At 41.0% G+C, this 72,089-nt stretch overlaps 2 protein-coding genes across 2 annotated transcripts in view; one reads left to right on the top strand and one right to left on the bottom strand.

The window, feature by feature from the left end:
• Positions 1-33,329: 33,329 nt before the first annotated feature.
• On the top strand, positions 33,330-64,530 carry gsg1l2b (gsg1-like 2b; the record flags this gene model as incomplete). Its single annotated transcript, XM_079261117.1, has 5 exons — positions 33,330-33,630; positions 34,967-35,014; positions 38,782-38,934; positions 62,212-62,323; positions 64,230-64,530. 5 exons carry the CDS (start codon positions 33,330-33,332, stop codon positions 64,528-64,530), a joined length of 915 nt encoding a protein of 304 aa, XP_079117243.1.
• Positions 64,531-68,001: 3,471 nt separating this feature from the next.
• Positions 68,002-72,089, bottom strand: part of hs3st3l (heparan sulfate (glucosamine) 3-O-sulfotransferase 3-like) — a gene marked incomplete at both ends in the record, with an annotated part of 22,341 nt that continues 18,253 nt past the window's right edge. Inside the window, 2 exons of the mRNA XM_079260632.1 lie at positions 68,002-68,390; positions 70,307-70,536. Of these exons, the coding sequence (XP_079116758.1) occupies positions 68,002-68,390; positions 70,307-70,536 (619 nt within the window). The remainder of the gene's footprint in view (positions 68,391-70,306; positions 70,537-72,089) is intronic.

The following is a 72,089-nucleotide window of genomic DNA, read 5'->3' as shown; positions in this document are numbered from 1 at the left end:
CACCATCTGAGCCAACTCACCACCAGGTGGTGATCAGTCCCCAGAAGGAGCACCCTTCCAACACTCCCTCCAAAAACTCCAGAAAGGGTGGGTACTCTGTACTCTGTTTGGTGCATAAGCACAAACAGTCAGGACAGTCCCAACTGGGACAATAGTACTGAGGGCCTGTACTGAACTACCCTTTGGTCCACCGGGGTAAACCCTAATGTACAGGCACCAAGCTGGGGGCTAATGAGAATGCCCACACCTGCTCGGCGCATCTCATCATGAGCAACTCAAGAGTGGAAGAAGGTCCAGTCCCTCCCAAGGGTACTGCTTCCAGAGCCCAAGCAATGCATCGAGGTGAGTCCAACTATATCTAGCCAGAACCGCTCAACCTCGCGCACAAGCTCAGGCTCCTTCCCTACCAGAGAGGTGACATTCCCTGTCCCTAGAGCCGGTTTCTGCAGCAGAGGATTGGACTGCCAGGGTCCCCGTCTCTTGCTGCCGTCCAGCTTACATTGCATACTTTTATATTTATTTATTTATTTATTTATTTTTTATTATTATCATTACAACACCTTGGGCTTTTTTGGAGTAGGGGGGCTGTAACCAGAAGAAAGCTTTGATCTTTTAGAGCAGAACAGGAAGTGAATTTTGGTCCGTGTCATCTCGTGTTTTCTTTTCCCTGCGTGGACACATTAGTACACACACAGCAGGCCGTGTGCACACAAAGACATTTGTCCTAATTCCCAAAATGAATTCTTCCCAATCCAAAGTGGCAGCATTAAAATGTATCAGGACAGCTTCTTTTCCAGCCTTCAGCTCAAACTACTGGGGGTTTGCCACCACCCCTCCCTTCCTAGTCTGCTGCCATAAGATAGATACTGTCTCTTTGCCTCAAATTAACCTCTTTTGGCTTTGCCTTTGGCTAACTGTGGTGTTTCACAAACAGGACAAGTCCTGGATGAAAGCGACTGCTTTTTTCTGCTCTGAGGGGAAAATGTTTCTTTTCTGCTATTTTCTGACAATATCTCAGCAGGAGTTGTTTCCTCATCAGGACAGAAAGCATGCAGGTGGAGACTTAAGCTGGGAGCTGGTTTTTATCTCCATAATAGGACTGCTGGAATAACCATATATGTGGGTATAATATATGTGATTTTCCAGATAAAAAGTAATAAAACAGAAGTTCTTTATTACAGCGTTGCGAAAGGCTGTGAAATTAATCACGTGCCTTTACAGTGCACTGAGGTGTGCAGCCTGGAGACAAATGAAATGACCTCCTGTGCATTGACTACACATAAGAGTGATCCATAGGAGATAGCAGGCGAAAACTGCTTCACACTAAACGCAACCGTCCCTGAGGATGATGAAAGATGTGTGCAAACTAGCCAGCGCTTATCACCTAATGAATCCATAGTGTGTTAACACACAGCCTGGCTCTTCAATCCTCTTAATAATTCATGGCATGAAGGTCCTGTGAAACAGTTTTAAAGGAATATCAGCTTTTTCCGCTCCTGTGGCTCATCTCGCTCTTATATATTCAGCCCTGTGCTGGCTGGTCAGTGACATCATTTTGCTGCTTGCACCATGCTGTTCATGCCTTGTGTCAGCCATGATGCTTATCTTAGAAAATGTGATCATAAAAAAGATTATGCACCGTGCTTGCACATATTCTGCCATCATGCTTTTCCCTTCTGTCACAGCATTAAGAATCTGCAGAGATCTACACGTTTTACAAATCTTTTCCCACCATTTGGCCTCTTTGTTACATTAATTGCATAGGAAATGAGGACGATTGTCTCATCGCTGCTTTAACGGTAGGTTCATAAAGAGCTGGTTGGTTAAGTCAGGGTTAAGAGGTAAATGGTGGAAGATGTCGCCCCGCAGTTGGCTTTGAGTATTTAAATGAAAAATAAAATACTGCTGAGTGGTAAACCAGTCAAATATTCAATGTTTGGAAATGTTTGTGACTTCTTTCAAACCACTTTGATGCATCTTCTATAATATTCCTTCTACATCTCCTATTCCCCCAAAGCATGCAATGTTTAGAAAATGTGAATAAAAGCAGAATTAAATCATTTTTAAAGCTTTTAAATCTATATTTTATTCCCAGTAGAACATAAACAACATATCAGATGTTTAAAGTGAGACATTTTACCATTGAATGTGCAATAAGAGCTCATTTTAGCAGCAACACATCAGATGTTTTGTACTGGTGAAAGGTTTGGACTGCAGCAGACCAGTTCTCCTGTTCCACCATGCAGCTGTGATGGATGCAGGATGTGGTTCAGCATGATCCTGCTGAATTCAGCAAGGTCTTCCCTGAAAGAGACGTTGTCTGGATGGGAGCAGATGTGGAAGCTGCCCACGCCATCGGCACCAATGCAACCCCATAAATGTCTTCTTCAAGAGTGACCTGGAAGTGTGTGTGGCTAATTTATTTACTCGTATAAATCATGTCATTTTTAGAGCCCTGAATTTTTGTTTTTATTCTGTATTAACAGTGTTAATGGCCTAAATCCCCCCATCAGAGTCTGTTGCTGCGAGTCATGCTGCTTCTATTAGTCACCTACAAGAAGGAGAAGCTATTTGCGATGAAAGTGGCTGTTAGTTCCTCTTCCTGGACGCTCTGTATAATCAGTGTAAGAGCCCGGCTACTCCACAGATAAGTTTGGAGGACAGAAATCTCTCCGGAATGACAATGAGGCAGCGACAAGGAGCCACAGCTGGACGTGACAGAGAGAGATGAATGAGGACAGAGGAGGAGAGATCAAACCCCTTCAGCACACCTGTTCACTGCTTTCACTGATCCTTCTCCAGAAGCTCGACACAAAGCCAGACAGATGAAGCAAGCGGCCTGCAAGCCTGCAGGTAATGAGGGAGGACTGACTCTTGATGTATACTGATAAGGCAGTAGACTTGTTAACTCGTCCCTACGCTGTCTGATCCGAAACAAAACTTGGATTTAACTATGTAGCACCTGTTTCATGTAAAAACAACAGAAGGGAGAGAGCTGAAACCAGTAAAATTAGATTAAAAACACTCAGACAGGATGTTAAACCTCAGAGGACAGTGGTGAGCCATCATCTGTCAGGATGACTATCCTGCATTGACTAGTGGAAGTGAAAGGAGAAAGCCATCTATCACTGCGGTTTTATTCCATACTCAAACAGAAAAAGGATCAAAGTTTCATATAAAGCATGAAGATTGCACTTTAAGGTGAAGGAAGGGGGGTCATGTGGTCTGATGAGTCCAGATTTACCCTGTTCCAGAGTGAGGAGTGCATCGGGGTAAGAAGTGCTGCATCCATCATGCCCAGTGCCTGTGGGGGCAGAGATAATGATCTGCGGTTGCTTCAGTGGGCCGCGCTGAGGCATACAAATGTTTTATGCCCAAAAATCAAGATCAGCTGACTGAGTGATTAGCTGTTTACATTAGTTGCGTTTCCATTACAATTTTTTTGGCAAAAGAAAAGTTATATTTCTAAGTTTTGACAAACAGCAATTGCAATTTGTTGGTGTTTCCATTGAACAGTGTTTAGCGCCTAAGCCGCAGTTCTTGTAAAATCTCGTCACCCAAACAAGATTTTACGAATTAGCACGAATTGCGACTTATGTAAGTTAGCTGCGTAGCGTTATTTTGGAGTTTTCTACTTGCTACGGAAAATTTGCAATGGCTTTTCCAAGCTTTTGTCCCTGATTTTCTTTTCTAAAACTCTAAAATTTGCTGTTGTTTGTTTACCAGAAATGAACTGATCATGACCCCCTCACGTCACATCCGAGGACACGTAAATGCAAAAAAAAAATGTTTCCATTACATTTTTGCGATATGTTTCTATATCGAAACATCTGAAAAACCAACTCATGAGAGTGTAAAAACCTTTTAGCGATACTTGAGACTTATGAGACTTAAATGTAGGTGTTTCCGTTAATGTTTTTTTTATTACGATTTTTAGTTTTGGCGCAATTCTAGGTGTAATGGAAACACACTTGTCTCCTTCTTATAGCCCAATTAGTCTATATTTACAGAAGAGACCACCAGGATTCATTAGAGACAGTGAAGGAGTGTTTAAGGGAGTGTAGCAGGAGGAATATTTAACTCATTCATTCTCCTAACCACTTAGTCCGATGAAGGGTCGCAGGAAAATGGAGCCTATCCTAGCAGTCTGTGGGCAAATGACAGGGAACACCTTGGACAGCTCGCTAGTCCATCACAGGGCCACACAAAGACAAACAACCACTCACTCCAGTTGGCAATGTAGAGTTACCAATTGAACTAACATGCATGCCTTTGGACGGTGGGAGGAAGCCGGAGTACCTGGAGAGAACCCACGCATACACGAGTAGAACATGCAAACTCCACACAGAAAGGCCACTGACCAATGCTAGCCAGGATCAAACCAGCAACCATCTTGCTTGCGAGGCTGCCGTGCTAACCACCAGAACCACTGTGTCGCCCGAATGTGCTTATATGTAGCCAGTAGCGTCACTTTGACTGCATGAGGCATCACACAGCCATTCAAGCTCACCAGCCTTTAGAACAGGGGAGCCCAAAGTCGGTCCACAGGGGCCACTGTCCTGCAGATTCCCATGTATCCCCGTTCCAACACACCTGGCTTCCATTACATAATTGCATTACTGTACATAATAGTTCATAGTGTGTCATGAGAGTGTGTTTTAATTATGGTGAGGAAAAACATAAAATGATCTTTTTTCCATCCATCTGGTGACTAACGTTTATGGTAGGAACTCAGATCAACCCCGATCTTCCTGTCGGCCTCCTGCTCCATCTTTCCCTCATTCCTGAACAAGACCCACAGATGCTCCGCTCTGATCTCATTCCCAAACCTGAGAGGACACTCCACACTTCATGTGAGATTTATGCAGATCTGTAAAGTGTTTAACAAAGACAGAAAACTCTGACTTTAAATAATTGTTTTCTGAAAAGTTGGGAGATTTTTTTCCCTTTTTAACTTCTTTATTGATAAAAACACAAATTACAATTAAATGTATCAATAAAACAAACAGAAAAAGACTCACATTCACATTTAGATTCAAATATTTGTAGCGGTTGTCTAAAGTTGTCTCATACTGGATCGACAAATAAATGAATCTTTGTGTACCCTTCCAAGCAGACAAAAATATACACAAGCAGAAACATCAAAACCTTGTAATGCTTTATTGGACAATCTTAGTTACAACATTAACCCTCTTACAAGAATAGTGGAAATGACCAAACCTATATGTCGCCAGAAGGGAGATTATTTTAAACTGAAAACTCATTTTTACCCCAAAAAAACAAACAGATAAAGAAACAACAGATCAAAAACAGCTACACAACAACATTTATTACAGGTTTAGTGATCACAACCAGCCTCCTCTGCAGCTCCTTACACCCCCCCACTTTGCTAAACCACACAACAGTTCACTCAAAATCACCCACTTTCCTATGAATTCTGTCTGATTGGACTGAACGGTTAACACTGGAGCTAAGGGGCTAATACAAAGAGACAGGTGGCACAAGATGGCAGACAGCCATGTTGACCTACTTCCTGCTCACAAGAGCACTTGTTGCTGGTTTCAGCTCGTTTGAGTGATGAAAAAAACAGTCAGGAAAGAAGGGATGCAGGAAATACAGAGTTGATATCTGATAGCTTAGAAAGCTGATTGACTGCAACAAAAAGGTGCATTTACAGGTGTGTTTATGCACACTCAAAAATAGAGGCACCAGCTTGTACCTAAAAAGGTACAAATGCTTGTCGCTGGGGGTGTACTCTTTTGAGAGACATTTCTGTACCCTTCAGTTCTGGTCTATTTTTGTACCTTATCAAGTTCAACCTCACCTTATCAAGTTGTGTTTTTGATGTTTTTCCCAGCATTAGGCCTGGTCCATGCAACTTAGCAATATTATCTTATCTTTAATCTAGAAATAATCTTCAAAAACTCAACATACTGACGTTGTGGGCTACAGCAAGTGTTGTGCGTCTAAACCGGTCGTACCAATACATTTCTTTTGAGGCGACTTTTTAAAAATTAAAAATAAAAAATAAAATCATCAAATATCAGTTGTAATATGTGGTGAAGTCGTAGGGGGGGGGTATACTGATTGCTGAAGAAAAGCTGGTAAAAGTCCCAGTATGCACCATACGCTGTAAAAAATAGTCCCGGTGGGCAAAAGGATAGAATTTAAAAATGCCGGTACTGCGTACCGCTGCGTACTGGCCCACTTAAAGCACTGCTGCTCATAATAGTTTTTGTCACGACAAACATTTTTCAATGCTGCAGGTACCCTTATGGTTAAAATGGTACAAATTTGTACTTTATGTCACTTTGAACCCTTTTTCGTACTCTGAAGGTGTGCTTCTGGTCTCTTAAAGACCAGTATTGTACTTTTGAGAGAACATTTCTTTAAAATGTACCTATAGGTACAGAAATGTCCCTATCTTGTACCTCTATTTTTGAGAGTGTATAGACATGCAACTGCTTCCTTATCCACAGATAACTCAGGTTTTTTGCACCTTGTTGCTCCTTTTTTCCAGCCTGATATCCATTTCCGCTTTCACATTAACTTCCCTCCGTTGGCCAGTCATTAAAACCGCCTTTCTAATTAGACTATTTTACCCGTGGAATCTTCTTTTCAGTAATGGCCCGAGTGCTGCAGAGCTCAGCGTATGTAGGTCAGCGGTGCAGTGAACCCTGGGGTTCGGCGTGTTGTATGGTCTCGGGGAGCGGGAGCATCTTTTTGATCACACTGCGATCCCTGTCTTCATACCTCTCTGCTGCTCTTTCCATGTCTTACAGCAGCTCGCTCTGATGTGCTCTGCTGCTACGGACCTCACAGGGCAGCTGCCTTCAAAGCCGCCCATACATGCAAGAGAATATGTTAAAGGGAACATGTGTATCACCGGGCCGCTCCTGGACGTCCTTCAGGCTCCCTCTGATGTTCCCACATTATCTAAAAGCTTTAATGAGCTACGTTGTGTGTTTGTAAGCCATTATGACTGTGTACGGTGAAAGCACAAAGCCCCTCAGCGCCCAATGATCCAGGTGTGAAGTGAAGTAAATTGAAAGGTCGCAGGCAATCATCCAGGCTGGGAATTCAACGGTGGGCCAGGATGAAGCCAAAGCCAGCCTTACTAATATAACTCAGCTTGGCAGGGTTGATCTGTGGCCGTATACCTCCCTGCTGCTCTCATGCAGAGAAAAACAGCGGCAGGCTTCGCTCTGGGCGGTTCCAGCTGCCGGCTGCAGGTGTCCATCAACACTTTGTTTGACCCTGTTTTACAGCCGAACAACAGGCAACCTCTTTGTCTCTCTCATAGTGCTTAAGGTCATCAATTCCCATTTCTCCACAGAAAATTAGTCAAGATGTTTTTCCCTCTTGCAGCCAAAGAGGTCCGAACTAAACTTCAGTGCCTGGGATGAGCAGCTGCCTGAACACTGAACAGCTACTTTCTCCTGATGCGTCAAGAAAGCTCACCAGCAATCCTGATAAATCCTGCCACTCTGGATTCCCAAAGAAAGTTTGCCATCCATTTAAAATGACAAGAAACGTGTTCTTTAAATATTTGGAGAAATGTTTCATTCAGCAAAACATCCCTTCCTTCTACATTAAATCTGTCGTGGCTAGCTAACGTCTGCTTCTGGCTAACTCTCTCCAACTCTCAACGAAATGACAGCTACAGTTGTGCTCATATTTATTCATAACCTTTCATTAAAGAAGGGCAAAAACAGCTGCCTGTAAAATAAGCTGAACTTGACTAAAGTAATAATAAATAAAAAATTTTATGATAATTATTACATTATTTTCTAATTCTGGTTCAATAGAAATATTTTTTTTTAAAAAGCAAACAAATAAGATAATTTATTACATATTACATCACTTATAAACTAATATTTAGTTGAAGAATCCTTTAATGTTTCTGCTCCAGTCAGGTGTTTTCTGTTCCTCTCAGTCAGACTTCTGCACCTGTTGACAGGTATTTTGTCCCACTGTTCAACAGAAAAGTGCTCTAATTTGTCCAGGACCAATTTGTTAGTTTGTTTTTTTTCTTTCTTCAACTCAATTAAATGTAAAAACAGTGTCGTATATCACTAAATTATATTTTTGCAAATTTTTAGTTATTGTTCCTTTTTTAAGTCTCCAGTTATTTGAGTGACTGTTGTAAATTCAGACTTTTCTTTAATGAAAGGGGATGAATACATATGAGCACAACTGTATTTGTGATTGCTGATCAATTAACCACAGCGATGAACCTAACATGTCTTTTAATGTATGTTTTAATGCTTGTTGTTTTCAACTTGTTTTAATGCAATTTTATCATGTGTGATGTAAGGCGACCTTGAGTGTCTAGAAAGGTGCCCAACAAATAAAATGTATTATTATTTTTTTTTAATTTTTTTTTTTATTATTATTATTATTATTATTAGCATGTCTTGCGGGTGGGAGGAAGCTGGAGAAAAAACATGGAAACTCCACCGTTTGGCCTCCCCCAGTCGAGGCTCAAACCAGCAACCTTCATGCTGTGAGGCCACAGTGCTAAACACCACAGTTTTAGTTATGATACGTAACTAAAGATACAGCAGCAATTTTTGTGTTTTTTAAAGTTACAATTTTATTTTTAAACAGGAACTTTCTGACTGAAACATTTATATTCAGAATATCTTCATGGATTAGACGTGGAAGCAAAGAACATATCCGAAAGATTTGGGATATCATAAAAGACGGATGGTGGAAATGTTCGAGACTTAAAATCAAATCATCCAACAAGGTGCAGGACAGAGCCATCAAGACGTTCTGGATGCATTTCAAGACAGTGTGCATGTAGACTCAATGAAGCTCAGACCGTCTGGCTGCCGAGTCTCTGCAAACACACACACACTGCACACACACTCAGCACATGAATAAATTCAATGCATGGCCGGTTTAGCTTGCCTAGCTACGGTTGCTAAGTTGAGATTGGACAAACCTTGTTCAGGGGAGGTCAATTCCCAGTTTAATACCTTAAGAGACAGAAAGTAAACAACTTAAGAATTGCCACAAGAGCTTCATCCTTAAGGATCAAGGTGTCCACTGTGGCCGAACAGCGCTGCCATCCCATCACCGTCACTGAGCTTTCACCTCTTTGTCTGCACAGCCTGATTGCTTTCTTGCTCTTGTCTAGACCAGATAATCTTGCCTCTGTTATCACCCGCCACTCCCACCAAGCTGATAGAAAGTCTGGTCGTTTCAGTCTTTACATTTTTCATTTCTCCATCAGGCGGGTCGTATTCTTTGTTACTGTGAGGCACGAAGCTTTGCCGAGGTTTAGGAACGGTCAGAAAAAAAAAGAGGAATCAGAAAGCCAACAGCATTTAATGTAGGTCTCACTAAGTTTGATCAGTTGCAGGGTTTTACCTGTCAGGATGTTAAAAAATAAACTGGTTCTTTGTATATTTTAAAAGAAGTAAAAGCTGTGTACAATCTAAGGGCATCACGATCGAACAGAATACGGTGATTAAAACCGCATGATAAACTCATCATCATCAAGTGTGTGTCAATGCAATGCCAAGGAGGAAAGACATCAGCAACAATCTGTCTGCCAATCAACCGGGGTCCATTATCCCACATAGAGAAAGATAAGTAACAATGCGAGACATCTCTATGGACCGTGTAGGGACCATGGGACCGTATGTAAAGGTCAGATGACTAACTGTGCTTGTTTCAGGGGTCTTACGTACCATCTATGACATGATTCCTGATGTATTTTTTTCTGCAATGATCTTGAATGTAACTCAACACTAACCTACTATGTCATACAGTTATTGTCTTGTTTACACCCTTCTACTTCTGAGCTCTCTAATGCACCCCTTAGTGGGATCCACTGGTGACAAATGGACTTTACAAGCCAGTATGTGAAGTATTACATTAACAACCGTGCAGAGGGTGGAAAACTGTCCTGGAAGTGGATGTCCCAGCAGGTTCAGACCTCCCAAAAAAAAACAAGAGCTGTGTGTCCGACTCTCCAGGCCTCAGTTTGTATGTTAAATGTAAAAGCTCATGACAGTTTTATTAGAAAAAGCCTGAACTATGGGTCGTATGGAAGGGTTGCAGGAGAAAATCCTCTCTCTAAATAACAGCATGGCAGCAGAGCTTTATTTGCTAATCTGCATCTGAACAAACCACCGTACGTCTGGAACAATGTTTTTTAGACAGCCCAGACCACAGTGGCGATGTTTGATCAGAAAACCAAACTCAACTGTCCAGCACGGTGGTGGAGGGATGATGATCTGGGCTTGCTCTGCAGATACAGGATCTGGAAACCCTGCAGTCACTAAGTGGATCATGAAGTCCACTGGATACCATATTCTAGAGTTAAACATGAGAACATCAGCAAAAACTTGGGTCATATAATTTGGCCTAACAAACCAAATCTTTTTGAGCAGTCTCTCAAATTTGGTCGGTAATTATTGTGGATTTTTTATGTGATAACTCTTCATCAGATTCACAAAAACGTTTGCATCTTTCCTCTCAGATTGGTGAATACTAACCTCTCTGTGAGCTGAAAGGATGGACTAGTTTGCCCTAATTTGCAGCTGAATTACCCAAAATTCCCATAAAATGTTAAGACTTCCATGTGCAGAGACGGAACGAGACAAGACACTAACAAGCAGTTATCATCAAATGATAACTTGGTCAAAAATAATCAGACTCTGAGGTTCAAATCATAAGACCAGTCTGGTCCCATGAAGACGTCAGGACAACCATCCTGCTGGTGGATAAAGAAGAAAAGACGTACCAAATAATAAATACATAGATTCCTTTACATAATGAACCTCAGACAGTTTTAGCAGCAAATCATTTCCAGCTGTGTCCAGACACATCCAGATTCGGTGCATCGATGATGCGACTCGTTCATCTGATGAGATAAAACCTCCTGATGAGCATGAAGGTTGGTCACCTGTAGTATTTCCCATAATTATTCATGCGTCTGAGCCTAAACACAAACTTCCTGAGAAGTCTTTGGACCACTGTGAGGACATGTATGAATAACCTAATAACCTGAGTTTATAAGATGTTTCGCTTTTTACAAAAATCAAATCATACAAGTAAGAGATTAGATTAAGTTTACTATAAGTGATTTGGCTGATTTGTTGTGAAAAAGAAAAAAATCCTGTTTTCCAAGAGCTGTGTGTTACGTTGCATTTCAGAGGTTTGGAAGAATTCAGACACCTGTCAGATACCACATTCTGTTCACATTAAAATGTTCACATGCAGTGAGATGAGATGTATGCTGTGGCTGAAGCATGTAAAGTCCTGTAAACGTATCGACTAGAACAGGTAGGGGATGAGAATTCACAGCTCGCCATCATCAGCCATCCTGCAGCTGTCCTCCAGATCCATCCAGCACAGGAAATCATCTATCAGAGAGCTTTACGTATTACTTAAGTGTTGTCAGCCACATCTGTGTGACACACCCCGTGTTTTAATCCTCCTGACTCAATCTGCTCTCCGTTGTCACTGAGGCCCTCTTATCGTGCTGCGAAGGTTCCCAGGACGTTTCTGTAACATGACAGATATCTGACATGCAGCAGAGCCTCATTAACCCAAGAGATTACAGCCATTTCTGGCTCTCAGGATTATGTAGCGAACCAGCATCGGACGGCGCCTTCTTACTCTTGCAGAGTAAGATCTAAGATGGACAGATGTGGGTTTTGAGGTCAGATAAGGGTCTTTGACGAGTCCCAGGTGTGTTTTTCTCTTGTAGGGACTCAAAAATGTCCACTGTTCAGATCTCCTAGCTCGGAATGATAACAGATGTTTTCATTTTTTTCCATTACTGATGTTTGAAACACCATAGTTTCATGGTTAAATAACAGCATTTTCTGCCCTAGACACCCTGCACACACCCGACACCTTTACACACCTTTGAACATACAGTGCACATATATCCTGCAGATTTGTCGACTGCACATCCACAATAAGACTCACCTGTTCCATCATGTCCCAAAGCTGCTCTGTTAAATCTGAGCGAGTGGCGATTACATGTGGAGTCCCTCAGGGGTCGGTACTTGGACCTCTTCTGTCCATCTCACGTGTTCAGTGAGGTGAACTCGTTGTCATGCTGAAGAAAGTGTAACACCTATTAAGAAACATTTCTGTTTTGCTGCACTCAGTAATCTGCTTCTGTATTTACATTCATACCATTTTCAGTTGTGCAGTTAACCATTGTTACCTTTAGGGAGTAGAGAAAGCATTTTGTGGCTATGAACTGCAAGAGATAAAGAAAGAAAAAAGTGTGTGCTGTTAGAAAATGGTAGTTGTCGCATCAAAAAGTTTTTTACACTCTTTGTCGGTGACAATAAAGAAGTTTTTCTACACCCAGAGTCGTCGGTCTGACTGGTGTAACAACAGCAGCTGGAGATGATTTGAACTTTGCGACATGGTGGATCATCCTGCCGGTTAGCAACAGTACTCAGGTAGGCTGTGGTGGTGAAACTAAAACTATGTGAACTATGTGGAACTAAAACTGCAGTGAAACTAAAACTATGTGAATAGAAATTACGCAACGTTTAATGATCTGAAAATGTAGCTTTAGTACAAACAGGTTTTTTCATTCCCAATGAAAGTATCTGAAACGTTGACTTGGATTTGCAAACGATGGCGTGACTTGCAGGTATGACCTCTACCTGCCTCCTTAGCCACTGTGCCACCAGCCTCCACCAGCAGGTTTATCACTCAGGATCTGGAGAACATGTTTTCACATAATGGTGATATATATGATTTATGAAGTTCTCCTTTAATTAAGCCACACATCCTCATCAGATAGAGTTCTCCCTGTCCTCTTACATCTTTACTTTGGATATAAAAACAGAGCTCAGTTGCCTACTGTACCCAGTGAGGGTTGGACTGTCTCCTTCCCTCCATGCTGACACTGAATAACTTGGTCTGAATGTCTTTCATTGTCTCCCTCTAATCACTCTCAGATTTCCAGACGCTGTCTGGACATTGATGAACAAGGACAGAGAGGAAGTGTGTGCGTCTGCTTGCAGTACTGCGCATGTCACCTGGAAATAAACAAGGCAGCTGCAGATGGCACATGGAGAGAAAATGTGCCGGGTTGGAAGTCACCCTGAATTACAAAGCTGGATGAGACGTGACATCTCAGTGCAGTGAATTGGCAACGTAGTAAAGTAGCGCAAAAGTAAATTCCTGTTCTGAGGACAGAGACACAAGGCAGGGCTGAGTAAACAGGAGCTCAGAGGTGGATGTAAGAGAGGGAGTGGGTAGTCTGGACTCCATGGTGATGGGAGGTGATGGATGCTGAAGGAGACACTGCAGTGATGAAGAGCAAGGTCTGGTGGTTTCAGAAAAGTGATCAGATGTATGACACGGTGTGACGAGACAAAGTCTCTGCTTTCAGACCAGCACCTTTTAACAGGACTGAATCTGCTTTGAACAGATGTATTTGAAGACGGAGCGATTTCAACAAGAGTTCAAATAATCTACAGGTTTTCAGAGACTGACAGTGTTTCTTACCTTGGCACAAAGCAACAGCACCAATGAGGAGGGTCTCACTTCAGATAATATGTTCTGTCAGACAGACACACAGTCATGCTTCGCTAGTCAACTGCAATTAAATGCCGCAAAAACTTAATTTTTCCCAAATATTGTGAAAAATAAATGAAAAAATATAAATTTTTTAGTTGCCATTTGTCAACCTGGGCGATATTTTTGGTTTATGGTTGTAAAAAAAATTTTATTTCATTCAGTTCAAATGAAATCTTTTCATTAAAATAATTGTAGATTTGATGATTTACATCATGTTCTACTGTTACTTTATTAGAAACTTTTTGTTTAGCAGTAAAAGTACACAGAATAGCATTAATGTGACTTAAATTCACCACCGTTCAGGCCACTGCTGGTGGTGTAATGGTGGAAGGCATATTTAATTGGTAAACTTTGGGCCCATTAGTACCAACAGCCTCTGAAGTGCACCAAGTCACAGTCTCCACAACTTCTGCACGTTGTTAAATATTTACTTTGGCTTTGCCATCTTCTGTGTGTTTACGGAAGTGTTTCTCAAATGTGGACACACATTTATGTGTCCCCGATGTGATATGGAGGGGTCGTGACCAGTTCATTTCCGGTAAAGATGGGACGGTGTGGAACAAAAGACAGCAAATTTCATTCAATCATTAGTCCAACAAAGGGTTGTGGGAAGCTAGAGCCTATCCCACGAGTCTTTGGGGGAGAGGCGGGGTACAAACATGTTGCCAGTCCATCGCAGACAGCGAATTTCAGAGTGTTAGAAAATAAAACGTGTGAGAAAATCTTCGAAAAGTCGTAGTAAATTCTCTGCAGCAAGTAGAAAACCCCAGAACAATGCTTAAAAAAATATTAAGAGATATTTTTTATTTATATCATAATACAAAAGTTTTTGTTTTTTTTACAATTAGCCTGTGACCCCCTGAAACTTTCCTGCAACCACTGTGGGTGTCCCGGCCCTCAGTTTGGGAACCACTGGATTAACAGTTACATGGGAAGATTGTTAGGTTAATTGGTCACTCTAAATTGCCCCTAGGAGTGAGTGTGAGTGGTTGTTTGTCTCTGTGTGGCCCTGCGATGGACTGGCAAGCTGTCCAGGGTGTACCCTGCCTGTCGCCCAAAGCCGGCTGGGATAGGCTCCAGCTTCCCCGCGACCCTGAATGGAATAAGCGGTTCAGAAAATGAATGAATGAATGAATGAATGGGAAGATTGTTGAAAAAAGTCGGGGAAACACTTGTTTAAGAGTTGTAGCCTGTAGTTTTACTAGCTGAACCAAACCGGGAGAGAAAATAATAATAACTAGAAACAGCTATTATTGAAATTATAGCAACTGTGAATGCCCATTTATTGAACTATGCTGAAAGAAAGCACAACTGATGGGGGTTTTTTTCTAATTGCCCCACACCAGGATTGAACCCATGAACTTCTGAATTGATGCACACTGAATTACTCACTAGACTACTAGTTCTCTTAGTTATGCCTCGGAAAAAGCCTTGAAATTTTTTCTAATTAGGATGGGAATGTTTTTTTTGTTTTACTTCCAGCAGGGTGTAAGTGGGATTGCAAAAACATGTGCAAGGTTGAACTAAACTCCAGTGAAGATGAAGTGTTGAAATGTTGCAGGGAGCATTGTTGGAACAAATCCTTCATATTTAACTGTGACATTTGCAAATAAATTCCTTTGTTCCTTGAAGTCCACAGCTGAGACCAATAGTTCATAGTTGAGCAGCCTGCAGAACTGCATGCCATCACACAAGCAACAGCCAAAAAATGACAACAGAGCTCTATGTTAAATACTGCATTTGAACCCGTGCCTTGTATGAGTACCTGTGTCCCGGTGCACAAAATGGACCAATTGCTGAGCTGACTTACGTTTTGTCCAATCACTGGAGAGGATTTTTACATTTAGCAAAAAATGTGAATAACTTGAAAAGTTTACATGTTAGAAAGACCAAAAGTTATAGCAAATATCTCCCGAATGAGCTGGACAGTTTGATATTTAAATGGTTAAAATGAGGCAAAAGGTGTAGGAGGAGTAGCGTGCCAAACATTTTTCAGGAAAGACAATGGGGACGGGATCTTGATGAACCGGACTCTGCAAACTGGTACAGAGCTCTGAAACCCTGTTGAAGCAGTTTTCAGCTCATTATGCAAAAACTGACCAATCGCAGAGCGGAATTTTTGCAACGTCTAATGCACAGTGGGTTTGAAAGACTTTCATCCAATCACAAGGCTGAATTTATTTTTACAAAATGCTAAATATCTAAAAAACTACAAAGATTTGAAATGACAAAAGTCATAGCACACATCTCCCGAAGGAGCTGCAGGGTTTGAGATGTGAATGATTGAAGTTACCTGAACAGCGCAGGAGTAGTAGCGCAGCAAAGTTTGGCAGAATAATAATAAAAATGGCCGAACAGGATCTCAATAATGTGAATGCCCCATGGGACATTTTATTTGGGGGCGCCTTTCTGGATACTCAAGGCCATCTTACAGCAGTAGCTCAATGACACACAAATAAAAGATACATAAAAAAATGATAATCAGAGACAGTGGGAAATGTTACAGAGATTATGCCAGTTTTAACAGATATGTTTTAAGTTTTGATTTGAACAATTGTACAGAGTCAGAGTTACAAAGATCGGGGGGGGGGGGGGGGGGGGGGGGGAGTGAGTTCCAGAGATGTGGGGCAGAGCAGCTGAATGCTCGGCTCCCCATGTTAGCCAGACAGGATCAGGGGGACGATGAGAAATTGAAGGTATGAATGTAAGAAATTACACTGAACCACTCAAAGTAGTATCTCTTTGTTCGAAGTTACTCTTAACTCATTATTTTACCACCATATAGTGTCACAACCAGGAAAGAATCAATGTTTCTATCGTTAAATCAAACATTTTCTTGTAGTTCAGCGTTTCTGTAACATACTGAGGTATAATCTGCTTTTACGGCCATCTTAGTGACAGTAAACAACTGAAAACAATTCCCTTCAACATCTTTGCTGAACTGCTGCCACTTGAAGTTGCAGCGTGAAAGCAGAGGCCTCAATACTTCAGAGTCTTTGTGGTTCATTGTGCTGACAGCTGAGTTCTGCTGCTGGAGAAGAGTCAACTGACACCCGGCTGCTGTTGCTGCGCTGAGAGGCGGCGACACAACTGTCACTTCAACAATAACACCTACAATATGAAAACACTCAAATCTTGAAGTTGAAAAAGCACAGAGGGATGCAAAAAGTTTAAAACTGATGATCTGGGCAAGAAAGAAAGTTGGAAAATTTAAACTTTTACTTGTTTTCTGAAAGGCTGTTCATACTTTTCTGGATGGTTCATCTTCCAGTAATGTTGAAACTGACTCAGATTGAGCCGGACTGACCTTTCTCTGCAGACTTTCCTCGACTGTCTTCATCTCGGTTCAGATTCTCAGCTTCCTCTCACTATGTTTAATGATCTGAACTCATCACATCGGTTTTACTGGCACCGTAATGTACCCATTTAGAATACTCATTATTACCTCCTTGGATGAAATGTACATTTGTACATTTAAAAGTCTGCGTTTTAGCACTCATCAGGGTTTTACTGAGCGTAAGAAGGCAAAAGGTCAGAAGCAGGGAAAAACAAATAAGCAAATCATCCTCTGTGTTACAACCATACACTGTATGTGAAAGATGGACAGAGCTTCCCTGATGTCACCCAAAGGTTTCTGAAGAGCCGAAATGAAGCTCATTGGGTGATTCCTACAGTCGCGTTTTGGCAGCGTCACGCATGTTGTCTCCTCTGGAAAATAAAAAAATGGGCAAAGATGTAGAGCTGAGAGTCTGACCTGCCTGTAGCTAAGCGCTAACCGAGCTAACAGGAGCTAACATAGATAAGCGGTTTAAGCTAAGTCATTAACCAGCTAACAACCACGATTGTTCTACATTCCTCCTTCTTCAAGCAGGATATCTGGTCTGAGCCCCACTCAGGTGTTACGATGTGTGGTTTGTACTTTTAGTTTTGGTTTCTTGTTTTTTATCTTTAGTTCTGGTCTTTCTGTTTAGTTCCTGTGTTTCTTGTATAGCCTTTGTTCTTGTTCATTAGATTCACCTGGTCTTGTTTAGTTCACTCACTTTACCTGTGTCTCATTTTGTTCCTGTGTATTTATACCCCTTGGTTTCTGTTCCCAGTGCTCGTCCATTGCTCGTGTTTGTGTTTTTGTTTGCTTCTTGTGTTCGTGTGTCAAGTTTATGGCATAAACGACTAGATTCCGCATTCCTGCCTCCAGTCCTGCATTTGAGTCCACACTTCCACCACCTACTCATGACATCAGGAGCTTTGAGCAGAAATAATTAACCAAAGAAAACAAAGAAATGTTGGGTTGTTCAAAGACCACAATCAAAAACTTAGTGTACCAAATCAAAAATGTGACAGTCTAGAAATATCCTTGGGATGTCCTTCGTTCGCATTGAGCTGAACAGTTTTACTGTCGTGAATGAATGTGGGGACTTTCTAACTATGACTCACAACTCAGTCAAGTCTGAAAATAGGCACACTCAAAGTACGTTCAGATCTTGTGAGACTTCCTCTTTTCCTTTTATCCTCGATGCCATAAACAAATACTGATTGTTCCATATTGAAATCTCAGAAAAATGTTCCTTATAACTCCAAAACCAACTGGTGAGTCATCACACACTCCCGTTTCTCTGTAAAACCAACCAGTGATAGTTTTCTGAAAGGTCCTGAATATCCAGCTGGAAGTACCAAAAGCCCATTTGAACTTAAAGATGCTCGTCTGTCAAAATTAAAAGATTTAAGAACTTTTATTATCAATTCACTTCATGTCCGAACATACAGAGGGACAGAAATACTGATGAGACGTTCATGTAAAAAGCAAGGAAAAGATGCACATAAAGTGAGATGATATTGATAAAAAATATTTTACAGAGAAGGTCTGAAGAAGAGAAAATATCCATCAAGCAGCAGTTTGTCTGGACCAGAATGTCTGGTTGATGTCAGAGGAGAATGGACAGACTGGTTGGAGATGATAGAAAGACAACAGGAAGTCCAGTAAGAACTGGTTCCAACCAAGATATGAAGAACATCATCTCTGAACACGTCCAGCCTGGAAGCAGATGGTCTCCTGCAGCAGAAGACCACAGCGGGTTCCCTCCTGTCAGTAAGAACAGGAAACTGAGGCTACAATTCACACAGACTCACCAGAACTGGACAATAGAAGATGGAGAAACGTTGCTGGTCTGATGAGTCTCCAGTTCAGCTCCACATTCACATGGTAGGATCAGAATCTGCTGGAAACATCATGACAACATGGACCCATCCTGCCGTCAGGATCAAGGCTTCAGGCTGCTGCTGGTGTGATGGTGGGGGGAGGTTTTCTTGTCCCACTTTGGTCCCCTTAGTACCAGTATGACATGGTTTAACCAGCACAGCCTACCTGAGTCCTGCTGCTGACCATGTCCATCCCTTTCTGAGCACAGTGGAGCATCTTCTGATGGAAACTTCCATGTCACAAAGCTCACATCATCTCCAGCTGCTTTCTTCATCATGATGATGAGTTCACTGTCCTCCAACGGCCTCCACAGTCACCAGATCTCAGTCCAACAGAGCAGCTTTGGGATGTGGTGGAACGGGAGATTCTCATCATGATGTGCAGCAACTGTGTGATGCTTCATGTCAACATGGAGGAAATCTCTGAGGAACGTTTCCAACAGCTTGTTGGATCTCTGACACCAAGACTGAGGGCAGTTTCGAGGAAATATCGGTCCAACTTGATACTGGCAAGGTGAAAGACATTGGGCCTCAAAACTACAGCTGCATGGATCCACATTGGTTCTGCATCTTCAACAATGTTCTTTATTTTTTATTTAATGTCCTTTGAGACTGATTAGATCTTGTTTAATTTCTACCTAAGTTAATCGCACAACGTGCTGCTTTCAGGAGCAGTTTTAATTGAATTAGCCAAACAGCAACCAGTTAAATGAAACACAACCCCCAGCCCACACTGGGTCTGACTGAACTGTAGCTAAAAGCCCTCAGACCTTCGGTAAGTGCAGAACGATCATATCTGCTGCAGGAAGGAGCCTGAATGGACTCATGAGGAATAAAGCTGTGAAGAGTGGAGTGTGTATAAAGAGAACGATAAGGTGTGACACGACATACACTGTACTTCTGTTGTCTGTTTATTACCAAACAAACAGCAACGTGATGATGAAATAATACAGTCATGTGAAATGATGAAGAGCTGAAATATTATCTTATCCATATAATGATAAAATCTTTCTCAGCTTTTCATCTATTCGAGGCTTTCTGACCTGAGCTGTTTCCAAGCTGCTGAAGTCTGATGCTGTGTGTAAAGATTTTCTAATGCCTGCATTTTATATGAAGAAACAGCAGTGGTCTCTTAGAATCATAGTAGTGATATTTTCCTTTATTTTTATAATGAAAATGTGATTAATATTGTTATCATGGATCATTGTGGATTTGTTCAAGAAAAAACTCAATGAATGACAGACACTCGGATCAGTTAGGGGGTACAAGGAGCTTCAAGGAGCTCATACCAGCCAGCAGACCGAGTGACCCCAGACAGTGGGCTTAGAAAGACACCCTTATATACTTTCCTTCCATCTTATAGGACCCCCAGAGTGAGGTTCATGACAACAATCCCCTGCAGGAGGGCTACAATGTTCTGTTGTAGTTGTTCTCATTCCAGAGACGCTTTGAAGAAGGAGATTACTTCTACAACCAGTATTCTGCTTAAGTCATTCTAACTATTTGTCTTACACAGAGGCTCACAATATCATAACTGCAAGATTTTTCCACCAGGGTTTAAGATGTAGAGTCTCTGAATAAACATTTAGTGGTTGGATTGTAGACCTCCTGGACGGGGTATAAACATCTGGAAAAATGCTGTTGACCACCTAAAGCACAGGTGTGCTTTAGACTTTAGACTCTAGTCCTCGAGGGCCGGTTTCCTGCAGGTTTTTGTTGTCTCCATGCCACAATACACCTGACTCAAATTATTACATATGTTGACAAGAAGCTGCTGGAGAGTTGTCAGAGCTTAAACGAGTCATAACCTGGTCTTTTCATGTCTACGGTGTCCTCTCAGTGTTTTTAAATAATTGTTTAAAAACTTGCCCTGCGATGGACTGGCGAGCTGTCCAGGGTGTACCCTGCCTGTCGCCCAAAGCCAGCTGGGATAGGCTCCAGCTTCCCCGCGACCCTGAATTGGATTAAGCGATTTAGAAAATGAATGAATGAATGTTTAAAAACTTATTAAACCAAAAAATGTTTAAAAAGTGCTTGTTCATTAAAAAAAACTTTTCTCGTGAGATTTCATGCGAGATTTCATGCAAGCTAACAGCTAGTGATAGCAAGCTAATGTGACAGCAGCAGCTTTCTGAATTCAACCATTTATGTTTGAACCGGACTCTGAGCCTGAGAGAGAAGATACCGAGATGGTGGAAGGAACACATTTACAGCAAACTGTCTCTGAATGGCAGAGTCATTATTTTAATGCCTGCTCACCTTGCCTCTAAAGTCATATAGCATGTTGAAAACGAGGCATGTTGTTTATGTTAACACATCTCAATTTATTCTGTGTTGGACCATTCTTTAAACTATGAATGTGCTTTTTAAAAAATCCAAAGTTAGAGATGTAAAAAAAAGTAATGTTGACACCTGCATCATATTTCCCTACCAAACTTACACTACATGCCACACCGAACTTACCGGTAGCCAGATAAGCGCACACACATTTTAACAACACAAAACTGCACAAAGCAGCACGTTTACTTTAGGTTTTATTTACCGTCAGTTTTTGTCTTAATTAATTAGCCTATTTAGATGTGTTGCTTTAGCCAGGAGTCTAAAAATGTCTTGATTTCCACATGACAGACCTGTACAGATATATAACATGAAGTTATAAATGAAGCGTCACAGTTTGGCTGCAAGATTCTTATGGGGCTTCCTGCTGACCTATGTAGACCAGTGTTTTATACACGCAGCATCACTTGCCATCTTTTCTGTTCTAATTATCATCTCTGTTTTGCTGCACATGTGGAAACTTTGCTAAAAGAAAGAGAACAGGGGCACAGCAAGATATTACTTATTACTGTGCTTAGAAAATAAAAGGACTTGTTTTATTTCTCAGGTGCTACGACAGAAGGATGAAGCTCCAAACTCCCCCATATCTGATCCAATATCCCGGCGTGGAACCTGTCTGTTTAAATGCTTTTTCATTACAAAATGCAAGAAACATTCATAAGCAGGGTTGTGTACATTTACCTGTTGGATGAAATGAGAGGGAAGTTTCTCTTCTGTACCCAAAAAATCAGAAATAAAACTAATCAAATGGCAATTGTAAAAGGTGAATATATATGTTCCTGCCATTTCATATTGCATACAACAAAGTTGCAGCAGCCACTTAGGACAAAAGTACTTGAATTAAAGTTAATACACAACTTTACCATAAACACATTTCTGCATCTGACTTTTGAATATAAAATGTAACACTGAAGTTAAAAAAAAAAAGCTCATTAAAACAGAATGTCCAACACACACACACACACACACACACACACACACACACACACACACACACACACAAACTTCATGTAGATAAAAATACATAAAAATAAAAGTAATAAATATCTGGCTTGATGTGAATGTGATGAAACATATATTTCAAATCCATACAGGCCAGAAGTCAGACCCCAATATCCACAGAGACTGTTGCCACAGCAACCCCCCAGATAAAAGCAGGTGGGAGCCCACTCCTCAGCAGTAACATGCAGGACCCTTCACCACCGGACTTTTCAGGAGCAACCACAAAGTAAATAGTGACAACACACACTATGGCCTCTGGAACACAGACAGTTCACCAGCTTCAGCCTCCAGGAGGCTCATTTCTGCCCAGTGTTACCATTAAAATGGATCTATAAATATTACGTCCTGCACAGCTTTTGTTTTACACAGATTATGGGAAAATTAATTGATTAAATCTTATGCTATTGGAAATAAAAAGGCAGTCAGATGTCATCTTTTTTCATATGTACAGTATATGCAAATACATGTCCTTCCTGATGAAATGATGCCAGCATCAGAATACATGATTAGATGAAATGATAACTGCCATGTCCTGGTCGGAAGAAAACACCGGCATCATGAATACTGTACTTACTGTGTGGTAGCAGGCATGAAAAATAAGAAATAGAGAAGTGTTTTACAAACATTTATTTGGCAGAGCATAAGATAGAAATAAGAAAATAAAACACGGGGCTCATTTGTACACTGCAGGAGGTTAAACCTTTCGACTTGTCCTGTTAGCATTAGCATTAGTGTTAGCATTATCTGAATCAGGTTAAGTCACATCTCAGTCACGGGCCACGGCCAATAATAACTTTATATTAGTTGCAAAACTTCCTTCCAGGGCCATCCATCCATCCATCCATCCAACTATCCATCCATCCATTCATCCATCCATCCATCCACCCATCCATCTATCATCTAGCCATCCGTCCATCCATCCGACCATCCACCCATCCATCCATCAATCCGTCCATCCATCCATCCATCCAACTATCCATCCATCCATCCATCCATCTATTCATCCATCCATCCACCCATCCATCTAACATCTAGCCATCCATCCATCCATCCATCTATCCATCCATCCATCATCTAGCCATCCATCCATCCATCCATCCATCCATCCATCTATCCATCCATCCATCATCTAGCCATCCATCCATCCATCCATCCATCAGTCCATCCATCAATCCGTCCATCCATCCATCCATCCAGCCAGCCACCCAGCCAGCCATCCATCCAGCCAATCCCAGCAGTTTTTGGGCAACAGGTTGGTCTAGAGGAAATAAAAACCTTATTATCCTTACTGACAATTAATTGGGTTGTCTTGTGAAAAAGGAACCACCAGATCTTTGTTCCTCTGACAGGATATAATCAGATTTAAACTATATGAATGGTCCACTAACTCTTGGGATCCACTGTCCAAAGCGAAGCATTGTCATTTATATCCTCATCCTCTGCCGCTGCATTCAGCTCCATTCTCTATGAAGTTGTGTAATATATATTGGTGAAATCAGGGTCTCAGAGGTGTAATCCCAGTCTGTTTCATTGGCTTTGGCCTCGCTCCCTTGCCAGGATTTCATTCTCACGGTCCTATGACTGTCCTTGCTTTTCTGTTACATTTCTATCTGCTGTGTAATTGCAGAGTGTGCCTCGCCACCTGAGACTCCCTTTAACCTCCCCCAAAAACAAGAAAATGAGTGAAGGAAGGATGAGGAAGGATGAGGAGGATGAGATTCTTTGTCCACAAAATCAGCTCATAGGAAAGTAGGTCACTGAGCTAGTTGGTACTTTTGAGATAATGGCTGGAAACCCACAAAGCAGAGTGAAAATTTCCTCCAATTAACATGTGTATTATAACATTTAACTGAACAGCCCTGTCCACTGAAACAACATGGATGTACAGTAACACAGTTTCCTAAAACTTGGAATGCAGTATTATTTATTCATCCATTCCCTCATTTTGCCTTCATGATGCTCCAGATGTTTTGTACTGGTGAAAGGTCTGGACTGCCACTCTGAAATGCTCCTTTTATACCAGTCATGTTACTGGTATGTTGAGCTAACCTAACTAGCTGTCAAATGCTCCTCCAGTTGTTTTTTATTTGTAACAAATACCCTTCCAGCTTTTTTGTTGCTCCTGTTCCAACTTTTTACAGCAGCGTTGCTAGGCTGGGACAGGGCGACATGACCTATAATCAATATCACAATTAATGGATCAGGTTACGTTGATTACAATTAATTAGCATTTATTTCAGTTTTATCTAATTTCTAGCTCCCATAGCTAACAGAATGTTTTGTTGCAAATATATTCATAATAAAAGAGCAGATGCTCATAAGTGACAGGAAACACTTTTTTTTTTTTTTTTATGTTTTTCGATATTTAAGAGAAATTTAAATTGTCTAACATTTTAAATAATTCACATAAGCAAGGTTATTGTATTGATTATTGGTTGTGAATGTTGGTTTTAGTTCATTATTGATGAATTGCTCAGCCCTGTGTTGCTGCCGCCAGATTCAGAATCAGCTCATATTTTCCATTAAACAATAAAATGTCTCAGTTTAAACATCAAATGTGTTAGTTGTTCTACTAGAAATAAAATATGGGTTATGAGATGTGCTAATCATGATATTCTAGTTATATTTTAACTTTACTCATCTTCATAGAGTTGGAATGAGCAGTCAGCTTTTCTTGAGCAACTGGGCATCCTCAGAAATAAACTCAGTCATTCCTGGTCCAACGTGGCTGAACAGGCAGGCTGAGCATCTATATGTTCACATGCATTTCCCACACGTTGCATGACTGCTGGATGTTTTCCACCCTGAATAATTATTCTAATGTGAGTTTTTTTCGACACATTTTTCTGTTTATTTTTAATTTTTTACTTGTGGCTACTAGAGGAGGAATAGAAGTAAGATTTCTAACTCATCAGATAAGTGCTGACCCCCCCCCCCCCCCCTCCTCCTTGCCTGCAGGAACAGTGTATACAGCGCGTATAGAACTGATTAATGACATTTGTTGAAATGGAGCTCCTTGTGCTGGAGCTGGGAAAAATGGAGTAATGACTCCCACAAACCTTCTCAGAGGAAGCCGGGAGCGAGCGTCTCCATTAGCCGAGGACATAACGAGTCGCTGATGCACTTTGGACATTATTGTCAGCAGTAAATCACGTCTGACTGAGGATGCTTTCTACCTCATTTAGAGTTGTTTATTAAGAGGTGCAGCTCTGACATTCAGAGATGACACAGCCAGAGATACACCTTGTTATAACACGTATGCTCCTGTTGACATTATAAAGCGCTAACACACACACACACACACACATGCTGTCTCTCACACCCACAGACATTCAGAAATAACCCTCCAGAGGAAATGCACCTTTTCAACCTTGAAAATGATTGTTCATTTCACCAAATGAGACGCATTAGAGCTGAGAGTCATTACAGATGATCAGCAACAGGAAAAAATAAACGAAACCGGTGAAATAATGAGGGTCTGGGGGTAACCAATGAGAAGAGGGTAACCCCGGAGGTTGTGCTCCACCAAACAACCCAGCAGGAGGGGTGGAGGGTGGATGGATGTGATGAGCTGAATCCTTCTCAGTGAGCTGGACGGAGCGGTCAAAAAGCTACTGAGTGTGTGTGTGTGTGTGTGTGTGTGTGTGTGTGTGTGTGTGTGTGTGTGTGTGTGTGCTGAGTACAAAAACAGAATAATTGAGGAAGAAAATTGAGGGAGCAGGTGTCATTAGATACAAACTTTGCACAAACAACATTGTTTCAGTTTAACAGCAGACATTCATTCCCTCTGAAAGCATGTGGACGTGTCTGAATGTGCAACATCAACGTGTGACCTGAATTTCTGTCGACAATTTTCATTCTTACTTTAGAAATAAAGGTTTAGTGGATTACTCAAAGTCACAATCTGGTGTTTCTGGTGCAGATAAAAGCACAATTTATCCTCATGTGACTTATCTCTCATCTATAAACTAATATCTCTGGTTCCCCAGATGATCTAGTGCTGATGTCCACTTATACACTCATCGTCCACTTTATCATGTCCACCTTCTACTCAAAGCTTGGACCATCTTATTCCTTCATATTTAATTCTTAGAGTGATGGACTGAACAAGCTGTTGGAAACGTTCCTCAGAGAGTTCCTCCATGTTGACATGAAGCATCACACAGTTGCTGCACATCATGATGAGAATCTCCCGTTCCACCACATCCCAAAGCTACTCTGTTGGACTGAGATCTGGTGACTGTGGAGGCCGTTGGAGGACAGTGAACTCATCATCATGATGAAGAAAGCAGCTGGAGATGATGTGAGCTTTGTGACATGGTGCATCATCCTGCTGGAAGTTTCCATCAGAAGATGCTCCACTGTGCTCAGAAAGGGATGGACATGGTCAGCAGCAGGACTCAGGTAGGCTGTGCTGGTTAAACCATGTCATACTGGTACTAAGGGGACCAAAGTGGGACAAGAAAACCTCCCCCCACCATCACACCAGCAGCAGCCTGAAGCCTTGATCCTGACGGCAGGATGGATCCATGTTGTCATGATGTTTCCAGCAGATTCTGATCCTACCATGTGAATGTGGAGCTGAACTGGAGACTCATCAGACCAGCAACGTTTCTCCATCTTCTATTGTCCAGTTCTGGTGAGTCTGTGTGAATTGTAGCCTCAGTTTCCTGTTCTTACTGACAGGAGGGAACCCGCTGTGGTCTTCTGCTGCTGGAGACCATCTGCTTCCAGGCTGGACGTGTTGTGTGTTCAGAGATGATGTTCTTCATATCTTGGTTGGAACCAGTTCTTACTGGACCTCTGTTGTCTTTCTATCATCTCCAACCAGTCTCTCCATTCTCCTCTGACCATTGTGTGTAAAAATCCCAGTAGATCAGTAGTTTCCGAATACTCAGCTAAAGGGGACAAAAAAAAAAAAGTTCTAAGTCACTTGAATCTTTTTTCTTTCTTATTCTGATCCTAATTCAATCCGTTTAAAACTCACTCTTCTGCATGATTATTATTGGCTGATTAGATAAATGGATCCACATTTAAAACAAAAACCTAAAGGCTCAATAATGAGTAAGTATCCATATTATATTGATGGGTTAAAACATTAAAGACCGCTTGTACTAAAGTGTAAATTCTGACTGTGTTGTAAAAGAAGCAGATTTAGTTACACAGTGAAGACATTAACAAGAAAAGCACTATTGTTATGGAGGAGATTTCTTCTCAACCACATGTTTCTTCAATTATCTAAACAGCCTCATTTCAATAAATCTGCAGCTGTAAAATACCTTTAGGTTTATTGAGTTGACTGGAATTCACTTTCCTGACTCATTTATCTGCAAGCTAAGGTGCAATTTGCTGAAAATATTTCCACCACTAATATAAATAAGCCTCTTCTGTTGTTTTGTGTTTGATTAAAAAGCCTGACAGGCCTCTGCAGGCAGTGAAATATGCTTCAGAGCTCGTATGCAGCAGAGGCAGGTGAGTTTATTCCAGTCGCTGCCTCTGCTTGGTGGATGCATGTCGGTATCTCACATTAATATTATATGTTGCACACACGCACACACACACACACACACACACACACACACATATGTGATTAAGAAACACACAATGATCGAACACAGGAAGGCAGATGTCAGGATACTTTTCTTTTTTAATTTATATTTTTTTAAAAATACACTCAACACCATAGACTGTATATAAAAAGATGGGCGGAGCCTCCGTGACATCACCCATAGGTTTCTGAAGAGCTGAATTGGAGCTCGGTGGGCGGTTCCTACCATCGCCATCTTGGTGGGGGCATGAGTGTCATCTCACGACATAGAGGTAGACCTGAGAGGGAGGCTGTGAGTGGATGGCTGACGTCAAGCGAACTCCAAGCTGCCTGTAGCTAAGAGCTAACCGAGCTAACTCAGAGATATCAGGAGCTAACCAGCTAACGGACGTAAGCAGGTTAAAGCTAAGTCACGTTAACCGGCTAAAAACTGCGTTGTTCTACGTTCTTCTGACTTTAAGCGGAAGATGGGTTACCTGTCAATCAAAAGGACATGCCCCTAAATATGGTGCATTACCACTACCAACCAGTGTCAACTCAGCACTGCCCCCTAGTGGATGAGCTGACTCAACAGCTTACTTAAAACCTAAAACGATTAGGTTATTGAAATGTGTCCATTTTTTATTTTTAATTTAAAACAGAATCATTTTGATGATTAAGTTAAGCAGAAGATCTCAAGATAAACTAAATAAGCAGAGATCTGAAAGAAGATGGAGACACGAGATGTCAGTGGTGCAAATTCCAAGGAAAACCTGTAATTCATCATATTTGGTCACTGTTGGAGACTCCTGTATTTACCTGCTCAGTAATCGGACCTCACTTCCTCTTGACATGTGTAATTTCTAATATATATACATATAAAATTGACAAAATTCAGATTTTCATGCTGCTGATATCTGGTTTTGACCTCACCCCATAGCAACATGCTGAGCTGACTATGCAAACCAGGGATGATGGCGCAGGTCCACGTTTTATCTCCTTGCCTCTGTTGCTTGTCCTCATAAATGCAATCAGCTCATCAGTCACCTGGAGTTATTTTATATATCTCTGCCCCCACAAGGTCATCACATGTTACGAGATAGTGGCGCTTGGCTCGTCCTTTAAGGTTTTCCTTCTCCTGGTTTTGAGATGGCCCCCTCAGAGTGTGTCCTCTCTTCCTATCCCACAGCAATAATATAGATCAACCTGAAGGTGACAGAGAGCCTCGTATCAGGGTGAGAAGGCCTGAGGATGTAGGATCACACTGTGTGTGTGTGCGTGTGTGTCACATTCGCGACCTCTGGAAACAGCCGCTCTGTATTGATTGTCTCTTGTGTCCCATGGGAGACACACACACACGCACAAACACACAGTGAGGTTATGTTGAACGTGATGGGAAGCAGAGGCAATGCATTCATCACTGATATTAATTATTATGATAGTTCAGCTGTGGGAAGAAAATATGAAGGAGGCTGGAACTGAGGGGACCTTATTGTAATCGCTCCTGGGAAGACAGCAGCATGAAAATGATGGACTAATACACTGCGGTTGTGTGTGTGGTATAGGTTAGAAGAAGGAGATGTGCAGGGGAGTATTATGAGTTTTTATCTCAGATAAATATTAGTGTTTCTACCACACACACAAATTTGCTCAGCTGGACAAAATTACTAACAAATCTGCAGTCAAACAAGCTCATATATACAAAATATTTATTTATAAATAGAAGTATAGCAGCAGAATGACCCTAATGCTGCTGTGTTATGTATATGTATGTGTATGTATGTGTATATATATATAGATAGATAGATAGATAGATAGATAGATAGATAGATAGATAGATAGATAGATAGATAGATAGATAGATAGATAGATAGATAGATAGATAGATATACACACACATATAACTGGATTATGATAAAAATGTAAACATTTCAAATAACAATAAAAAGAATAAAATTTAAAAAAGTAAATAAAAAAAAAACTAAATAAATAATTTAACAAAAGATGTCAGGATACTTAACAAGGGAATAGGCAAGAACTGTTGGTCAACACCATAGACTGTATATGAAAGATGGGCGGAGCCTCCATGACGTCTTCCGTAGGTTTCTGAAGAGCTGAATTGAAGCCCGGTGGGCGGTTCCTACCATCGCCATCTTGGAAGGGGCATGAGTGTCGTCTTGCCTAGAAGATACAAATATAGGCAAAGAGGTGGAGCTGAGAGGGGGGCTGTGAGCGTCATGGTGGATGATTGACATTGAGCAAACTCCGAGCTGCCTGTAGCTAAGAGCTAACCGCGCTAACCCGGAGACAACAGGAGCTAACCAGCTAATGGAGGTAAGCAGGCTTAAGTTAAGTCACGTTGTTAACCGGCTAAAAACTGCGGTTGTTCTGTGTTCTTCTGACTTGAAGCGTGAGGCCTGGTACCTGTCAATCAAAAAGACACGCCCCTAAATATGCCGAGCTTCGAGATTAAATTACTTTAAAATGGGCGAGTTAGAAAAAAATTCACTCCTCCCACAGTTGGAAGTTGGTCTTTTTAACATGGGAGTCTATGGGAATTTGCTCTGTTTTGCAGCCCCTAGTGGATGAAAGGGGAACTGCAGTTTTCTGCACTTCCACATAGGCTTCACTTTTAACCACTGGAGGCTCCGTCCATCTTTCGATCGACGGTCTATCCTCAAGACTCATAGTGGTTTGATGTCCAGATAATAATTATATGTTCAAAGCAGACGACTTGACTTTATCAACAACATCTCCTGAGTGCAGAGTTGCATTAATCAATGTAAAATAAATTCTTCAAGACAAATGCATACTATGTGTTTCACCAGCTTCTACTCCGACTTCCTGCAGGTTAAGTTCAGCAGTGGAGGTCGAGCTTTATTTGGTCGAGCCCTCCCTGACCAGAGGAAAAGAACCTTTAAAGGTCCCATACTCCACAACTTGATATGGGTGTCTGAGGTCTGGCAACATTGTTGCAAAGTGTTTTACCTCAAATTCACCCTTGGTTCCAAAAGTGTCTTGAATGCTGTTTCTGTGTTTGAGCCTTTACATGTTTGTGGTGCCTGTCCACGTCAGCTCCACGCCCCGCTCGAGGAGATGATGCAGCTTTCACTGGCACTCGCTTTTTACAGCAAAGCTAGTCGGGCAGTGGGCCAATGGCAGTATCCACTACTGGGAGAGTGGTTACTTCCCTTCTTGAGGACACGGGGAGTAAGGGGAAAGATTTTATTTAAGAGAAAGATCTCATTTAGGGAGCATAAGTGGGCCTTTAGCGTGAACTTAGTAAATCTTAGCCGGTCTCTTTCCATGATTGGCTAGGAATACAAAATTTCTTATTGGTTATTGAGTATACTAACTTTTAAAGATTACTTGTATTTCTCGGATGGAAAATAAAATAATAACAAATATAAAGATACAAGTTGCAAAACTTGTTGCTATTCTAGCTTCATACTGTTCACATAGCTTTTAGTCTGAAATAACATTACAGCAAATGGGGATCATCAGAATAACTGCTCTTCAGTGTTGTTCTTAACTCATCATTATCATGATCTTGCCACCAGCTGAAACAGGCAACTTTTCATTTGGAGGGCTGCGCCCCCCCATATTTAAATCCTAAACACACCCCTGTTCCACCATTTTACCCAGACTGGTCTCGATGACCGACTGAAACAGTCCTGTCCACCCTGACCCGTTGCCAGCTGAGTAATTCTCCCGTTAGCAGCTGCACAGAGGTGCTAACAGCCTGTTGGTGCACTGATAGAGTTTTGCTCTCAGCAGCCAGTTTTCCTCTCCTTTCATTGAAAAACCATCTGTAAAGGTCACAAATGGAATTGCTCTGTAAACTAAATCATATATTCAAGAGGAAAACATGTATTTGCAGCTGCTTGGTTTGCCTCTCATGTTTTAGTGCCAAAAATTAAAAAAGGTCGCTCTGTTGGTTATTTACTGAAAAATCAAACTGTTTTCATTGACATTATGTGTAAAATCCTACTTAATATTCCCAACATGTGTCACACGATGGACATGTGGATTTTTCATTACTGCATGATTTATGTAAAAAATAAAATAAGAACTTCTACAACACGTAACTAAAAGGCTTTAAAATTAGCTCCCATGTTTAGTCATTAATTAACCCTAAAAACTCCAAGCCATTTTATGCTAGTTTTTCTTCTTTTGAAATGGAAAAATGTGTGTAGAAGCTCAACCCTTTTCAACATTCAGACATAATTTTTTAGGACGACCTCGGTTGTCAGATTATCCATTCATTCTCTTCCAGTTATCCAGGTCAGGTCGAGCTGCCTAAGCAGGGAAGCCCAGACTTCCCTTTCCACAGCGACTTCTTCCAGCCTATCCGCGGGGATCCTGCGGCATCCCCAGGCCAGCTGAGAGGCAAGGTCCTCCCAGTGTGTCCTGGGTCCTCCCCTGGGTGTCCTCCCCAGTGGGGACATGTCCAGTACGCATCCCCCGGGAGGTATCCATTAGGCATCCTCATCAAAAGTCCAAGGCACCTCATCTGACTCTTCTCCATGACCAACCTTTGGCGCCAGTTCCACAGGGACTGGACTTCATCATCATTCAATTCAGCAGTTTCGAAATGCAGAATTTTAAGGGAAAGTTAAGTAATGCATCTTTAAACAACCAAAAATTTACTGCAAATGTGAACATGGAGCTGTTCCTGCTTCACTATGACCAACTCACACAAAAAGTGGTCCAATCAAAGGCTCGCAGCATCTCAGTCGCCACCGTTTTGGGTCGAAGCAGATTTGGGGCACTAAAAGAAGCGTCCCAACAAGGTAAGACAACTTGGATCAGATTCTCTGATGCCCATTCCATCTTTTGCTTGGAGAAATGCTAAATGCTAAAAAAAAATAAAAATAAATAAATAAAAAAAAAAACTGTGAATCCTTTACCAACCTGTAAACAGTGAGTAGCACCTTCAACCAAGTTTGATTTCTGGGTTATGTTCGCTAATTAACACCTTTGTCCCTTACTGGTTGTGTTTAGGCAGGAACACAACCTGGTTACTTGTTTAAAAAAATCATAACTATGAGGTTATTTTTAAGGATACAGTCATTCAACACCATCACCACTTATGCCAGTTTGACATTTCACGTGCAGTTCCTCTTGTGGCCACTAGATGCTGCACATTCTTTTAACCTTTAATAAGGAATTGTTTTAATGCAGGAACCAATGACCATCTCAAGTGAGTGATTATATAAATAGTAAAAACCTTGTTTTAGGTGATCAACATCATCCTGTTGTGTTTATTTATTTTACAGCTTAAATGGAAAAAATAAAAATCATTGTTAAAAAAAATACTGTAAGATGCTCACACAAGTTCTGAAATCCGTCCTCTGTTTGCATGAAGCTGAGAGGATGTGTGTGTGTGTGTGTGTGTGTGTGTGTGTGTGTGTGTGTGCGTGCGTGCGTGCGTGCGTGTGTGTGTGTGTGTGTTAAGTGAGAGGGTGGAGTGCATCAGTAGGTGGGGGGCAAACAAAATGAGAGAGTGAGCTGCGCTGGAGGAGCAGATGTGAGCGCGCAGCCTGGGAGCCAGACGCGCCGCGTTAATTAGCGGCGGATAGATTCACGGGAATAACCGGGTTATGATGATTTGAGGAGGACAAGCGGCCTGAATCCGGCGTTTTACAAGGCGAGAGATTAAGTTAGGCGTTGTCACTCCTCTGGAGCTGCTGTCATGGGGATTGACCGGCGGCGGAGAGCCTCTCTGGCTCTCACCTTGAACTTCCTCGCCTTGTTCCTGGCCGTGTCGGCGCTCACCACCAGCTACTGGTGCGAGGGCACGCGGAAAGTGGTGAAACCGTACTGCATCGGGCCGGTCACCACCAAGCAGTCCTTTTGCATCATGTTCAACAGCTCCAACATCAACGACACGCGCCTGGTCCAGTACATCTGGGAGACCGGGGAGGATAAGTACGTGATGAGGAAGTTTCACACCGGCATCTGGTTCTCCTGCGAGCAGAACATCAACATGACCGGTAAGTTGGTCTGGAGAGAGAAGGAGGAGCAGAGGTTACCGGGGGGACCGGAGCGCGTCAAGACGCGTGCGGTGCGCGCGGTGAGGTGCGTCGCGGAAACACGCACAATGGTCAAGCGGCTGCTTCCTATTTATTTATTTGTTTATTTTACCTCCGCAAAGGAGACCTATGTTTGTACAGGCTTTTGTCTGTCTGTCTGTCTGCAACTTTACGCAAAACCAACTGGGTGATGCTCATGATGATGATGTTTCTCAGAACTGGTCTGTTCTGAGAAACAGGAATGTTAAGGATTATTTCTCATTGTGAGATTGGACTGTTGTCACTATATCTGCATATAACTCCCCAATAAATGGTGAGAAAATCCAGGAGAAGTTTCCAGGTTTTACATAAAAGACAGATGTGGATCAACATTCTGGGTCCTACCATCCAGATCAGGAACTAACAGTAGGGATATCTGGAATTTTATTAACTGCAAGGAACAAATGAAGACATAAACATGCAACAAACACCACGATATAGCCAAGACATTGTGGATTCACTATTAGTGAATCTAGGATTCTAATAGTGTATCACATAACATGAACTGGAGCATCGGCTGGAAATCAGAGTGGAAACGAGCTGCTTGCAGAAGTCTGTCCTCTCCGAGTTTTTCTAATGTTAATAAATCAACTTTGTCCACCACAACAACTAGTAAATAATCCCAAAAGTGCTGAAAATTACACCTCAAACCTCAAAACCTGCCCATGTCTGACACAGAACTTTGGTCTGGCTCCTTATAGTCAGATTCAGTAATAAATTATAAATAATTCAACATTTATGTAAGCTAGATGAGATAAATCATCACATTTGGAATGTAATGCTTCTATTAAAACTAATGTTTTATTTTTATTTTTCCCACTGTGGTGTGCAGAACCTGCTCAGATGATTTACAGCACAGTTGCCCCCCTCCCTCACCCCCCCCCCCCCTGTGGGACTACACCTTATGAAGCAGTAAAATAATTTCCCCTCCTTTCTCTTTACAGCCTCATAAAAGCGTTTGTTGTGCTGACAGCAGAACCTGCTGAAAGTGCTGCAAGAGATCTGCTCTGAAATGGGGGATGGTGTCAGAATTTGTTAGTGCACAAACACAGGAAGGAAATCCCTCCACAGATGGGATCAAACAGATTTTTATCCATTCTGCATCACAGCTTCACCCTTTGCCTCCAACTCGGAGCCTGGCTCCGGCTCGCAGCATTGTGTCTGGGAATGTGATGAAGAATCAGCCGTCAGCGTGTTGCAGCGGTGGCTGCACCGTCCCCGAGTGTCAATTAAACATCTCATTTATCTTGTTTTTCAGGTGAAAAATGCAGGAGCTTCATTTATGTTGCACCACCACATGAAAGAGGTGAGCATATTTTCTGTAAGTTGTGCGAACATGAACAGATTTTCGGGAAAATATCTGCATTCCTCATGAGACGAAACATCCTGATGCACAAACGTGGATTAGAAACACACGGCTGAGTTATTCAGTGCAGTTTTAAAATAGATTATCCTCGTTTAACATGCAATTGGAATAAAAATGCAGTTCTGTTGTCATCAGGCTCTGCGTTTGTTTTCGTTTTGAACCCTTTACGCCACATCGAATCCGTAAGGTCTAAAACAAAAATCTACCAACTATAAATGGTCATAAAATAGGAGAGTATCCTTAACTGTCTCTCAAAGTTTACAAATTACATTCACAAGTACTCTGTAGTGCAAACCTTCCTGTTTACAAAAGGTTTTGTTGCTGAAGGTGACCTTCTGTGTGCATGGAATCATGGTTAGCGTGATGTTTTCTGTCAGAAAGGAGAGAAAAGCAGGTGGGGAGAGAAAAACATCACACTTCACCACCATCATTTGCCATTTATGCAGCATAATAAATGTTTTTAATGCTGAGAATCAGTTCTCTGAGGTCCCAGATGTCCCCAGACTACAAGATCCTGCATATATACCGCATTCTGATGAAGCAACTCTTCATTTATTTTCAGTATATTTGGTGGGGGTTTTTTTTTAAGAGAAGTTAAGTCAGAAAAGAGTTTAAAGCCACATGATCAGGATTATAATTGTTTCTTACTTCTGTTTCCTTTTGGTGTGTTTTAACTTGAAGCTTGTTGTAAAATGACAGATCTTTGGTTGGAGTAAAGACTTCTACTGCTGCATAATAACAGCAGAGGTGTTTTAAAATAAGTTGTTTCCACATCCAGTCAGCTTCCTCGTCACTCCTGCTTTGCTGAAACCGGCTGCATGATCTTGTGATTTCACTCAAATTCCCAGAACAGTCAGTTCCTTTTCCCCCTTTTTCCTCACTGGTTGCTGGTTTGTGCCTGATAAAGTCATATTTCAGCATCCAGTGATGGGAGCAGATGGAAGAAAAACACGTTCACAACAGCATTTTACAGATTAAATGAAAATATCAAGCAGGACAGATGGAAATCTGCTGCCTGAACTTGCTGGTTCAGGTCCCAAAGCTCTTGTTCAGAAAGGGAAAATGATGCAACACAGAGGTAAACATTGCAGTAATTGCATTTTGTTTGCTCTGATATTTATGCAGCTGCTGTGTGGAAACTTTTTTGGAAAGCAGTTGTGAGAAAATCCTCCAGAGGCTGCAGGAAGACGTGATGCAGCAGCAAAGCAGGAAAGTTAACTTCAGGAGGAGGTTAGGTGGGATGGATGGACCAGTAACGCCGGCCTTTTATTACTACAGTAACAATAAAAAAAAGTTTCTTGTTTGGAGGAAAGTCCTTAAAAGTCCTCCATCTCCAGCGCCCCGAGCACCGTCGTTTATATCACCAGTTTCTCAGGAAGTGTGCTGTGTAACTCTGAGAGGTAAATAGTGATGGATAGTTTACCCACTTGATGATCTGTGGAAGTTTTCCAGACATTTATATCACCAGGTTTTACAATCCAGCCTCAAAATGTCGCGTTTATTTAGAGACACTGAGTTAAACCCACAATGATCCCTAACAACACCATTTATTATCACTTTTTATCATGAAAACAAGATCACTATCACTACTCTGTTGCTAGGAGACCTCTATGTTGACCTGGAAATGATGATGAAACCACATCCTGTCAACCTTTCCACCAATCAGAGGGCTGAAATTGACGGTCATGTCCAGTTAGGAGCAGCCAAAGATCAGCAAGTTAGAACAAAAAAGGTTGGATACTGTCGATGGATACTGGTTTTTATGTAATATAGGTGTGTTTATACAGAGTAACATCTTAAACCTCCCGCTTCCTCCCACCGTCCAAAGACTCTTTCTCTCTGTGTGGGTCCTGTGATGAACTGGTGACCCGTCCTGGGTGTACCTGTCTCTCGCCCAGTGATTGCTGGGATAGGCATCATCTTCCCTGACACCCTGATGTGGACAAAGGCAGATCTGGGAACAGGACCAACTAGGACCAACAGGACTGGTGACTGGTGGGGTTGATAGATCAGGCTGTTTGTGTCAATCATGAGGAACAGGTGAGCTTTGCACCTGCAGTTGGGGAGGGAGGAGAAACCTGGTGAGAACAGGAAGTGTAGAAGCCAGGATGGAAGGTACAGAGATGACCAATGGACATTTCTCCTTCCAATACAACCACCAATACCGTTAGGTTATGGTACTTTTTTTATTGATTTTGATCCTGATATTGATGCTTCTTTAACTGTAAAGAAAAGTCATGATTGTGCAATGTGCATTAATATCTTTATTAGAAGGCGATATGGAATATTAACAATACTGAATATCAATACTTGTAAAAAAATGCTTTTAAAACAATAACACTGATAAGTAGATTAAACAACAATCAAATATTTAAACCAGATCCTAATTATTCACATATTAAATGTAAAATGGTTAAATATATGTAAAAGTGATATGATAGATAAAGTAGATTATCTAACCAGTAAAATATCTAAAGAAAACATCATCATTGTTTCAGCTTCATCTGTATGACATCATGACGTCTGATGGGCTGCCATGATCATGTGACACAGAAGGAACGCACCTTTTCTGGGCTTCACATTTACTTCTATTGCCTAAAACTCTCAGAAAGTAAAACAAATAGCATGTTTTCTATTCAAAAAGTATGTAAATCTGATATTTTGACTGGCTGACATCAAAGTATCGACTCCAGAGTATCAATCCGCCATTCCCTTGGAGGCCATGACAGATTCTTCCCAGAACCCAGACCTAAACATCACTGAAGCAGCGTGGTCTCACCTGGACAGACAACAGAACAAAAGGAAACCAAAAGTCATCATTCAGACGCTGATATTTTACATTTACCGACAGGGTACCATGGTAACCTCCGCGGGCAACTTCCTCAGCTTCCCGGCGACAAAGGACTGAAGTCGCAGATGACGGAGGGAAAGACTTTTATCAACTTTTCCTAAAAGCGCAGTTATGATGTCGTTCATTGGCCCTTATACCGTCTCCAAATCAAGCTCATAAACCAGGAATGTCCATCTCCACAATCCTTCAGGTTTTCCATGTATCCCTGCTCCAACACACCTGACTCAAACTAATCAGTCATTGTGCAGAACTTCATAGGCTGTAGGATCTAGTTAATGGAAACCAGGTGTGTTGGAGCAGGGATACAACAAAAACCTGCAGGACAGCGGCCCCAGAGGACCGACTTTGAGCACCCCTGTCATAAACCCGCTAAAAATGCATTTGAAAAGACGTTTTACTGGAGTGTGAAATTCGACTTAGCTGAAGGATGTGAGTCGATTCATAAATCACGCTGGAATATTTCAGGAAACAAGCCGACTCCATCTATTACATAAGTTGTGATTAATTAACCACACAGTAACTTTCTGCCCTCAGGTGAGACGTACAATTACACTGCAGCTTATAGTTAAAGCTTATTTAAATCCACTGACATTTACTCCTACGGCACACACACACTGAGCTTAGGATGCATCTCTGTGGATATCGCACCACATATCCTCTCTGTGACTGTGAAGGTTAACGATATGGATGATGGGGGTCACTGGTCCATCTTCCTCCGTCCCTGCTTTCTTCCTTTACCCTTTTTTCTCCTCTCAGCCCTGCATTCCTCTTCATCAGCTGTCCCCAACCATATCCTCCCCACCCCCGCAACACAGACGTGTGTGTTTACTCTGTTTAAAGCAGCTTGTCTCAACAGGAGTGCTGTGGCTGTGCATCGTGGCGGAGTGCCTGTACATCCTCCTGCTGGCCACCGGGGGCATCCTCATGTCTCTGGAAGTGTGCCACTTTGGCAACGTCATCGATGGCCTCAAGCTCAACGCCTTCGCTGCCATTTTCACTGTGCTCTCAGGTGAGAACACAAACATACTCGCTATGTTTTCCAGTTTTTATTTTTTGTTTGAATGATCGAACTTTTGACAACATTGTTTTCCACTATTCCAACTATTTCTCACCAAGCGGTCCCGTAAACCATGCAGGGGTCTTTCAGTTCAGAGGCCATATTCAGCACGATTTGATCTCTGATGGGGTGGAAGCATACTGACCTGGAAATACTGGAACCTGTTCATTTAAATCTCTGTTTTAATGGAAAAAAAAATAGATGATCAAGGTGTTAACATTTCATGAATTGTCCTTTATATAAGACATCATAAAAAAGAAAACTGAAATTCCTGGAGAAAAATAAACCAGTTTCAACTATCTAATTTACATATTTTGTTATTTTATGCATTTATTGATATTTTATTTTATTAAGTGTTTTTATTATATATTTTAAGTGTATATGTGTTTTTTACATAAATTCATATTGTTATTAAAAATATTAATAAAATATTTATCTAAAATTGAAATTTTAGATAAATATTTTATATTTAAAATTCATATATATATATATATATATATATATATATATATATATATATATATATATATATATATATATATATATATATATACTATAAAATGGAGCAAAAGGACTCAGAAACTGTGTAATAAACATGATACATACATTAAAGGGTAAAAAGCATTTCTTAATTACACCAAAGTTCTGCAGATCGATTCAAATGGGATATGATTTCACTTTTACTTTCATGCTGAATTGAGCAGAAGGAAAAGTAGAGCAAAAAAGGATGAAACTCCAAACTTATTCGGCCTGTTTTCACCTCCATTATTACCATGAGAAGGGATGAAATGATCAGATCTATGACCCGAAACCGTCTTGTGAGTGTTCAGACCTCTGGTCCTGTGGCTTTGTTACAGAAATGAGACCCACTAGTGGAAGGAGTTGGATCCGTTTGGTCTCTTTCTCCATACATCTGCTCTGTATCTCTAAACCATCTCTAGGCTGGTTAATATCCTTTTCGCTATTTCAGGTACTTGTTGCTGTGGTTCTTTGCTTTTTCAGGCAACAAACTCCTCATGCTTCATAACGTAATGGCAGTAACAGTATTCATGACGCCTCTGGTAACTTCAGATCTGCATATTAGGTATGTTGTTAGAGGGATTTTTTACAAGTGACAAGTATAACTGCTAGCATAACATTAGCACAAAACGTTAGCACGACAGTCAGTCACATGCAGCCAACGAACTCAAAACAATCAACATTGTGTAACTTCTTGTTTCTACGTCAGCGGGGTCGGAGAGGAAAAAAATAATTATGTTTCTGTTTCCATAGTGTCGGAGGATGTTTAGACTGAAAAAAAAAAAATAGGTATTTCCGATGCTAGTATCAGTACCAGTCCGACTTAAATTTTTGTGTGAAGTTACGATGACTAAAGATGGGCAGAAAGTAGCAAAACAAGGACCATTAACCTGTCAAATAGGACCAACTTAATTTTCCCTTTTTAGTATAACTTGACAGATATTTAGTTAACATCAAAACAATGATTGCTGCTAAGGTATGAGAACTGGTAAGATCACAGAAAGTCTCTGTTACATTAGTGTTGATATTAAATTCAGACACAAACATTGGGAAATCAAAAAACTGGTTTCAGTTCCATTTTAGTTCAACAGAGTCTTTAACCCCGTTTCAATGCTGGCATCCGTCCAGTCACACATTCAGGCAAGTCGCCGCTCCAAAAACCCCCAGAGAGGATTTCCAGCCAGTTTGCCTTCAACCCTCTGTGGGGGAATTAACGATGACCTTCTCTCTAATCCACTCAGTGAAAATGATGCCGACCACCACCCTAAGCAGTGAATCAGCAGTGGAAGATACTTGCACAGTTTTACAGACAGGTTAAATTCAGTAAGTGTCTAAAAGAGGCATTTCCTTTCTCTGTGTTTGACTTGGACCAACATTATTAATCCATTTTCATGTTTAAAGTTATCCACTGCTTTGCTTTTACTTGGTAGAACTTAAGTCTTGACTGTAAAATTATTATACTTTTTAAACAGGATAATGAAATGAATAAGTATTATTTAAGTTAATGTGGTTTTATGTTTCCTCTGTGAGGCCATGCGAGTGACTGTAGGACGAGTCCTCCATTTATCACACAGCTCTGCCTCCAGTCTGTCAGCCAACTCATACACTTTACAACTTCTCAAGGGTGTTACTTTGTCATAAAAAGTGGTGGGAACATTTTGGCAGGATAATGAAGGAGTGGGTATGAAGTCAGATTCAATGAGCAGGACACTAGTCATTTGCATAACTGCACATCAAAAAGGACAAAGCTGACAATTCCAGAGACAATAAGACTCACTGTGAAAATAACGGCCCTTTAACTAAATGTTAATAAAAAACAATTTACATACATTTGCATTGTCTTTGTGTGTCATAATTGTTGTAGTGTAAAGTACTTCAATTCTGAGTACTTCCACCAGGGGGCGTAGGACTCGCATCACACTGTAAAAAGCGGAGTTTTTGAGTAAAGTTTTTACCTTAAGGTGATGCAAAACATTATACCCACAGTATTATAGAGTTAAAAATGTATCAATAAGAATGCTGTAGTAAGGACAGTGGCTCCATGTTTGTCTCATGCTGGAGTATCAGGATGTCTAAGCCTCTCGTCTATAGCTGTGTTTCTGTTTCCCCCAAGAGTCGTGCAAAATGTAAAAATCGCAATAAAAACTGGGGATGGAAATACCTGAATTTAAAATAAAAAATGCAAATATCACCCGCTACAGTTCTCAGGAGATGGCCCAAACGCCCCAAAAACACAAAATGCTTTACATCACTATCCTCCTCAACGTGGAGACTCGCAGAACAAGGTTTTATGAAAATTACGACTAATCGCCGAATTTTGTAGAATGAAAACATCTGCAAATTGCAAATATAAGTTGAGGAAAACTAAAGGAAACGCAGCTTGTGATCGTTTCCTAGCGCTGCTTCTGGGAAGCCGCCTGGTCTCCACACCTGACTCAGACCGTTGGGTCAATAACAGACTTCTACGGGCATTAATGACACACTGAAGCAGGTTTATTGTAGCAGGGAAAACAACTGAAAATAAATAAATCAGGGTAGTAGGGTCGATAACATGAAAATATTAGGTTTATTGGTATAGTACCAATGCAAAGGGAAGATAATACTTTGAGATTGCTAGATGTCACTGAACTTCAGTTCAGTAAGTTGTGTTTCTGCTTTTAGCTGCTATGGCAGCTTTTCCTCCGAGCTCATTATGTACATTCACCTTCAGGGTCGCAGTCAGAAACAGCCATAAAACGAGTTGCAGACGTTTGCCCTGTCTAATGATCCCGTATAGTGGAGCAGCTGTAGCTCAGGAGGCAGAGCGGGTAGTCTCAAGACTGATGGTTTGATCCCGTGTAGAGGTATTCTGAGCAACTTGTCCTCGTTTTTCAGCTAGTGATGTTTATCACATGTGGTGTGTGAATGTGTGTGATAGGTGGAAAGCAGTACATAGATGAGTCAACATGCCTAGGGAAGAACTCTACAATTAGTCTGTTACTGAAGACGTCACATGACGATATGAAATCAAATCAAACTTTATTATAAAGCCATTTTCATGCAAACAAATTACTTCACATAATATAAACCATGTCTGCATATTAAAATGTCTACTATTACATAAAAAAAACTTGCTTATCGTTGTCTTGCATCACGTTTGGGCCATTGTGCAGAACAGAACAGCGCCTACTGGATCCATTAGTTTGAGTCAGGTGTGTTGGAGCAGGGAAACCATGGAAGTAGGCATGTTCTTGTTTTATGTCCCATAGATCAATGTTTAAGAACACAGATAAATGTAGGAACTCTGGGTGTAAATTGCAAGCTTGATTACAATACAGTATCATGTTGATTCGTTCATCTTCTGCTGCAGAATTGAGGTTGGGTCGTGGAGCAGCAGACTAGACCAGACTCTCACCCGACCATTTCTTCCAGCTCCCAAAGTAATCTCAGGCCAACCATAGTCTCTAGATCGTGTCCTGGGTCATCAGAGTGGATGTGTCCAGAACACCTCCCATGGAGGCTTCCTAACCAGATGGCTGACCCACCTCAACTGGCTCCTCCAGATACAGCGGTTCTACTCTGATCCCTCTCAGATGAAGGAGCTCCTTAACCCATATCTATAGGAGAGTCCGACTACGCGGCAAAAAAACTCATTGTATCCATGATTTTGTTCTTTCAGTCACTTCCCTCAGCTGGTGACTCTAGGCGAAGGAACGCAGACGCCACAACCGTCCGGTGATATCACAAATTTGCCACAACATGGTTGCCATTTGACTTTATTGAGGATCCTGCGATCCATAAAATAGACCCGGGGTCCCCAACTCGGACCATCTTGGTCCTTGTCCGGCAGATTTTAGATGTTTTTCCCTGCAGCACATCTGTTTTAATCAACTGATTATCCAACAGCTTGTAGCAGAGTTCTGCACAAGCCTGTTTAACAAAGTGATTATAAAATCGATGACCAGGTTCTAAATGTCTGAACGGACCACCGTTCAGTTCATCTGTTAACATCTGTACAGCTCATTGATCATGAAGGTTACAGTTCCATTATCTGCTTTGATAGACGGAAAATAAAGACTGCTGGTACGTAAAAGTAGGCGTGTATGTGTGTGATTAAATACAGCTAAAAATATATGTATATACCAAAATATAATAACATATAGATAACATTTGTTTATGCCCTCAATTTCTCATTAAACTATCAGTAATTATTCTTTTTAATTATTGCTTATTTCCAACTCTTGTTCTGTTGTTGATGCTACAATTGAATTTCCTAACTGGGGATTAATAACGTTTTCTGAATTAGAAAAGCCTTGATGAGGATGAGTACCATTTTTCAACAATGCCTCACAGATATGTGGATATTTAAGCCTTGCTACAGTAAAGGCTGTGTATTGATCAGTTTGGAGTACGAGCTGGATTCTCCTGGTCTGACTAATGCTTTGATTTTTGATTCATCTCACCGTAGAGTCAGAACTCCGTTTGATCAGGTTTTCTGGTGGAATAAAACTACAAGCTGCGATCTTTCTGAATAAATATCCCTCAGTTATTTCATTACAGTGCATGGTGCCTTATTAATGTCATTTAACATGTATATGAGTTGTTTCTGCAGACTAATCAGGCAGTAATCTAGTGTTTACCATTAAACACAAACAAACCCTGAGTTGAATATCAGCTTTGGCCCAGCTCATAGTTTGCTTGTTTCATTTCATGACTTTATTATCTATGGATTTATTTATGTTTCATATTTATCAAACTTATATATATCATTAAAGAGGCATTTTGTTAGAATTACTCCCATCTAACAATGAAATTATGTATCACATTCAAACAAATATTGCAGTCCAGGAACGTTAGCCGCTGTGTATCAATAAGCCTCAACAACACTGATGAAACCACATCATCACTCAGGTTTGTGATTTCATAAACAAATTGGATTGAATCAATAATCTGGTTACATCCGGTTCCTATCTTCTGGTGGAACTGGGTGTTTACGTGTTTTCAATAGTTTTAGTTGCAGTGAACGGCAGCTTTCAGTCACAGTAAAGGCCAGTGGGAAGGCTTTATGAGCTGCACTTACTGTGATAAAAGGCAGTGTTTTCCACGACTTTATTAGCCACTGAAACCACATAAACATGCACTTCTGTAGCAGGGAAGCTGGTGTGTTTTAGCATCCCATGCTAATGAGCAAAACTGTCTAACAAAAGCCAATAGAAACGTTAGCTTTAGGCTAATTTAGGAAGCACAGTTCACCTGCTAGCGGAGGAGAAAGCTGCAACTTCAGCATCCCTTTTAAAATTGTTCTCCTTTATCTCTTTCTTTGCAATTGTGAAAACGGTTCCTGCATTTTTTCTGTAAGACAACTGAACATATTTTCCAACTTGCCGGGTTAGTAGGCCTATCCCGCCAAGTTTCTCCTCCGGTGTCGCAGGGAAAACACCTTGTTCCGCACTGGTGCTTTTTGTCCCTTAACGGCGACTGTAGTTTCAAGATTGCAGACTGTCATGTCGCTTCCCTTCCAGCTCACTCATCGTATTTATATACAAATAAAAAAAAAATTCTTCACTTACCAAATGTGTCAGATTATTTGCGGAGGTCATAATACACCAGTCATAACTTCTTCTTTCGGCTTTTCTCTTTAGGGTTCGCCACAGCAACCCTGCATCTTCTTCTCTCACTCCAACTACCTTCATGTCTTCCCTCACAACATCCATATATCTCCTCTTCGGTCTTGTTATAGTCCGCCTGTCTGGCTGTTCCAACCTCAGCTTCCTTCTACAGTTATAGTCACTGTTCCTTCTCAGTACATGTCCAAACCATCTCAACACCAGTCCTAAGAAATATATGAATTTAGACATCGATATTGGCCAGTAAAAATAAAAAAAATGTTACACATCGTTCTTTTAAATAGCCACCATATTTATTAGTCAAAAGGTTAAGTACTTTGTGAAGTTTGTATGAGTAATATGTTACGAAATACGTTCACATGGAATCAGTACATAGATCGTATATGAAAGATGGACGGAGCCTTCAGCGGTCAAAAGTGAAGCCTATGCTGAAGTGCATAAAACTGCAGTTCCCCCTTCACCTGCTAGGGGCTGGCTGCAAATCAGAGCGAATCCCCATAGACTCTCATGTTAATAAGACCAAGGCCGGATTATCCAATGGGCATTATTGGCATAAACCCAGGGGCCCACGCCCAATTGGGGCCCATGTGGTTCCAGCATAGGGCAAACATCAGCAGTTTGGACATGAAACAAAATGTACATAAAAGCCAGATAGTTACACCCCAGTGTCTAGTGTATTGCTATTAGTACCACTGGCTGAGAGATGATAGAAATGTCGTTTCACAGTGTATCATTCACAGTTTTCACAATGTTGGGGTGGCGAATAGGGCAACTGCAACACTCTGGGCCCAGAAGCCTGTACACTTTTTATCCGGCCCTGGATAAAGGGAAGATAAATCTGGAGAGGTGTGATCTCCACAGCGGCATTTTAGGATCAGGAGGCTTTTCAGGAATCAGAACAGCCATAGAGACTTGCAATAGTCAAACAGCAACAGAAGCATGGACTAGTTTTTCTGCATCACTCTGAGACGGGATGTTCCTTGTTACATCATGTAGGACAGCAAAGGTGGTGCTAGAAACACATTACATACACGGCCAAAGGGGAAGATCCGGGTCCAGAATAACACCACTGTGGTACTGTTCTTTTAGTTACTCCCCACAGCTGGGAACCGTGGGTGAGGGTGGGAACATAGATCAGCCGCTAAATCAAGAGTTTCGCCTTTTGGTTCAAGCTTGTTACATCCTCCACAAGGAGGTTCCAAGAACAAGAAAAATAAACTCTTGTCTCCACGAGAAGCTTCGTTCGCAGCAGGGTGGGTTGTATACGTGGCTGCTTCCGTGTATTTAAATGCCACATGTAAAAATGTTCGTACTTTTTTCTTTTTTTTACCACCTCAATCAGCTGTTTTATCAAAACAATCCTTTTCACCTGCAACAGCAAAAACATGGAAGCGGTAACTGTCCACTTCATGCTGGGTGTGGTTCCATTTTAACCACACCCACCAAAAATTTCCAACCAATCACACGATACTTCTTGGTGCCCCAAAGGAAAAAACTTCTGCTAGCCTGAAGTGTCGATAACAAGTGGCAACCTCTGGGGGTTAAAAGTGAAGCCAATGCGGAAGTGCATAAAATTGCAGTTCCTCCTTCATCCACTAGGGGCTGCAAAACAGAGCAAATCTCCATAGACTCCCATGTTAAAAAGACCAACTTCATGGAAGAAATAAACAAGTTTACAGCCTGGTTCAAAAATCCATTTTCGGTTTAATAGGTCAGGTTTATCTTCATGACAACTGTGGGGGGAGTGATTTTTTTCTCACTCTGTTTAAAAAGTAAATTCATCTTGAAATTCAGCATATTTAGGGGCGTGCCCTTTTGATTGACAGGTACCAATTTCCCGATTCAAGTATGAAGAAGCCCGCTTACCTCCGTTAGCTGGCTAGCTCCGGGTTAGCTCTTAGCTACAGGCAGTTCGGAGTTTGCTAGATGTTAATCATCCACCATGACGCTCACAGCCCCCCTCTCAGCTCCACCTCTTTGCCCATAACCGCCCACCAAGCTTCAATTCAGCTCTTCAGAAACCTATGGGTGACGTCACGGAGGCTCCGTCCATCTTTTTGTATACAGTCTATGGTCGAGAAATGTCTTCACTCAAGTACCGGAGAACAAAATTAGGTAATTTTTTTCTCAGGGTCTGATGCAGGTTAGTGCAGACTGCAGGATTACACAGATCCACCTGTTTATCTCGCGCTGCATCCTTCCCTTGCTCGTTAAAAAGACCCAGAGATACATATTATTTAACAAAAATATTTTCTAAAAGTAAAGGTCAGTAAATGTAAACATATTTATATTTGACTTGTATGTACTAAAACAAAGACAAAATGTATGGTTTCATTATTTATAGGTTATTATGCAGTTATTTAACTGCTCTGACCCACTTGGGGACCAGATTGTTCTGCATGTGCCCCTGAACTACAATGCAAATTGACCCTGGTTTGTGGGCCACTTGGCTGAGAGATAATTCAGTAAGAGGAACCACTATAGCAACAGGCTTTAGATCCCTCTTCCACCTTTCAAGTGTTTTGTTTTTTAAAAGGTAAAACTAATATCAGCATTAATAATATAAAGAATCTACTAGTAATGATCATCCCGGCATCATTGGACATGAAAAACGGCTGAATTTTCCCAGACGGGAGCGATATGCTCGCCGAGCTGCTCCCATCTCAGGTGTAGCATCATCGCTACAGAAGTGCTGACCGTCCATCAGTCATCCTGTTGCTGCGTTTTCATCTCTGCGCTTTCCGCTGGCAGGAGTTGAACTCGCCATGCTCCTCTGTGGCTGAAGCACCCTTTCATTCAAGCTTCTTTGAGTTTTGTTTTCATCTCTTTGCTCTTTTTTTCCTGACTTTCAGTTGAATCGTAACCAATTCTCTCAACCTTGTCTGCATGTGTTATGTTTTATTTATACGAAGCACACCGTCAGGAGAAGCGAGCCGTCTGCGTAAACAGGAGAGGTGAAACCTTTAAAAGTTCAGCCTGAGAAAAAGAGAAATCATTTTGACATTTTATGTTGCGTTCTCCGTCACGGCGCGTTGCCTTGCAAACAGCCTCCAAAGCCTGCAGGATTGCAGAGGCTTTGGTGCAGTGGTGAAATATACGAACGGGGACACACACCGCTTCTGCTTTTAACGGGATGAGTAGCATGAGAGTCACTATGCTAATGAGACATGGTGGAAGAAGGGAAAATGATTGAAATTTATTACAGCTGTCTATTGTGTGGAATATAATGCGGATATATGGGGAGACTGTGTTTGCTTTTTATTGGACTGATTCATTTGCCTGCCTGACAGCTAAATGTCTGGAAATGGAAGTATGAGAGTGTTTCAGCTGGTGTTCTTTTGCCTAGACCATTTGTTTCTTAATCCTGGTCTTCGGGACCACTGTCCTGCATGTTTTCAACATTTCCAACTCCAGCACACCTGACGCAGATCGACTGAACTGCCCGTCTTGATCTTCACAAGCCTGCAAATGAGCCATTTATGTGTCAGGTGTGTGAAACGTACAAACACCTCCAAAACATGCAGGGAAGCGGTCTCTGAGGACCAGGATTGAGAAGCACTGGTATAAGCAAAAGTAGCATTATGTACATGACGTTTTTCTAAGAGAGTCATGTATACATGAACATTCACCGTCCACTTTATCAGGTCCAGTTTCGAGAACCAGGTTGGACCCCTTTTCCCTTCAGAACTGCTTAAATATTTGGTGTGAGAGACTCAACAGTGTTGGAAAAGTTCCCTTAGAGATGTTGCTCCATTTTGCCATCCTCACATATTTTGTATTTCAGCTCTTCATCATTTCACATGACTGTATTATTTCATCATCACGTTGCTGTTTGTTTGGTAATAAACAGACAACAGAAGTACAGTGTATGTCGTGTCACACCTTATCGTTCTCTTTATACACACTCCACTCTTCACAGCTTTATTCCTCATGAGTCCATTCAGGCTCCTTCCTGCAGCAGATATGATCGTTCTGCACTTACCGAAGGTCTGAGGGCTTTTAGCTACAGTTCAGTCAGACCCAGTGTGGGCTGGGGGTTGTGTTTCATTTAACTGGTTGCTGTTTGGCTAATTTAATTCAAAGCTGCTTCTGAAAGCAGCACGTTGAAAAGAAACAAGATCTAATCAGCAGCAAAGGACATTAAAGCTAAAATAAAGAACATTGTTGAAGATGCAGAAGCAAAGTGGATCCATGCAGCTGTAGTTTCAAGGCCCAACGTCTTTCACCTTTGCTGGTATCAGCTGCTTTTCCTCAAAACCATTTTTGAACTGTTTTTTTTCCTCAAAACCACCTTCATTCCCGGTGTCATCGACATTGTCAACATTCCTCAGAGATTTCCTCCATGTTGACATGAAGCATCACACAGTTGCTGCACATCATGATGAGAATCTCCCGTTCCACCACATCCCAAAGCTGCTCTGTTGGACTGAGATCTGGTGACTGTGGAGGCCGTTGGAGGACAGTGAACTCATCATCATGATGAAGAAAGCAGCTGGAGATGATGTGAGCTTTGGGACATGGTGCATCATCCTGCTGGAAGTTTCCATCAGAAGATGCTCCACTGTGCTCAGAAAGGGATGGACATGGTCAGCAGCAGGACTCAGGTAGGCTGTGCTGGTTAAACCATGTCATGCTGGTACTAAGGGGACCAAAGTGGGACCAGAAAACCTCCCCCCACCATCACACCAGCAGCAGCCTGAAGCCTTGATCCTGACGGCAGGATGGATCCATGTTGTCATGATGTTTCCAGCAGATTCTGATCCTACCATGTGAATGTGGAGCTGAACTGGAGACTCATCAGACCAGCAACGGTTCTCCATCTTCTATTGTCCAGTTCTGGTGAGTCTGTGTGAATTGTAGCCTCAGTTTCCTGTTCTTACTGACAGGAGGGAACCCGCTGTGGTCTTCTGCTGCTGGAGACCATCTGCTTCCAGGCTGGACGTGTTGTGTGTTCAGAGATGATGTTCTGCATGTCCTCATTGGAACCAGTTCTTACTGGACTTCCTGTTGTCTTTCTATCATCTCCAACCAGTCTGTCCATTCTCCTCTGACATCAACCAGACATTCTGGTCCAGACAATCTGCTGCTTGTTGGATATTTTCTCTTCTTCAGACCTTCTCTGGAAACCCTGGAGATGGTTGTGTGTGGAAATCCCAGTGCCGTGTGAGCGGCTTATTAACCCTTTGTTTGTGCACCAAATGAAGTGGATAGTTAGATCTGGTTAACTGATGATGCTCTTGTCATTTAGTTGTTTCCATGACAACCACTTGCTTTACAGAAGCACATGAAAGAACCTCTGGGCTAACTTTGTCTTGTTTCTGAAACAGCTTTGACCCACCAGGGCATGGACACTTGATCTCTGGTGTGTTTTGGGGGGTTTTCTTTTAAAAAGGTACCTGACTGGGACGCTGGCAGCTCATCCTTTGGGTCCTATGAGTCACAGTGAGGACTGGGTCATTCCAGTGCCTCTCCATCATGCTGGGATCTAGGGAGTTTGGAGGTCAGACCGTCACTTTTGGCGCTTTGTCTTCCTGAAGTTTTTCCTGAGAAGTTCTGGCAGAGTGGAAGGATGTGTTTTACTGCTGGGGCTGCATGGCAACAGGTCTGCAGGGATATTTAGCTGGATGGATTTCCACTTAAAATAGTGGTGCAGGCTCAAGACGGAGGATTGAATCAATTTTTTTTTTTTTTTAATCTGTTGGTTTTCCTTAACAAGACTATTTCCAGCAGAATATTGCACTGCACCATTACTGTTGAGACAGATCTCCTCCTCACCACTACAGGAGGCAGGCCAGCCATTCAGAGCTCAGACTGCAAAGCGTGACTAATCTGTAGATACTAGTGATTAACCTACAACAGTATTTACAACAAGCCCAGACTCAGATTAGCGCTACATATCCATTAAATGAATAACTGACGTCATAAGTGAATGACAAAAGATTTATTAAAGAACATATATTGGATAAAAATAAGCAATCAGTTGATCATCTATCAGAAAATTAGTCTGATTGAATTTATGGTCAAACTTTCATTCAGGCTTTTATTTCCAGTGTGTGTCAAAACGACAAGAAGAAGAAATAAAGGTTTCATTGGAAGTTGTGTGTAATACTGTGACAATTTCCTTTAGTCATTTCAGTTGTGTCTGATGCCCTCTAGTGGACATTAGTTCACTTAAAGAGGAGCGCTTACAGAGAGCAAAACACAGGTTGACCCAGATCTGACCTGGAGCTCACACAAGTTCTGGTCCAGAACCACATAAACGCTCCAGACTGCTGACTTCTGGCACAACAAGCCAACACCGGTGTAGATCTATGTTACAAATCTGGCCTGGAACTAGACAAGATGTGGCATTTATGTCCCAGTCTGGCTCAGATCCAGCCTAGAACTGGTTCAAGTCAAGTCAAAGTATTTATAGAATTAAAAAGAAAACAAAACAGACCATAGCAGACAAAGTCCCATAAAAGTCTGTTAGAAGTGTAAGTAACACAGTCACGACACAAACCAGCAACACCAGTAAGAAAAACAGGCTGTGAATATAAAACATTATTTCATCTTTTTATTTCCTATTCAGCTTCGTCCATCTCAGGGTTGCAGGGAAATTGGAGCCCAACCCACCAATTAGCAGGCAGGAGGCAGCGTCCACCCCCACCAGTCCAGCACAGAGCCAAACGTCCAGTTACACTCCTCTCAGGGAGAATTTAGAGACACCAGGTAACCTGATGCGTGTCTTTGGATGGTGGGAGGTGGCGAGAACACCTGGAAAAAGCCGCACATGCACGAGGAAGAACATGTAAACTCCACAAAGAGGAATTTCCAACCAGTCGCACTAAGTTAAGGTCAGAAACTTCCATGATGCTGTCTGTATTTAAACTTGTAAACTGACCTCACTGCCTTCAGGTGAAGGACAACTTTCCGTCTTCTACATCCAGACAACGAATCCTGAGAACCACAGTGCTGCCTGAACATTTAGCCAACATCCAGGGAACCTGCCCTGGATAGTTTTATTATCCAGATGTGTGTGCAGTCAGGTGCAACACGTCCTCAGTTGTTAAATCCACGCAAAACAAAACGCGATCGTTCGTGACTGTGATATTCAGCTGAGAGGGCGACGTAGCTACACAATCTCCTGTCGAAAGTCAGCCATTTCTGCTGCAGTTCTCCCTCTGTCCTTTAACGCAAAACACCTCCATCTCCCTGCAGAGAGGAGCATCAAAGCCAGGCGTGTCCAGTCAACCCCATGACACACCCCGAAAGCCAACAATAATTTAGATCATGATATACAAATGTCAATAGGAGACATGTTAAAAGAAAAGTAAAATGAAATATTAAAAAAAAATAACAGAAGAAGAAAATGCAAGATTGTAAAAAATGAGGACGTAAATATGACAAATTCAAAAAAAGTTTCAATAAATCAATAGATAAGTAAACTTAAAATATCAGATAAATTTAAAATGCTAAAATTAATCATTTTGGGACCACACAGAGAGAAAGAAGATCTAAATAAGAAAAAAAAATTGGGGTAAATTTAAAAGGGAAAAATAGAGGAGAAACAGCATTAATCAACTAAATATATAAATTAAATAGCAGAAGTTAAAAATTAAATTATGAAGCAAAGTAAATAGATAAGGTTAATATTAATAGGCCTAAATAAAATATTTAGTCATATTTTAATTAGTCAGTGGAAAAAAATATTTCTTGGCATATTGCTTACTTACTTTTTTTTTTTTTTTTTTTTTTTTAGCTATTTTTGTATTTCATTTTTAAATGAGGCCACTTCATTCCTCTTTATTAGTTCTCATCTGGTTTCAGGAGGAAGCATATTTAATGATAACAAGTTGTCCTGCTTGAGTGCTGTTCATTTAATAAAAACGTTTTTTTGTTTGTGTGTTTGTTTTCTTTTTTTAATTATGAAGAAACTTTAAGCATTTTAAATCCATAAATATTATTGGGATAAAGGGGGCTTTTTGAATAGCTGTGTAATAATCTAATTTTAATACCTCAGACATTAATTGTAAAGTTTTACATTTTATTGTCTTTTAAAATTTGTCATGTCAGCAAAAATTAAAAAGAAAATGTATACTTTTTAAAACAACTTGTCATGCAGACACTCCAAATATAAAAGTACTCCGTTTCACATTAAACTGCTTTGTCTTGGAGAGCCACTGCTAGCTGTTAGCATGTTAGCATTGTGTTTACTTCCCACACCTGTTATCTTCCGGGTAGAAACAGGAGGAGAAAAAGCGCTCAATCTCACTACCAAGAAGGAAATTATTTATAATTTACAAAACATCTCATACACCTTTAGAATCATACCTGATAATCTAATGTAAATCTAAAATGAATTATAATTAAATTCCTCCACACGGAACGTCTGGAAAACGTCCCTTCATTACAAGGTCGACAGTAAGTCTAACATCAAACTTTCAAGCTTACTGAGAAAGTGGCATGTAATGTTTTTAAAATAAGGAAATATTTAAGGCAAGCTTTAAAAATAAATAAATAAGCACCAGTCTTTAACAAAAATGTTAGATTATCACGTCAGGAGAAAAAAAACAAAAAAAAACTTACCTGCATAAGTTTTAAATCCAAATGCTGATTTTTTTTCCCCCCCATCTCAATCAGCTGTGGGAGTCTCGATGAGAATCGTATTCAAGACTCAGGTTTGGGTCTGATTCTAGTCCTCCAGCTCGCGCTGCACGCGACGCAACTCAAGCTGCACGCGACGCAACTCGAGGCTTGTGTCCGCCAGAGTGCTCCAATGATCCTGCTAAATGGCACTGGTGTCCATAAATTAGACGTAACTGTCAGGGCTTTTGCGCTGCCTGAAAGCGCATCGCGTCAGATAGTCACGTGAACTGTTACGCACATCGATGACGTAACATGCGTGGCGTGAGGTCAGATGAAGAATGCCTTTAATTACCCAAATTTTAGAATCACACTGAACATTCTGCTTTGAAATTTCCACCAGATTTCATTTAGCAGCTATAGACATTTAGATTCAGCTTTTATATCACATCACCAGAGAATAAATTCGTTTTACCCAACGAATTATATAATATACCCAAGACTGACCGTTTCAAACACAGACAAGCCTGGAAGAAGTTTTAAAGGACAACATTTAACAGCACAGAAAGATGGATGAACAAATGCTCGCTAAATTAGATAAGCTCATTATGGATAATTGTTTCCCAAATGAGAGGCTGGATCTTGACAATAGAAACGACTCTAAGCCAGAGTCGAAAGATGAAACTGAAGAAATCATCACAATAGAAGAGGTTGTTCAACCGAGAATACAGAAGTTTAGCTACAGTGCGTTGAGAGACAAATTGTTATCGGTTGACAAAAGTCTTAATGAGTCTGAAAGCAAGAACAGAAATCTGAATGAGTGTGTACAGAAACTGAAAAGTGAAATACATTGGAAAGATTTAAAACTGCAATCGCTGCAGTTTCAAAATGAGGAACTTAAGGAACAGATTGAGTGGGCAGAGAAACAAAGGAAAATACAGAAAGCAAAAGCATCATCTCAACTGAAGGAAGTTGCCTACACAAAGGATCTCTTGAAAAGGGCTGAATCTGAGGTTCAACATCTTACCAAAGAGCTGAAACAATGCACAGAGGTGATCAGAAGCCACGAAAGAAAGTTAAACAAACAATATGATACCATGCGTATTCTTAAGGGGAAGATTGGGAAGCAGTCACCGCAAACAACGAAAAAAAAAGACACCATGGAGGCGAAACTGTGGGATGAAATGGAGGACAAACCATGGATACAAACAGAACTGAAACCTTGGAAAGAAATGGAGCAGAAGCCATGGGAAACAAAAGAGGTGGTTACGGAACAATGTGCCGAATGTTATCAAAAAGACGCCTTTATCCAAAAACAAGCACATAAGTTGCACCGTTTTCCCAAGTTGACTAAACTGCTTGAGGATCATGTGAATCAGCTGGACAAGCAAAGTGATGAAATTGACAAGCTGAAAATGGACAATATGGAACTGCGAAACAAACTGGCCAGACGGCCTGACAACGCGGTGCTGAAACTCAAGGACCTCGAGGCGGAATACAGAAGATGTATGGTGGGTTTGAAGCAGAAAGCAATCGCGCTCAACGCATTCAGGAATCAGAACATGAAAACGCAAGAAGAGAAAGCTCAGCTGGAGCGTGAGGTGAGACAGCTCAGACTACAACTGAAATCAAAGCCAAAATATCCTCCATTCATTTCCAAACATGCTACTTCTGACCAAGCACCCAAGTCAGAGGATCCGAGTGGGACTGAGAGCTCGTCAAGGTTCCCACAGAGAAAAAGCAACCATGTTGTCCTGGACAGCAAAGCGTCTGAACTTCTTCCACTCCAGGTTGACGGTGTTCCCATGAGATTCAATGTCCAATCACCAAAGAAAAATAGTTCATCAAGATGCAAACCAGGTCTACGCAGGACGAATCGTCCAGTTAATTAGACAAGCCAGGGTATTTGTTGTGGACATTTCATGTACAACTCAAAGCTCTACAAAAAAAAACATGAAAAGCATTAAAGATGATTGAAACAGCACATAAAGTTGTTGTTTGTTTTTTTTGTTTTTTTTTTAAAAAGTTGATCTTTTATGGTGGGTTCCCCACAGAGCCCTGCGTTCTGCCTGCCTCTGGGGTACTGGCACCTGGCGGGGCCGGTGGCTGCTGTCCCCAGCCCCGACCCTGGGGGGCTTGTGCTTCATGGCCGTGGGGGGGGGGTCTGGTTCCGGCTCCCCTCTGCTGCCATCAGAAAGTAGTCCTTACAAGTGTGAACGGCACGCAGCTCTGAAGTGACATGGATGTACAGAGGAAAGACATGTCACGTGATGCATAGTGTTTTTGGAATACAGTATGTGGATACTTCACATGCTCGTGTATGAATTTGGAAGGACTTACACAGTTGCAAAATTATGCCCAAGTTATGAATTTGCTCCATACAATTTGGTTATACATACCTATGGAGGCGGGGCTCTTCTAGGCTCTAGAGGCCCTGGGGCCGGCACTCTATCTGCCCTGGGCAGACTGTGGCCAGTTGGGTCAATAGCTTCTAGTCTTGGCTCACTGAAGCCATGTGCCATGTGGCTGCAGACAGCACTGGCGAGGGCCTCCTTATGTGGCTTCCTGGGCAGATGTGGGGTTGTCTTTGGAGTGAGGGGGCTTGGGTCCATGCTGAGTGGGCTTTTAGGCAGGGACAAACACTTTGCCCACTCAAATCAAATCCGCCAAAAACGCAGAAACTACCAAGACTCGCTCTCCCCTCTGCACAGAGTTGCGCCTTGTACAGCATTGCATTGCGGGACCCCCTCTTTCTCCTTCCAGTGAATAACCAATCAGCGTTTAGTATGCAAATGAGTTGACATGCAGCCTGATTGTTGGGTGTCAGATTTCTCCCCGTTGCTGGCTGAGCTGCTGCAGCGGTAAAACTTTAAGGAAGTGAGGGAGTGAAGCTCTGTTAAATATGTCTTAGTGATTTATATCATGAGATAGGCTACTTAATAAGTAATTACCAATAAATAAGGTAGCATATGCCATTGATATGTTCTGTCAGCAGGTAATTGTTGCTTTTTTTTTAAGTGTGTGAGACTGTCAGTGGAAGCATTGCTCAATCACACATGAGCACTGGATGTGTGTGTGCCCGCTCGGAGCCAATCAGACTGAAGGAAAATGACCCGTATGTGACAGACTCAGTCAGAAATCTCCTGCAGTCTCTAGTTCTGCATGCTGGTTTGAGGACAGTTAAAAAGTTTTACTTTTTCCCCCCAACTCCTGCTCGTTTCAGCAGCTCATAGAGAGCTTCATGTTTGCATCTGCATCAATTCTCTCTGAAAAATGAAATTCTTATGGCAAAACAGATGTTGCTTAAGAAATGTCCAAATGATACTGACCTGTCCACTCTGTGTGAAAACCTGCAGAGTTTTGGGTCAGAAAAGTAGGAGACTATTAAAGTAGAGCAGGTAATGAGTTTCTAAAGAAAAGAAAAAAAGAAGAAAGTTAAACAAAATTAAGAAAAACATTTAATGTTCTACTCTGTGTTTGTTGTTTGCTCTTGATTTTTATATAAGTTTGAGGGACTGCCACCATATTGTGTTCTGGAGTTTGATGTTCCACCCTGTTTTTGTTGTTTGCGATATGCTGAACTCAGGGGTGTCCAAAGTCAGTCCTCAAGCCACTGTCCTGCAGGTTTTCCATGTATCCCTGCTCCAACACACCTGACTTCCATTAAGTGAATCCAACAGCCAATGAAGTTCTGCACAGTGACTGATTAGTTTGAGTCAGCTGCCTTCTTGCAGCGGAATATCTGGTATCTGTCAATCAAAAGGGCACAGCCTTAATTATGATAAATTTTGAGATTAAAGTACTTTAAACAGAGGAGTTATGAAAAAAATGTACTCCTTCCACAATTTTCATGAAGGTAAACCTGACCAATTAAACCTAAAATGTGTTTTGTACCAGGCTGTAAACATTTTTATTTCTACTTTGAAGTTGGTCTTTTTAACATGGGACTGACTCCCTTTTGCAACCCCTAGTGGATTAAGGGAGAACTGCAATATTTGGCACTTTCGCATAAGCTTCACTTTTTTAAAGTGGCTCTATTATGCACATTTCAGTCTAATTTATTTTAATATACAAATCCAGAAGGGCAATAAATAAATCAAGCATTTTTCACAAACCCCTTCATTCATTTTGTATCATTCATTCATCCTCTCAGGGTACATTCACATCAGTCTTTTTGATTTGAATCTGAGTCTGTTTGCTCAGTAAGTCAGCTTTGTTTGGGGAGCTGTAAATGCGCCAAGCGAATTATGATTTGGGCCAAAGAAGCGAAGTCATTTCGCCTCCAAATGCAGGTCTCGGCCTGTTTCATGTGGACCAAATACAGGAAGTGCACTACAACAAAAAAGGTCACTTCCTGCATTTGGTGTAGCATGGCATTGTGGGTAAATACATAGTGATCACGTTAACAGTCTTCTGCCTCATCTGTTGTTCATACTGCGGTCATTGTTGCAGTGTATTTCTGCAGTATACTTGCATAAGACAAAATAAAAACCCAAAACAGCGATAGTTTTGTGCTCTATGTTGAACCATGCGGCAACCTGCAGTGGTTATAAGTGAAGCCTATGCTGAAGTGCATAAAACTGCAGTTCCCCCTTCATCCACTAGGGGCTCCAAAACAGAGCGAATCCCCATAGACTCCCATGTTAAAAAGGCCACCTTAAAAGCAGAAATAAACATCCATTTTAGGCTTTAATAGGTCAGGTTTACCTTCATGACAACTGTGGGGGAAGTGATTTTTTTTTCTTACTTGCCCGTTTAAAAGTAATAAATCTCGTGTAATCTCCAAATTCGGCATATTTAGGGGTGTGCCCTTTTAAATGACAGGTACCTGATCTCCTGCTTCAAGTAAAAAGAACGTAGAACAGCCGCAGTTTTTAGCTGGTTAACAACGTGACTTAGCTTTAGCCCGCTTACCTCCATTAGCTGGTTTCCTCCTCTTATCTTCTGGTTAGCTCGGTTAGCTCTTAGTTACAGGCAGCTTGGATTTCGCTCAATGTCAATCATCCACTCACAGTCCCCTCTCAGTTCCACCTCTTTGCCCATATTTGTATTTTCTGGGTGAGACGACATGCATGCCTCTGCCAAGATGGCGATGGTAGGAACCGCCCACCGAGCTTCAATTCAGCTCTTCAGAGACCAATGGGTGACATCACGGAGGCTCTGTCCATCTTTTTATATACGGTCTATGTGTTTAACTCACAACCGAATTTTTTTCTTCATGCTGGTCTCTTTTGCTATATACCAGTACAGCACCACCTTTGGTGGGAATTGGAATACAATATTTTTAAAGTTTGGCGCTTTTGACCAAACTCCAACGTGAATGCAATCTCGGTCTGAATGAATACACCCCCCAAACAACTGAGCCGAGTCCCCAATCGGACCGAGTCTTGTGGACTATCCTGATGTGAATGCACCCTCAGATCAGCCTCTGCCAGCAAATAGTAAACAGAGAAAGCTCCGCTTTATGTCCTGCGTGTGGGCAGCGTCTGATTGGTCAACTGCTAGGAGTAGTCATACTGAGCAGTGAAGGTGGGCGTGGCTTTCTTCTTCTGAACGTGCACAACCTAGAGAAGATGACCAATCACTGAGTCGCTCCCCCAGGACGTCACTGAAATTTTGAAGTACAAAAAAACTCTTTAAAACCAATCGTTTCCATCACCATGGAAACCGAATGTCAAGAGTGCTGGAAAACTCAAAAATGCGTTCAGGTGATAAAAACAGCGCCGGTCATATGTCTGATGAGTATTCAATACTACAACACTGTAGAAAGCTCAGAAGACTAGAAATAGCATCGTAGAGCTGCTTTAACCACTGGAGGTTGTTGCTTGGTTAAAACTAATACATCATTGTATGACTCCTGCATACAATTAGTCCTGTAGATGTTAACCATCAGGTGACCCAGGGGTCAAGTAGCCAGACCATCATTCTGTTTGCTTTAATGCTGGACAAAGACAAATAAAAAAAAATTTAAAAAAACAAACAAACAAAAAAGGATAGTGGTTATTTTTTTCTCTATAATTGTTTGTAAAAAGATTTCTGTCTCGTCCATCCATACGTCTCGCACCATCTTTACTTGAAATGAACTGGTCATGTGACTCCCTATATCATATCTGAGTAGTGTAAAGGTGGAAAACTTTGTTTTTTATTACACTTTTGAGTGTTTTGTGTCCTATTTACAAGCCATGAGCATGTCATAAAAATGTAAAAACGTTTTAGAAACATTTAGGAGATTTTTTAATTTAGATGTCATTACCTTTTTTAATTGCAATATTTAGGTTTTATGCAAATCTAAGAGCAATGGACACGCAGCTACATTGCAGAAATCACTTCCCAGATAAGTCAGGACAACACAGCTGAACTCCTTATCTCCCCACCACAGCTCACTTCATGAAGAAGATATTTTTTCCTCAATACCCAGAAATAACGAAGCAGATAGATGGGTGTCGGGAGGATCAGCTCTGGTGCTGCATGTCCGTATGCTTTTGACTAAAAATAGATCACTTGGATTAACATTTTTTAGTGAATACAACACACATCATGTAAAAACAAGCCAAGACCCAGAATGCTGCATTCATCCAGACACAAAGCCGTCCCTGATCTGCATAGAATTATGAAAATTTTGAACTGGGATAGCTTTAGGGAAAAACATGAGCTCTGATAGGGATGAGATGGGAATTTAGGTGTTTGCCATTGAATCTGGTGCACCCCTGTTCACTCCAGGGATTTGTAGGGAGAGCTTATGTAGTAATCTGACTGTATGACTCCAATTGCCAGTTGTCATTCCTGCTCTATATTATGGCTGTTGTCTTGTCTGAGAACCTCAGCCAGAGCTTTAGTCGACTAAATCCACTTCAGAAATGAAAAAACAGGGGCTGGAAAAATCAAGAGTTGTTTTATGTCTTGCACTTTTTCCACATTCACAACAGCCAGTACGTTGATATCCAGTTACTAGTGTGTAATGTAGTTCTGGAAAGCAAAACACCGTTGTTAAATGTCACAAAAAATAGATGTGAGGTGCAGTTTCTCAGCCTCAGATTGCTGTGTCAACAAATGGACATAATGAATGTCAGTGTAAAAAATAGTCACAAGCAGATATTTATAAGTTGCTTTAAATGTGCACTTTTCTGGAATTTGGAAAGCCAGATATTGATTGTGCCTCTTCTCCCTGGCTCTTTACAGTTTATAGCCAGGTTGGGCAACTCCAGTCCTTGAGCGCCACAGTCCTGCAAGGTTTAGGAGTTTCCCTGCTGCAACACAGCTGACTCTAATCAATGGGTAATTAGCAGACGTGTGCAGATCTTGACGTCAAACTCTGCACAAGTCTGTTAAATAAGTTTAATGTGAGTCAGTTGTGTTACTGCAGGGAAACTCCTAACACTGGTAGGACTGCAGCCCTCATGGACCAGAGCTGCCCATGCCTGGTTCAGACTGGGTAAAAGATGGGTGGAGCCTCTGTGACATCACCTGTAAGGTTCTGATGAGTTGAATTAAAACTCACTGGGAAGTTCCCACAGTCACCATTCACTCCCCCAACAGGTGTCATAAAGATAAAGTTGACATCTTAAACCTAAAAGGGTTTTTGAAACAGGCTGTTTGCCTTTCTGACATGGGACTCAATGGGGACTGACTCCCTTTTGGAGCCCCTCGTCAATGAAGTGGGAACTGCAAATTTCGGTACTTTCACATGGGCTTCAATCAATTCATCAGACCTTTTTATAAGAAAGTTAATTTTATATGTCATCATTCTGAAGCTGTGTGAGTTGTTCATATAAACCTGTACTCCTTTAAAAAAAAAAAAAAAAGTCTGGCTTTTAGGAATCTAATGGCATTAATAACTTTATTATAAGAGGCTTTATTAACTTCTCCTAAAACATGTCACTCTGTAAAATGTTTTTTGTCAATTTGTTGGCACAATATGGGTGCCAGTTTATTCATTCATTTATCTATTTATTTATGTTTTTTTATTTATTTATTTATTTATTAATTAATTGTTATTAAAAGTTACAAAATTGGAAAAAATATTAAAAAAGATGTGCTGCTATTGTAACCGAAATGGAACAAAAATGCAAAAAATATTTTTAAAAACAAATAAAAACCTCATCGTTCTGATTAAGACTATGGGATAGTCGAAGATTTACACTTAAAAAGTGAAAAAACAAATATTAAACTATATGATTTTTATAACAATTTTTTTGTGTGCACCTTTATCAGGGGATCAATGGGGGGTTAAGAAAGTTTGACATAAACTCATTAAGCAGAAAATAACCAGAAATGAACTTTTTTGCCTTTTGTCAAGAACTCAGAAATATGTTTCTATTTTATTTTGTCTTAATTCCAAATTATAGCTGAAATAGCTGATAAGGTAAGTGGGGAATTGACTTTTTGTCCCTGTTTCATGGCATCTAACAGGAAGTATAGGTTATTGTGCTGCATTAGCTGTTCAGCTACATATCATACTACACTGCCACCAAGTGGTGGAGTTGTAGAACTGAATTGTTTGGTCAGTGTTGCTTGATCATCACTTCTGTTTGTTTTGCAGGTCTGTTGGGTATGGTGGCCCACATGATGTTTACCACAGCTTTCCAGCTGACTGTAAGTCTTGGCCCAGAGGACTGGAAACCTCAAACATGGGACTACAGCTGGTCATACATGTAAGTCATCCTCTCACTGCTCTCTTAGTCGACGTGGACTGGTCAAATATGATGAAAATTAACCCCTCCAAAATAGCCAGTTTATGAGCATCAACAAATATTGTATAACAGAAGAAAATAAAAAACATTGGAAAAAAAAAAAAAAAAAAGCGACAACAGCCAGTTTGTGTGATTATGAGTAATAAAACAGATATATTGATTTACCCCCACAACACAGTTGCCCCTCCCTGAGCTGCCACCTTATCACGGTGGAGTGGTTTGTGTGTCCTGAAGATCATAGCGGCTAGGTTCTCCATGGCAAACAGGTGTCTTGGGGAGGGACCAGACTAAGTGCAGCTCAGCAACCCCCATGATGATGACAACCATTGGAAGAAGTATTCCCTTGCCTGGACGCGGGTCACCGGGACCCCCCTCTGGAGTCAAGCCCGGGGGTTGGGACATGAGAGCAAGCATCTAGTGGCCAGCCCTTCACTAGTGGGGCACAGTCAGGCTTAACTCGAAAGGGTTACATGGGCCCCACCTCCTGTGGCTCACCATCTGTGGGGTGAGCCTTGGAGGTCAGGTGCAATGGGAGCTGGGCGGTGGCAAGAGGCAGGGGCCCTGGCGGTCCGATCCTTGGCTGCAGAAGCTGGCTCTAGGGATGTGGAATGTCACCTCTCTGGTGGGGAAGGAGCCTGAGCTTGTGCGCGAGGTTGAGCAGTTCCGGCTGGATATAGTTGGACTCACCTCGATGAATGGCTTGGGCTCTGGAACCAGTTCCCTCAAGAGGGACTGGACCTTCTTCCACTCTGGAGTTGCTCACGGTGAGAGGTTAAAGCAGGTGTGGGCACTCTCATTAGCCCCTGGCTCGGTGCCTGTACATTGGAGTTTACCCCGGTGGACGAAAGGGTAGCCTCCCTCCCTCTTCGGATAGGGGGAGACGGGTCCTGACTGTGGTCTGTGCCAATGCAACCGAACAGCAGTTCAGAGTACCCACCCTTTCTGGAGTCCTTTGAGGTGTGTTAGAGGGTGCTCCCTCTGGGGACTCCCATGTTCTGCTGGGGGACTTCAATGCTCACGTGAGCAATTAAGGTGAGACCTGGAGGGAACTTTGGTTTACTTATTTATTGATGGCTATTTTATATTATATCTTTTTTACTTCAGTTGTTTTTGTTGTTGTGTTTTCATGTCTGTTTTGAGAAAGTCAAATTCAACGAAGATTTGCTACTCAGCTTCATTCTTTGTTTGTCTTTTAATGGCGAATAAATAAGAATTAAACAATAAGGAGCGGTGCATTTCAAGGTTTTAATGTACGACGCAGAGTCTAGAACATCACGGCCTGCAGCGAAGTCCACAAAGTGCAATAAAACGTATAAGTAATGCACGGATCTGAGTTGTTTAATCTGCTTATACCATGTTCCCACTCAGTAAACATTTTGTAAATGTTTATTTCCTTTTTACAAACATGCTAAACTATTGGAATTATTTAATGTTGGCCTTAATGTACTTTTAATACAAAATAACTGTTGTCAAGCTACAATATGTTTCTTTCATTCACCTGTCAAAAGCAGCTGATTTGAACCAGTTGATTAATGCGTTGCTATGATGATGACAATCACAGAGTGATAGTACAGTGTAGTAAAACTCGTCAAACTACAAAATAATGCATCCAGTAAAGACAGCAATGGGCTACAAGTGGTAAAACAAGATCATGTCATCATTTCTGGAAAAAATTTCAAGGACAACTGGAAGGCATCATGAATTTTACTCAATCTTTTTTAGAATTTTACTCAATCTTGTTCAATAATTTTGTCAGTAACAAATATCTTGTATGTTTTTATTCAAGTCTGATAAAAGTTCATAGATCCAAATTAACATTATCTTGCTGAATTCAGAGGCCAACTAGATATTTGTCTTTTTTTTTTAGTTTGGCGTGGAGCTCCTTTACAGCCTGCATGGCATCCTCGGTCACCACCATCAACCGCTACACCAAAACCATCCTGGAATTCAAGCACAAGCGCAGGAACATTGAGAAGAATCTGAAGATCAAGCAAAAGCTGTTGGAGCTGGACTCTCCGGAGCAAGTTTGGGACATGTACATCAGCTCGGTGCCAAGCACCGCCGAGGAGCTGCTGGACCTGTCGTCAAATGGTCGTAAATTATCCAATGCCTCCATCTTCCTGGACCTCAATGACCTTCCTGATCCACAGGGAGAAGAGTACTGCTAGACCAGCAGGGTGTAGCATTTTCAAACTTCAGCATGTCACTGTCATGTTCAGTGTGATGCAGTGTAGATAATGAAAACACTCTGAGACCCTGGTTGAGATTGCTGACAAAACCCAATATCACATGACTACATCTGCGTCCTTATTAAATTGTTGTTCATATTCATCCTAAAACTGTTTCATGTTTTTAAGGCAAGCCTAAAATTGTTTTATTTTTGCTATGTACATTTTCATATATTCTTCGCCAGGAATATTTTTATGCATTTAATGTACTAATTTTATTTACATATAACATATTTACACATCTAAACAAATGTAACAGATATTTGTTTTACTATTACTCCAAAAGTATTTACATAAACCTTGTGATTACAGAGAACTCATAATTAAATTTTCTGTTTCTGAAAAACAGGCAAAGGGCATAAAGGGTGAAGTTATGTTTTGAGAGGCATAACTGCATCTTTAGCTTACAAGATGTTTCATGTTTATCAACTTGTTGCTGAAAATAGCTGTAAAAATAATCTAATACATATTCTTTAAACAGTTAGCTTAAAGACCCTTCATAAGAAATGCGTAATATTTCTCAGTACGATAAAGATCAACCTCAAAGTTTAACATTTGGAGTTTGGAAAACAAATGTTTTCTAAGCTCCAAATTGTTTCTCCATGTCTTTCAAACATGTAAAAAAAAAAAAAAAAAGCCTAGTTTGGTCTAAGAAGGACCAGCTTTGTTTATTAGCTAGCTTGAACTTAGCTAGCATATCATGTAGTTTCTTTGCTAGGTTTTCACATTTATGGGTAGATATAATTTAAAATAACTAAAATAGTTATAAAAACAACTAATAAATCCAAGTTTTCTTTTTGTTTTATTGTTTATCACCATTATTTCCAGCATCAAAATAAAGTCTCTTTGGACTTTATTGATGCCAAACTAAAGTGAAGATTTCCCTCAGCAGTGGTCTCAGTTGTTTACATTAATTACATTAACTCTAACTGTGTTTACATGGACACAAATACCCTGGTTTTGTGTCTTATCATCAGTGAAAAAAAAAAAAAGTTCAAGAATGTGACACGTTAATGGTTCCAATGTTGTTTTTATCGTTCGTTTTTTCGTGTCTCAGCCTAGCAGCTGTGTTCCATTTCTGGCTCACGTATCAGCTTGTTTAAACAGATAGGATTATTTTTCTTCCAGTTTCTACAGTCAGAATACATCTTTTGAGGGAAAGCATGCAGAACGGTCCTTGCTATGCTAATGCTAAAAATGACATCTAGCGCCTTTAACGTATTGTATTGAGCCACATGTCATGGTTTTCACTTCTCTGCACTGGTTATATATACAGCATACCTCTGCCTAAGCAATATTGTCATGAAGGAGAACTGAACGTGAAGCTAAAGAACAAACCAAAACCCAGAAAGCTGTGTGAAAAGGACACTGGTTTGGTCACCACCTACCAGCCTCTTTATGAGCGCTCTACCATCTCCAATAAGTACATTCAAGAATATAGAGGTTAGACTGATCACTGGATTTTACCTTAATAAAGCTGATTACCAGAAAGCTCAGTGATATGTTGGAGTGACTTTACACTGCCTCCCATTCAAATCCAACAGCTTTAAGCTGATGATATTACAAAAAAAGAAGTATTAAGCAAACTCTTGAGGGATAAAGGTAGAGGAATTGTATTTTAAAGGGTGAACCTGTGGACTTGTCCCATCACCTGCAAAGAAACAAAAACCTCATTTAAAAGGAAGAACTCAGTATTTTGTGGATCCCCAGTAAAGAAGTTCCCCAGTAATCATTGAGTGCCTTTACATCCAGCAGCATGCCTCCAAACACACAGCATGCTAAGGGCAACACTGTTTCTGCATCAGATGAAAAGTGTTGCTGTGTGCGAATTGTAAAAACTCATCCACCTGTATTTAAATTTTAATATTTGCTTGATTGCATCACTTTTATGCATACTTTTATTGTATAAATATACCCAAATAACAGTTCTTCTGTCATTTTAAGTGCTTTTGAAAACATGTTTGTGTACTTCATTCACTAATTTAGATTCAATTGAAATGCCACAATAGCTTTCCAAATTATTCTTTTTGAGTGTGTGTTGTTTTACCACCCTGGGTTAGATTAATGCGGAAGCATGGATCTTTGTGTTTGTACGACAACAGTGTTGACAGTGGCTTTTTCTGTGTAGTTACCCCAAGTTAAATCTGATGTGAATGATTATTTGTAATCTATTATATTAATATAAATTATCAACGTATCAGATGATTTTGTTTCAAGGTAAATAAGAAGTGTATAACCTAATAAAGACTTGTTTTAACATGTTTAATCGTTGGATTTAAAAGTTCTCCTTTATGGCCACAAGATGGCAGTGTTGTTGTATTTGGTGAGTGAGTTCCCAGAGCAACTTCACCATTAGGGCAGTTTTATTTTTACATTAAGTAAAAGTTTTAAGCAATTATGAAAAAAAAGACATGTAAGAGGGAGATGTTTTTCCTTAAAAATAGTTTATTTTTATGCTTTTAAACTAGTGCAAATACATGCAAACTGAAAAGAGACAACCCTGTAAGTAAAAACAGGAAAACTTCATCACATCCACAGGAAGTGTTTGTGACTGGTAGAAGATCCCGGTATTGATTTTCAGTTTTTGATAATGTTTCGGTTGTCCTTCAGTGGTCCCTTCGCATCCTAAAGGTGTGGCGCAGTAGGCTGGTTTTGCAAGTGTGATGTTAACCCTAAGCAGAGCATACAAATGTGCCAAGTGATCCATACCAGTTCCCCTACATCCGTCTATCCACATTCATTATTCAAGAATACAAAACCACTCAGTCAAATCTGAGCTCAGACAAAGATTCGCTCGCTCACTCCTTTGTTGTTCGCCACATAAAAAATTCATCCCTCCTTTTTTTAAATAATGCTTGCAGGACAGTACTCAATACGTATGCACTGATTGCCCCTTAAATTCTTAAACTCTGCGGTTAAAGAGCAAATGGGTTAAAAAACAAATTCATAGATATCTGAGCACGTAATAATGCCTCAGTTCTTGAGTTCCTTGTAAAACTAAGGTGACTCCAAGTCACAATTTAGCTGCATTGAAATACACTAAAAGCTACAGTGTTTGCACTGTTCAACATTTATAAAGCCACAACCTATAACAATCACAGTCTCATTACAACCTCTGAACCAAAATTCTTTGCCCTCCGTGACTGAACATACAGTATATGACATAAATAATGGTTTATCTGCCCCTCAAACATTCATACCGGATGATAGATTGATTGATCAATAGAGTTTAATGTATTGACAACAGTTCTTTGCTGTCAAGTCTCTGAGATGCTGCTTAGTCATTCATATAATTGCGTCTTTCTTGTGCACTCGAAGTTGTTTCATCTGTGTCAATCAGACAGTAGACGCTTTGAACAGGCTTCCACCTAAAATGTTTCAACAGAAGCTTCCATCTCTACACCAACAAAGTCACGGCCATCCAAAGTCCTGTCCTGCTATCTGATAGAAGTGCTGGTTATGAGGCCTGTAGAAATCCCTCAATATTTGAATGACCTTTGGGTCTATGGAGACGTGAGTCCTTCCTTTTGTCTTCCCAAGGCAGTGAGGCTTACTGCTGCCTTCCGGCTTCTTCAGGCAGGGGAAGCCTTTTGTTTTGTTAAAGTAAAAGTGTTTGTCCGTAACTATCCTCTGAAGCCCTAGAAAGTCCTGGACTTTGCCCAGTTCTCCAGCCGGGTCTGAGATGAGCCTCTCGCCACTGACCAGATGGATTTGAGACCTGGGGAACCATGCCAGCCACCGCTCCATGTGTTGGGCATACAAGCCGATCCACAGTGGGCTCCATAGAGAGTCAATCTGACCTAGAGACAAAAGGTAGGAAGCACAGAAAGATCAATGGTCATGATTTTCTCTCATTGCAATAATAAGCTGGCAAAATCATTATAAAGTCAATAGTCCAAAGTAGTATCTTTTATTTTGCAGGAACATGACGTATCAATATCTGAGTGAGGAAATAGTTTTCATAGTTAACAAATAAAATGTTGACTCAGGATTGTAATGACAGCAGATTCTCGATGGCATCCTCCACTATTTCTTCAGTTGTGATGTGTTTCTCTATCACTGCAGATGAAAAGCACCCCAACAGTGAGTTACTTGCACAAGGAACACCATCTGCCCCACAAAGGAAATGGTGCTCTTTGGCAGTTCAGCCCCATTTCCACCAAATACAACCAACTCAAGTTTGGTCCTGATAACCCTGATCTCTGTTGCTTTTCCACTACAAACAATACCTTTACCTGATAGGTGGGATATAAACCAGATGGGGACAGATCGACGACACTACCAGTCAAAAGTTTGGACAGGCTTTGCTATTAATTCTGAATAATGTAAATGCATGGCACCATAGTTGCATGACATAAACAAAAGATGATAATGGCAGACGTCAACCAGTTCCTGTTCCATTTCCTCAAAGCAAGAAGGTCCCTGGTTCAATCCTCTGCTGGGGCGAGGCTTGGGCATGCTTGGAGTTTGCATGTTCTCTCCATGCATGCGTGGATTCTCTCTGGGTTCTCTCTGGGTACTCCAGCTTCCTCCCAACATCCAAAGACATCCAGTTTAATTGGTTACTCTAAATTGCCCCTGAGTGTGAGTGGTTGTTTGTCTCTGTGTGGCCCTGCGATGGACTGGCGAGCTGTCCAGGGTGTACCCTGCCTTTCGTCCAAAGGGTCCAGCTTCCCCACAACCCTTCATTGGACTAAGCGGTTAGGATAATGAATGAATGTTCCTGCAGTGTATTTCAACCAATCAAAGATGTGCAATGTGTCAAGCTCCACCCCTCTGGCAGCCACCCCCTTTGCGTAAACTGCAAAAAAAAACATCTTTTGGCGTCTTTGGCAGTGAACATTCAGATTCAAAAAGCCATGAAAAGAAATTTTTCCCAGCCAAAAAATCAAGGGCTGTAATGGTAAGATTGGGACCAAAATGGGAGGCTTCCACAAACATAGGACGGTCCGATCAGATGTTCTGGCACCCTTCTCAGTTTTTGCCTGTTGAAACATAAGAATGTGCATACTGGGTTTGCACCACATAAAATGTTATCCTTGATGACCAGAAAGTCTAATTTTAGTCTCCATGACTAATGGACATCCTTTCAGATGTTTAGGTTATCTCTTAGATGTCTTTTGGTGTATTTTTCTGTAGTTTCTGCCCTTTTCTGAGTACTTATGCAAGTCACCATAATGTCCCAAAGGATTAATCCAGCCAAATGTTGCAGACATCCCATTCTCACATGTCATGCCTCGGGAGCATCTCTTTATTCATGTCATTCATGTTCTTTCAGAATAACATGAATGAAAAAAGCTTCTGTTTTTGTTGGTATTTTTGGCAACAAGTTAGTGAATAATAGCCCATTCAGTAAATGTAACTGCATTCTGGTTCAGTCTTACAAAATATGCAAAGCAGTTTAAAGGTAAACAAAAATAATGGGTATAGGAGCTGATATGTAAGAGAGTATCAGTCATGTCAGGTAAGGTTTTACTATACTTGACCATTTACACCTGGGGTGCCCAAAGTCGGCCCCTGAAGGCCACTGTCCTGTAGGTTTTGTGTATTCCCTGTTGCAGCACACCTGAATCTGATTAATTTGTCAACATGTTGGGCAGAACTTGACAACAAGCTGATGAAGAGCTAATTAATTTGGATCAGAGAGCTGTCTAAAACCTGCAGGACTGTGTCCATTGAGGACTGAAGTTGGACTATGTCCTCATCATCATCATACCTGTGGTGCGGTTCTTGAATGCCAGGGTCTCGAACGGAGGGATATCTGGAGTCTTGGAGATGATTTGCGTGTAATCTGATATGGCTCGAGTGACGGGGTCGCGTACAACCACAATTAGCTTCACATCCTGCGACATGGCATGAACTCGTGCTGGCGTGTCCACGGTAACAAAGTAACGAGGTGTCTTCTCCATGACAATCTGACCGTCAAGGGCTTTGGGCATCATACTTCTGTAAGTACAGTAACATAAACATGTTAATTAGTAGATGACATACGTAACTTTCTCAAAAGTAACATAATAGTACTCTTAATCCTTTAAGCACTTAACTCATTAAAGATTTAGGAAATAAAAATGTTAATTATTGGCTAGATTTGATGAAATTTCATATTGTGGCATCACAGGTGGCAGCCCTTGACACCGGCTGACTGTTGACGGTCACAGCCCATTGTTGACGACTGGTTCACATGTCTGCCACGTAGCAGTGGAAAGTGGTTACAGATTTAACGTGCCTGGAGATATGACCTGGTGCCTGTCACCATTTTTTTATTTTGGCACCTTAAGGGTTAAATGTTGCTTTCACAAAGCTGACATCATGAGTATAGTATAGTATAGTATAGTATAGTATAGTATAGTATAGTATAGTATAGTATAGTACAGTAAAAGATGATTTATAAAGAGTTAATGCATCTTTTTTCTTTATTATAAAGTTGCATTTTACTACTATATTCATAATAAGTCAGCTAATAAGTTGGATAATTAGGCGGCTAGACTTGTCGATAGTCACAATTTTTTACATTCACTTTAAACAATCATGAGATGTAATTTCTTGTGAAATGATAATTCAAGGGGAGTTGAATTACATTAAATTTTTATGAATTGAACATATATTCAAATTAAATATAGACTAAACTGAATTATTGTTTTATATATTTTCTCGTGCCACTAAGATCTCAACCTTAACTTTTCAACCCTGAGAATTAAATCAGAAAAAAAAATCAGCAAAACATGATTTTTAAAAATAAATAAAAGTTTAAAAATTTTATGATACACTGCTCCATTAAATGGAAGAAATCGAGACAGGTTTTGCTTAAACTTATACAATTTTCATTTTTGTCAAACACGATATTTATTAGAACGCTAAATAATTTATTCGGCATGACAGAATATGTCATGGCTACATACTGCATAACTCAGCTAATGTCTCCTTGTGCGATGGCATTGGTGCTCCATGCCTGGCTATTATTAATATGTGACTTTTGTGCTTAGTTTTTGTTAGCATCAGAGGCAATGCTACAATGTACATCCCTCATCTCATTTAAGTACACCTTATGACTACAGGAAAATGTACGCATTGTATGCACAATTAAGCCTGAAACATTTATATGGAAGAAGCAGCTATGGATAATATAACATAATCTATGGATTTCCATTATGCAGGTTACAAATTTGACTAAAAAACATTTTCATCATCCTTTCTCTCTTTTGTTTCATTAGGTAAGGTTAGCATTAGCTGTTAAAAATACATAGTTAGGGCTAGAATTAAGATGAATCAACAAGTTCAAGTTTAAATTGTTACTAAGTACATAGTTATGCAAAACAAAAACAAAAAGATACTATTCAGGGTTGCGCTTTATTATGTTACAATGTTAGCCTATGTACAGTAGCCTGTTTGTTACCCTACATCAAAAGTCTTGGCTCTAAGCTAGGTACACATATCCTCAATTTAAAATTATTTACAACAACTGCAACACCCCTTTGAGATGTAGGGAGATTTCATTCATT

Source organism: Telmatherina bonti, assembly GCF_933228915.1.
Source record: "Telmatherina bonti genome assembly, chromosome: 21".
In the NCBI taxonomy this organism is placed as follows: Eukaryota; Metazoa; Chordata; class Actinopteri; order Atheriniformes; family Telmatherinidae; genus Telmatherina; species Telmatherina bonti.
Note: the sequence above shows the minus strand (reverse complement) of the source record. Positions and strands in the feature narration are given on the sequence as shown.